General features: G+C 37.4%; 1 protein-coding gene across 3 annotated transcripts; it reads right to left on the bottom strand.

Moving 5' to 3' along the window:
* Window positions 1-13,518: 13,518 nt before the first annotated feature.
* Window positions 13,519-68,206, bottom strand: FAM174A (family with sequence similarity 174 member A). 3 transcript variants are annotated; one of them, XM_037801841.1, is made up of 3 exons: window positions 67,543-68,195; window positions 40,928-41,062; window positions 13,519-14,062 (listed from the first exon to the last, which is right to left on the bottom strand). In XM_037801841.1, exons 1-3 carry the CDS (start codon window positions 67,977-67,979, stop codon window positions 14,059-14,061), a joined length of 576 nt encoding a protein of 191 aa, XP_037657769.1. In that variant the 5' UTR covers window positions 67,980-68,195; the 3' UTR covers window positions 13,519-14,058. The 3 variants fall into 3 exon arrangements, with proteins under 3 accessions (XP_037657769.1, XP_037657770.1, XP_037657768.1); XM_037801842.1 differs by lacking the exon at window positions 13,519-14,062 and having other exon boundaries at window positions 40,924-41,062; window positions 67,543-68,197; XM_037801840.1 differs by lacking the exons at window positions 13,519-14,062; window positions 40,928-41,062 and adding an exon at window positions 65,228-65,457 and having other exon boundaries at window positions 67,543-68,206.
* Between the last annotated feature and the right edge of the window lie 3,883 nt (window positions 68,207-72,089).

The following is a 72,089-nucleotide window of genomic DNA, read 5'->3' as shown; positions in this document are numbered from 1 at the left end:
TATCTATTCAATCTTTTAGGTTGATAATGTACAATTTTTGTCTCCAGCCAGGAATCAAACACCAAAATATTTTGACAATACTCAAATGCACATCTCACCACCCCAGAGCACCTGATCCATATCCAATAGTCTACTTGATTTCCTCACTTGGTCATCTCATCAAAATCTTAAATTTAACATGGGCAAATGAAATGCTTGATATATTGGCTAACCCTAGAAAACACTGACCTCAAACTCAATCTCCTCTAATCTTCTCTAGTTAATAATACTAAGATTGACCCACTACTGAAACAAGAAAACTGGGATTTATTTTGGCTCCTCCCTTTTTTAATCTCTGTGATTAAGTCAGTGTGTCCACTTGGCTAGGTTTTGGTGTCCAGTTGTTTCATCAAACACTGGTCTGATTGTTACTGTGAGGACACTTTGTGGATTGAAATCATTAATCAGTTGATTGCATCTATGGCTGATTATATCTACAATCAACAGAAGGAGGTTCCTTCAGCAATGTAGAAGTCTCATCCAATCACTTGAAGGCCACAGAGAGAACTGATGATTACAGGAGTCAGAAGGAATTTTGATCTCTACTTCATCCAGCCAGCTTCTCCTGGGGAATTCATTAAAACTACATCTGAGTTCTCAATTTGCACCCTGCCTAATGGAATTCAGCCTTGCCAATTCCTATAATAAATCATATACATGTGTGTGTGTGTGTGTGTATTTGTGTGTACATATATATGTGTATATATATATTTTTTTTCTGGAGAATCTTGACTTATACATTCTTCCACATCAAATCCATCATTTGGTCCAGTTGGTGGGTTGAATGTCACAGTTGTATCAGACATCATCCATTTAAATCCATTTCATCTTCCACCACCTTAGTCCCATACACCACATTTTTATGTCAAAATCCCTCTAACTAGTACCTCCAATTTTCATTTAACCTGCTTCAATTTATTCTTTATATAACAGCCAGAGGAATCTTGAAAACACAAATTAGACTAAACAACTCCTCTACTTTAAACCTCTCTATAGCTTCCCAACCACATTTCAGATATAATAAAATCCAAACTTCTTGCCAGGTCATTTAACTGTGCATAATCAGGCCCTTGTTTCCTTTCTAACTTCGCGCCATTCTCTCTCTACCAGCTCACTAAACCCCAGGAACCCTGGTCTTTGTTCCTGTAACAGTTCAAATTCATTTCCATCTAGGGAACTTGGAGATTGCAATTCCCTGGAATGCTTTTCTGCTGATTTTTTTTTTTCTCTCACATATCTGGTTCTTCTCATTCCTACAAGTTTCATTTTAAATGTATCCTCTTTGGAGAAGGATTACTTGGGTTTTACACTAAGTAGCTTACCCCTCTCCCCTCACCAATATTTCCTTCATAGTATATATCAAAATCACTAATTATTTTACCTTTGTTCACACACTACTTTATTGTCTATCTCCCTTACTTGAATGTATGCTCCATGTTGATGAAGATCTTGTCAGTCTTTTCAGTGTTATATCCTCAACCCTAGCAGAGTGAATAGCACATAGAAGATGATTTAGGAGTATTTCTGGAATCAGTGACTAAATGTTAAGAATCAATTACATTATCCATGATTCAGAGAGAAATGTGAGGTTATACTTTTTTACTGAAGGTCTTTACAACTCTCCCTGAAAACCCTTAAATACTGTATTTCTAGGTCTTAAATTTTCACACTCTCTAGTACTCAGATTCATTTACATTTATTTAAATCATGTTTCATTCCAAAGTATTTTCAAGACTCTTGTGCAAGTTTATATATATTTTGTCCCACCAAAAGCCATATTCTTTAATGCCATCTTGTGGGGGCAGACGTATTAGTGTTGATTAGGTTGGAATCCTTTGACTGACAGTTTCCAAGGAGATGTGACTCACCCAACTGTGCATGAACCATTTGATTAAATTATTTCTGTGGAGATACGGACCCTGCTCATTCAGGGTGGGTCTTGATTTAATCATGGGAGTCTTTTAAAAGAGCTCACAAACACAAGGACCTCAGAGCAGCTGAGAGGAACATTTTTGAGACCACCACTGAAAGCAGACTTTTACTGACAATTTGGAGATGCCAGCCCAGAGTTTGCTCTGGAGAAGCTAAGAGAGGACAAAACGCCCCAAGAGCAACATTTTGAAGAATGCACAGGAGCAGAGAGAGGAGCTGGAACACAACAGTATCAGCAGATGCCAGCCACATGCCTTCCCAGCAAACAGATGTTTTCTGAATGCCATTGGCCTTCCTTTGGTGATGGTATACTCATGTTGGTGCCTTAATTTGGACATTTTCATGACCTTCAGACTGTAAATTTGTAACCAAATAAATCCCTTTGTTAAAAGCCAATCCATTTTGAATAATGGCAGCATTAGCAAACTGGAACAATTCTGAAGTACCTTTCCAAAATAAAAATAGTGAAAGTTTCAAATTGAGAAAAATCGAGTTAGATAACTCCAAGGTGGAAATAATAGCAATAACCATCAATTTGAATTTACTACACACAGATACTATGCTAATAACTCCATTTGCACTCTACTAAATAATCTTCACACTGAGCTTATGGCATAGGTAGTCTTAACCCAATTTTTTGAAAGGGGGATACTGAGGTTTATAAAAATTAAATAATACCCAGGGCCAACAGCTAGGGATTTTGGATGTCAGTGAAACCTGAGCGCTGAACCTACTATATTGTATTTGCCACTATGCTTTGCTGCTTATCAACAAGGAGGGAAAAAGAAAATGAAAACAGATGTGGCAGATCCCATATATCCATTTATTCAACACCCATTCGTGTATCCTTTTAGTTTGTCTTTCTTTGCAATAAAGACTGTAAAGCTAAGAACTACAACCCTCAGCCTGCTTTGCAATACCAAGCAGAAGTCTGTGGACAGAATGCAGCCAAATGAGGCAGCTATCTGCAGGGAGATCTGAACTTCTGGCATATATAATCACAGACGTCTGTTTTTCTGGGGCAGCTGTAGCAGTTTCTGTTCAACAATTCCAACTGTTGTGTTAAGAGACAAGTGTGGTAGCAGTGATGTTTCTCTTTTAACAAATCTGGATGCCCTATCTGCGTAGCTTTCAAGTTTTCCTCTGTCCCTTCTGGGGATCTTATGAGGTAGCTGTTACTACTGAAGTCAGCTAAAATGGATTGTTGTTGCACCTAAGTACCTTGATTGATTCAGTAATTGTTACTAGAGACAGGGTGCTTACAAGTAACAGAAACTTAAATGTGGAATTGACTGAATGGAGGAGGTGGGGAGGTAGGAGGTGAAAATTCAGGTTTTAGATACCAGAAACTCCAAAGTTGGCTATAGTTTATATACAATAAAAACATTTGGTAAATTGTCACCTGATATATTTTGTGAAACAAACTATGTGATGACTGAGGCTGTAATATTAGAAAGAATAGATAATGGTCAGATATAGAAGAATCCTACAAGAGCTGGATGAGCCCAGGGGAGAGATAGATCACCTCGCAAGCACAAATGAGGGGGAATGCCACTTTGGTAAGAGAAGCACTCTTGGCCTAGATCTTGAAATCTCTATTGCCAGAGAATCCTATAATTTGGAGCCTTGAAAAATTGAAAGACAAAACCACTTTCAATACCCTAAACTGAAACATTGCAAGGATAGCAAAGGAACAAACATACCAAGAGATAAAACTGACAAATGCAGCTATTTCCCAAACAAAAATGAGATTAAGGGTGTGGCCTTCTCCTGGTTCTTTATTTTAAATACCCCAAGGCAATTGCCATTAAGTTAAGGTGGGTGAGTTGGAAGAGAGTAAAAGCCAGTTAATAAAGAGAATATTCAAGTTGAAAAACTTTGACTAGATAAGAAAGATCTTTAGCTATAGTTATGCCTACTGACTGGACACAAGTAAACTACTAAGGCTTTGATGGAAGTTTATGATGACCAAATAGTCTGGACTGCAAAATTTTGAGACTATCTTTGTTCCACTAAAATAAATTAAAACAATCATTTGCAGTCTCCCATAACACATCTTTGAAAGCTGTACACAAGCCTGAAGTATCAGATCTGTACAGCATTGCAGAGGGCATAGCTAGGGACCATAGAAGCTGACACTAAATATTTTTTCTGTAAAGGGCCAGAGAGTATCTCTTTTACAGACCACAGAGTCTCTGTTGCAATTACTCAGTTCTGCCAGTTTAGTGTGAAAGAAGTCATAAATAATATGTAAGCAAATGAGTATTGCTGTGTCCAATAAAACTTCATTTACCAAAACAGGTAGTGGGCCAGATGTGGCCTGTGGGCCATAGTTTGCTGACCCCGGTCTAGTTGCATCATGCACCCTAGTAATTATATATGGCAGTGAATATATGTCATATACATTTAAGAATGTGTATTTCTACTCTCCACCAGTTTTATCAATGGCGCTGTTATAATTTGAATTCTTCAGTAATTTTCTAGTCAAGATCCTAAACTATTCCTATACAGTCAGGAATCAGCTGCTGATTAAGTGTATAGAAAATAAAGTTCTAGTCTGATAAAGGAAGTCTTGTTCTGATTATTCCTGCATGATCCCTGTACCAGTTTGAATATACTGTGTCCCCCAAACACCGTTATCTTTGATGTAATCTTGTGTAGGCAGATGTTATCAGTGTTGATTAAATTGTAATTCTTTGAGTGTTTCTTTGGAGATGCACCCCACCCAGCTCTGGGTGATGACTCTGATTGGATAATTTCCATGGAGGTATTGCTCCACCCATTCCGGGTGGGTCTAAGTTGAGTCATTGGAGCCATATAAATGAGCTGACAAACAGAAGGAACTCAGTGCAGCTGTGAGTGACATTTTGAAGAGGAGATACAGCCAAGAGGGATACTTTAAAGAAAGCACAGGAGCTGCATATGAGAAACAGTTTGAAGATGGCCGTTGAAAGCAGGCTTTTGCTCTGGAGAAGCTGAGAGAGGACAAATACCCCAAGTGCAACTAAGAGTGACATTTTTGAGGAACTGCAGCCCAGAGAGGAACATGCTGGGAGAAAGCCATTTTGAAACCAGAACTTTGGAGCAGACACCAGCCATGTGCCTTCCCAGCTAACAGAGGTTTCCCAGACACCATTGGCCATCCTCCAATGAAGGTACCTGATTGCCGATGTATTACCTTGGACACTTGATGGCCTTAAGACTATAACTATGTAACCAAATAAACCCCTTTTATAAAAGCCAATCCATCTCTGGTGTTTTGCATTCCGGCAGCATTAGCAAACTAGAACAATCCCTATTTGAAGACTTTCTGACTTAAAACAAGCAATTAATTTTGCTCATGATTGTTTGGGTCACAAACTCAGGAAGAGCTCGGCTGGATGGTTCATTTCTGATCCATTTAGTATCAGTTGGTTCAAGAGGGAATGAAGAGCTAATTCCAAAATGACTGAGTGGTATATTCCTGATCCTCTGATTTCTCCTGTCCCTTCTCTACTTTTAAATGTCTCTCCAGCTTTAATATAGTTCAAAACAAAGTAGATATTTAATAAATGCTTTTCAATTTGTAAGTCAGCAATCTCATCTTTTTCACATAATAAAGTCAGATAATAATTACCTGCCAAGCCAAAAGGCCCAATTATTTCATGCAATCTGAATTTTAGAAAGAGAAGCAAAAAATATTTTGCTCAACAACATTTATAAAACTGATTAGATTTAACTACATGTATATTTAATTTAGTAATTCAACTTCGTACACTTGACACTTAGCTCACCCACAAACAAAGGATATTAATTTGTATCTTTAAGATTAAAAAGGTGAAGTAATATAAGATTTCCCTTTACTATAAACCTTCTTCTCAAAAATCTACCCAATATTTCTAGAGGATTTTGAATATATATAGGATGGAATCCCACTGTACTGAGTTGCATTTCAATGGTGAAGCATGGCAGTGGCAGGGTAGGTGTCATGGCCCAAGAGGGCTTTTGTAGCCAAAGGACTAAAGAAAGCACCGGACATGTTCTGAGACATGAGCTCTTATCATGGGGCTTACCTACAGGGTGGGAAGTTGAATCACATTACCCTGGATTCAGGAGCTTCTGTGAATGGATTCAGGAGCTGCTCTGAATGGTGGCAAGTTCAAAGCTTAATGTGAAGATACTCTGCACTTGGGGAGGAGTGGGAGTGGTGAATAAGTTGTTTATAAGGGCTCGACATTCCAATGGGTTTGAAAGAATAAGGTGAGAGTGGGGGTCTTGCAATGTAGGGAGGGATTGATTGTAATCAACAGGGAGGAGGGGAGGATTATAGATTATCTTGTAGATAACAGTATCAAGGGAGTCTCAGGGAGGAGGTAGTTTCAGGTATAGATTACATTTAGCACCTGATTTTACAAAGGAGAGCAGGTCAAACCTTAATTGACCTAGGTCATGCAAGCTGCTGTGTGCAGTCTTCAAGACCCTTGTGGAATGCCCTGGGTCCAGAGTTCCCACATTTCACCCCCACACAACAATTTGTGTTGACCACAGGATAGACATTGCATCCATAATCCACAACAATGCAGTGCAGTGAACAGCAGTGTACAAGTAAGCCAGTACCTATGGACAGTAATCCTATTAACAAGTGGCACCATGGCCAAGTTAAAGAATTAAATCATTTGGACAAAGGATCATTATGATCTTGCATGTAATTAAGAGCTTGTGTTACATTTTGTGAGTTATCGGGTACATATACACAACATTGAATATTAATTAAAGCACAGGTACACCTGGGGCTAAAATAGCTAAAGGCTAAAACTACCAGGTAGTTTGCTTTATTCTATATCTAGTTTTTACCATTTCCTAACTTTGATCACGGAAATAAATTTCCCTTTCCACAAACTTTCTGTAACTTTTTATATCCATGCTGGTTTTGTCCTACATCTTTTTTTTCTTTTATTCTGAAACAACCAGTCATTTAGGACAAAACTACTTTCCTTTTCCTTTTAATACTAAACATCCTTTATACCTCTTATACTTAAGTTACCAAAATAATTTTGGAAACCATTTTCAAGCAAATGTTCTACAGCATACAATTAACCACTAAAATTAAAACTTGTTAGAATAATGCTAAATACTTAAAACACTTTAGTTAATGCATTATTGAAATAGTAATGTTCTAGTTTGCTAATGCTGCTGGAATGCAAAACACCAGAGATGAATTGGCTTTTATAAAAGGGGCTTATTTGGTTACACAGTTACAGTCTTAAGGCCATAAAGTTAACACATCAGCAATCGAGTACCTTCACTGGAGGATGGCCAATGGTGTCAGGAAAACCTCTGTTAGCTTGGAAGGCACGTGGCAGTGTCTGCTCCAAAGTTCTGGGTTCAAAATGGCTTTCTCCCAGGACATTGCTCTCTAAGCTGCAGTTCCTCAAAATGTCACTCTTAGTTGCACTTGGGGTATTTGTCCTTTCTCAGCTTCTCTGGAGCAAAAGTCTGCTTTCAATGGCCATCTTCAAACTGTCTCTCATCTGCAGCTCCTGTGCTTTCTTCAAAGTGTCCCTCTTGGCTGTAGCTCCTCTTCAAAACATCACTCACAGCTGCACTGAGTTCCCTCTGCCCATCAGCTCATTTATATGGCTCCACTGATCAAGGCCCATCCTGAATGGGTGGGGCCACGCCTCCATGGAAATTATCCAGAGTCATCACCCAGAGCTGGGTGGGGCGCATCTCCACAGAAACACTCAAAGAATCACAATCTAATCAGCATTGATATGTCTGCCCCCACAAGATTAAATCAAAGATAATGGCATTTGGGGGACATAATACATTCAAACTGGCACAAGTAATATACAATTTTTAAACAAGAATTAACAGCACATGTAGGAACCATATATAAGCTGAGTTTTAATTAGTGGATAGAAGAGTTCCAGATAAGGGAGTTTTTAAATGCCATATTTTCTCCCCCTGCAGGCAGCCCTTCAGGGTCAGATCTACAGTTAGTTTGGGGTTGCAAAGTCACATATACAGTTCCTGGGGGATGGGGGTCCCAGATGGAAAATACAAATAACCTTTGGCATAATACTCCATGGGCCTGGGATTCTTAACCAGCACAGCTACATGGGCCAGAACTAGAGCCAATTGATCTTATTTTCCCCCAATTTCTAGTGTTTGTGGCACAGGCAGGAGCAGATGATTATCGCTGCCTCGCTGCAGCTTGAGGGCAGCTGGCCCCCCTTTTTGGAATTCGTAAGGCTTGCGTGGGCCCCATGGTTACCATCTCCACAAGAGCGGGAGCTGCTGATTTGGGTCTGGAGTTAATCCTGATACAGTCATTGAGTCCATTGTTGTAAGGAGTTTCTATCATCCTTTAAGTGTTCCTTTAAAAGGCCATCCATTCTTTCAATTAACCCAGCCCCCGTGGAATTATAGGACAAGTGACATGTCCAAAGGATATTATGTTCTGTAGCCTAGGCCTGGGTTAATCGCCCAGTGAAGGGAAGTCCCCCATTACTGTCCACATGTGGGGACCCCAAAAACAGGCATTTAATTTTTCTAAGCTATGTATGGTAGCTCGTTAGTTGGACTTGCCCACTGGGAAGGCAAGCAGCAGCCCACTGGCTGCTTTGCAAAGTTCCAGTCTCCCACCAGATGGTGTCAGTATTTGGCTGGACAGTCACGGCCATCCAGGTAGCATGATGCCTGAGTGCCAATCCATCAGTATACCATGCAGAGTCAGGTACACTCCCTTGTTTGTCAATGGTGTGCATGGGAGGAGCCACCTCAGGAGGATCAACAAGATGCGGGGCATGCTGCTCTTCCACATGGGAGACTGGTCCTAAAATTTCATGCATCTCTGCACTCAAAGGGCTATTGTTAAAAATGCTGCATCGTAGGACATACGCTGTCCATTTTGTCAGTGTAGTTAGCTGAGCACTCCCCACATAGGGCTTGTTTACAGTGTCCTATATCCACTTCTGTATGGGTATGGTCACGGGCACCTTTGAGTTAAAGACCTTCAATTTAGAACAGAACATTATAAGCCGTGTACGATTGCTTTTCCAAAGGGCTATATCTGATTTTGTGCCCTTCCATAGTTGGGACCAGAATCTAATCGTTACACATTTAGCCTATTGCTTTGCCACAAACCCTACCCAAAGCCAATATTGGCACAGGCCATATCCAATTCACTGTGTGTATCGGGATCCAACCCCCCTTAAAGCCTGTGCTTGTACAACAGTTCGCTTAGCTTTTATAAACACAGCCTGCCGTGAAAAATCCCATTCCCATGCTTTTCCTTTTTTAGTTAGGGTGTACAAAGGTTTTAAAATTTTTAAAGAGTATAAAGTGTCCAATAACCTAAAAAACCAAGAAAAGTTATTGTTTAGGAGTCAGCAGTGTAGGATAACTGTATTTTAACAACAGCACAGGAATACCTTTAGTTTTACCCAATCAGACAATACTCAAGAACTTGATAGGATGTACAGACTCTTGTAATTTGCTTTGATTTATCACCCATCCTTGACTTTCAAGGTGGGTCACCACTGTGCTAGTGGTTATTTCTAGTTCTGGAAAAAAATTACTGTTTAGCATATCATCATTATAGTGAAAAATAGGGGGTGTCCTTTTCTTTAAATCTTGTGCTACCAGTCCATGGCAGATGGTGCAACTGTGGAGATATCCTTGTGGAAGCACAGCAAATGTCCATTTTTGGTTTTCCCATGTGAAGGTGGATGCAGTCTGGCTGGAGGGATCTAAAATAAGCTTTAGCAAGGTTTAATACAACATGAAATTGGCTTAACTGAGTACTCATATCCTGCAACAAGGTAGCCATATTCAACACAGCTGCAAAAAAGGAGTTGCTAAATTAAGCTCAATATAATTAATCGTCATTTGCCAGATACCATTAGTTTTTTTCATTGGCCAGACAGGGCTATTAAATGACCTTGGTAATTTATATTGATACATTGCCACAGTACATCTGGGAGAAGGCACTTTTTGTTGGACCAGAGGATGCACATACTTACTTTCCTTAGTTTTAATTTCCCAGTCAGGCAGGGGCTCATCATCTTTTGATGAGGAATCAACAAGGTTCCACACTTCAGGGTCCCAGTCAGGGGAAGCTAGGATATGCCTAACTTGCCCTTTGGGTGTGTGCTGGTTTGAATGTATTATGCCCCCCCAAATGACATGTTTTTTGATGCAATCTTGTGGGGGCAGATTATTTAGTCTTAATTAGGTTGGAATCCTTTGTTCCATGGAGATGTGACTCAATCAACTGTGGGCCAGAACTTTGGATAATTTCCATGTTATGCCACCCATTCAGAGTGGGTCTGAATTAAATCACTGGAGCCATATAAAATAACTCAGAAACAGAAGGACTGCAGAGCTGCAGCTTAAAGGAACATTTTGAAGACAGCCATTGGAAGCAGATAATGACATTTTGGAGAATGCCGTTTTGAAATGCAACCTGGAAACAAGTAGACAACAGCCATGTGCCTTCCCAGCTAACATAGGTTTTCTGGATGCCAATACTTTTCTTCAGTGAAGGTTCCCTGTTGTTGATGCCTTATCTTGGACACTTTATGGCCTTAAAAGACTGTAACTTTGTAACCAAATCAACTCCTTTTATAGAAGCCAATCCATTTCGGTATTTTGCACAATGGCAGCATTAGCAAACTGGAACTGATTTTGGTACCAGGACTGGGGTGCTAATGCGTTTGCAAATACCAAACATGTTGGAACAGCTTTTTAAATGGATAAGGGGAAGATTCTGGAAGAATTGTGAGGAGCTTGATTGAAAAGGCCTAGATTGCTTTGAAGAGGCTGTAGAAATATGGACTGTAAAGATATTTCTGATGAGGCCTTAACCAGGAATGATGAATGTGTCCTTGCAAACTGGAAGGAAGGTGATCCTTGTTTTAAAGTGGCAGGGAAGTTGGCAAAATTGTGTCCTGGTGTCAGATGGAAGGCAGAATTTCTTCCCTTATGCCTTCACCTCCTGCCTCCTGGGTTCACCAAGTAGAATGGATGGAAAAAATACGGATTTAAAATGTTCAACTTCTGCTGTAGGCACTGAATAGTGTGATATGTGAGGAAACATCAGTATGTATCTCAGTAGATCAAGCATAGCATCTGTACCAAAAATAATTTTTGTTTGATTCTTGAAAGTCCCCAAAAGTAAATCCTTGAAAGCCATCCTTGAAAGTAATGGGATAGCTGGAGGGGTAATCAGAGAAACGACTACATCAATTGCCTGCTTATGGAATGGATCATTTTACTGCATTCACCCTTTCAATAATTTTCCAATAGGCTCTTTTTCCCTCCCAACACGAGAGAAAAACACTATCCTCCTTTTATGGTTTCATTCAATAAAAGTGAAAATTAGAGAATAGGTAAAGTAAAAACATACCAAATAAATGAAAATGAATAAAAATTAAAACTACAGTAAAAAAACAAAACAAAACAAAACAATACAATAAAATAAAGAGAGAGTGGACAGGTGATAAAAAGTAACAGGTTATACCCTTGGTAAAGAACTAAACCCCCAAACCAAAGAAGTTGAAAAGGTGCAGGCTGTGTACTTGGCCTAAAGGTTGATTTTCACAAGAGTGGTTACCAACCTAATAATTTAGAGACATTGGGCAGAAAGAAGCTAATTGAGTTTCTAGCTCCAAGAGGTTGTTGGTCAGAAATATCCAATTCAAGTGTAGAAAGAATATCTGAGAATTACTCTACAACCTACTCTTTCTTACCATTTACTATTCTCTTAAGCTATGAACTCAAAATATTCTTAAACTATGAACTCAATCTACTGGTCTCCACATGAATTCCTAGATTAGGCTCTTGCCAATAAAACAGCCAAAAGGAGAAGATGCAAAATGAGAAAGGAGAATATATGTTGTTATAACAACTAAGATTTCCCTTCATTGGCTATTTCAAAATATACCTTCTTAAATAAAAATCTTAATCAATTTCATCAGCATGTTTATTACACAACAAATTTAGCTAAAATTTCAGCTTACCAGATTTGTAGGTGACTTTATATAGAGAGAGATGTACTTCCTGGCACTTTAATCAGAGTGGCTTTTCATGATTATAATAGTAAAACATTTCAGAAATGACTATATGAAAGAAGTGAATAAGGGCATTTAAAAAAAATGCCAGTATTCCCATATCCAGTCGAAGGCTATTCTTTTAAAATACTCACCTGAAATAATTATATATTTCCAATATTTTGCTCCTTTAAAACCAATTTGGAGGCCATTTATGAAAATTATCATTACTTTAAGGTATCTTAGTTATTAGAATTCTTATTCTCTGGTAATTTCTTACTTCCATTTAGGTTTACTGCAAAATTCAGCTTTTATGTAACAGCAGTTATTAAATGAATTATCATTATTTCCTAGAGCTTATAGGATACAATTTTTCATAACACAAAATGAAGGTAGGTATGGGACTAAATAATCCACAAATGTGTTCTGCTTTAATAACTCTTTAAAATGGTGAAATTTCATGTAAGAGATTTGGATTTTTAGATTCTTTTGGAAATTAAAAAATAAAAGATTTAACAACACTGGGCATTTCCTCATAATAACTATTAGTGGGAACTGAACAGAGGCTCATCCCTTTAGAAGAGGAAATGTATCTAATACTTTAGTCCCTGTTTACACAGCAGAAACATCCACACTCTTAGTAGGATGACTTGACTCATTGTGGTAAGCCATTTAGTATACAGGTAAAACTAAGTTGGGAATTAAAGTGTGCAAATATTCCAATTTACCCCCTTGTTGGAGGATTATCTACCCTTGCCTTGTTGAACACTGGAGTGGCCTTATGGTTTGCTTTGGCCAATAAAATGTGAGAGAGTGAAATGAATCAATTGAAGCAGTAGCTCACAGGCCAGCATATGGTTCGCTACCTTGATGTTAAGCTATGACACAGGCAATATTCCAGCCAGAGGTTTCTCCATCAGCCTTGGTCCCCAAGAAAACACAACAGAGTAGAATCACAGTCCGTAACGAACACACAGCATGAGTGAAAAATAAATCTTCGTTTTCGTAACCCACTGAGATTTGGTGACCATCTGTTACCACATGACCTAGCCTATCCTGATTGACACATACATTTAAATTACTTCCCTGGTATCTGTAAACAACTAAGTCTGTGACTCATGCTTTTTCTATACTTTCTCTTCAAATTTTCAGAATGTGAAAAACTGACAATGAGGTTAAATAAATTGTTCACAGATAATGAAGTTAGTCTCTATATCCAGGTCTGTCTGGCTTCCAAGTCCATGCACTTACTTTAATTCCCCACTCTCCTACCCTGTAACATGATTAGGGCTTTGAACCATACCAGTTTTGCTATTACTTCTATTTCTCATTATTCTGTAAACAATAAAATGGTTTTGAAATCTACTGGTTTCTGAAATATCTAATCAAAGTAGGTATCCTAAGTTAATAATAGAAGTTACTGAACTACAATAACACTTTTTGACAGATTTCTCCACGAACTGTATAAAAACAGTCATTGGGTTAATTTATAAACAAGTTATATCTGTACAACTTTAAAAGGATTTCAAATCATTTATTGTTTTGCATACAGTAACTCAGACATTTACTCCAAATATAAAGTAATAAATTTGGCTTCATTTCCCCTGAAAAATGGGGAAATTCATCCCGGTGAAAGGAAAAGTTAATTCTTTTTATACACCGGTTGGCTGTTTGAATTTATAGCTCTTTAAAATATGACACCAGCAAAAAAATTAAAATTAATTGATTAGCACAAAAAACAGTTTACAATACATATGGTAAGCAAAAACCAAAAACTGATCAGAAAACACTGTTTTAAAGTAATTTCCAAACAGATTTCTATTAAAGTACCCCCAAGGACTCTGAGCCTGTTAATAGAGCAATTCTATACATACAAGATATTACAAACTGATACAGTATTTATTGCAACAACAAATTAAAGTTTCTCATAATATATGTAACTTAAATACCCTCCCTCTCTTCCCCATTGATATAGTGGCTTCTTATTCCTTGACAACAGAAACTCCACCTTTCACTGTAGAAAGATGAAGTCCTCTCATCAAAAGGCACATTCTTATCTGCAAGAAAAAGACAAAGAAAAAAAATACAGTTAAAAAAAAACTATAAACTTCTAGATCAAATTTAAACACATTTTAAATATTCACAAAGATTTGAAGGGACAGGAAGAAGATAATCAAACTATTAATCTATGGGAATTATAATGTATGATACAAATAAAACCTGATTATTTTGTCAATATTCATTATATCAGATAGTATCTTTGAATTTTAATTCTCACTTTTTCCAAGGGATTTTATATACACTAATGTGGATAACTATAGACTGTCATATTCATGCCACAGGTCTATCTACATATAATATTTAAGAAATGACTTTAATTGACTATACAATTATTTGTTTCAACAGTTTCTATAAATACAATTTTTTGATCCTGTTTCTAAACCTTTGGAAATGATCAATTGAAGTTGCATGTCTGGAAGTATATTCTATGAAACAAACAAAAAAAAAATCCTTATAATATTTTAACATGGTAACAAAAATGATTCATAGACAATTTTTTCCAAAAAAACATATACAAAGGGCCCAGTTTGCCCATTTTGTTCTCTTACTGACTTACTGATTATAATATGGGGCTCTATTTTCATCACTCACATTTTTTTACACCTTAATTCTAATTATACACCACACTTTACTATTACCTATCCCAAAACCTCACTTTCAAACTGAATAGCCAAAGATAGGCAGATTTTACTATGTCAATAAATCTGCCTTTATACTCATCCTTAACATTTAAAACTTCATTGCAGATGAGTTTGAGAATGAGTAATATGTATATTCTTCCATTCTAATCTTTAGTCAGCAATCTATAATAGATCTCTAATTGATTAATTTAAGCTAAAAAGGTTCTAATATATTTTTAATTTGAGGGTAAACTTAAGCTCATAAAATGACGAAGTTAAGCTGGAAAAAACTGAGTTAACTGAAATTGGCAAGTTTACACTCTTCATCATTAGAACTGAAGATGCAGAAAAGCTAAGAATGTTACATCTTTGCCTAATCAAGTTCTGCAGCAATGACATGTATAACTAGTAGGCAGATGTATTTCAAATGTTTATAAATGTGCTGTAGCCTCACACCAAAACAAAACAAACATAGGTTAAATTGTAACCACAACATTTAACATCTTGATGGCTTCCAATATCTTTAAAATAGGGTATGCAGCAGATTGGGCTGTGGGTGGTGCTAAGTGTAATAGTAAAAGAGATTTTAAAAAGTGGCATTCATCCATGTAATAACCAAACATATATTGAGCTTTTATTATGTTCTAGGAATTCTGCTCAACGCAGGGGACAATGGTGGTGAACAGAAAACAAAATGGAAAAAAAACACAAACAAACATAATTCCCTGCTTTCTTATTGCAGAACCACAGACAAAACTTGGAAATCACTCCTTGGTCTCCTAGACAGGGAGTGGGAATTTCCCTACCATCTTGAGCCATTATTTGCTGGAAGCTTTAAAGTCTGTTTTCTTTAAAAAGAACATAAAACAAATCATGTTTGAAAGAAGGTTGAGGACTGTCTTTCTATGGAAGTCTTCTACATGAAAACAGATTTAATTATAGAGTTCAAAAGCTGGCAAAGATTTTATAGATGCACATTATTATTTGGCAAGTGACTTTGAAAGGAGGAAGAATTGATTCAAGGGACTGATCAAAGATCATTCAGTTGTCAGTGACAGAAGCTTAAGAAGTACTGGAGTTTAAGTAATCATATTCTGATGCTCCTTAGTGTACCACAGTACTTCTAAGTCATTCAAACAGAAAGATTAGAGCAGCTGCAAATGTTCTATTGTTCTACCACTTACAGAATTCCCACTGTACTAAAAAAAGCTACTCCAGTTATAGTAATGGATTCCTGTGCCCTCTAAAACCAACCAAACAGGACATGTTAACTATTGGTATGTATTCTCACTCCTATTGTCCTGCATACCCCTCACTGTTTTGCAAAATTACTACCCTCCTACAATAATTCCTCACAATTCATGCCTCCATTTAATGACTTCCAAACATTTCCCTCTTACCAGTTGCTAAATCTAGCCTATGGAAAATATTTTGAATTGTCAAAGTGATATATTTTATTTAATATTGTTTCTTTCCTTTTTGTTTGCAAATAAAAACCTTGATTTTTTTTTTTTTTTTTTTGGATGGGTTGGGGTTGGGAATGATAGGAAGGGATCAGTTCTCAGAAATTTCTTTCCTGTAAAAGATGCAGGTTTAGCTGGTGTGTGTTCTTGTCTCCCACCCTTTTGTTGCCTGGACCACAGAAGTGATGGCTGAAACTACAGCAGCCATATAATCAAGAGAAGACAAACATGAGGGAGAGTTTGAGAAAATCACATAAATGTAGACCCTGTCACCAAAGAACTCAATAAGTTGATGCCAGGAGACAAACAGTGCAGACTTCTCATGATGTGAGCAAAATAAACTCTTGAGACTCTGTAATACAGGTTTTCCATTACTTGCAGTAAAAAACCTTTCAAAAAGAAAAGAAAACACAACAAAACAAAACACCATCCTTTTCTGTGAAACAAAGTATATACTATTGATAAATTTAATGGAAACCTCCATTTGAGTATTTTCCAAGCTTTAAGAATACTCTGTGTCTACACATCATACAATGATACAATAATAGCAGGACATTATTTTAATGAGAGCTTAAAAACTTGTTTAGAAAAACTTCAAATATCAAAATGGCTATAAATCCAAATCAAGTATAAACGAAAACACTGTTCTAGTGCTTGTGAGAGCTGGCAGGAGTAGTTACTGTTTTGTTTTGTTTGTTTGTTTTCATTTAAATAAATATGCAAATAGTAAATTCCTTGAGTTTTCTTTTCAGGTCTTTTAAAAGAAGAAACAATTACTTTGGATTTTACAGAATAAACACAATCTGAAAGAGCTCTGGAAAAGGCTAATGCTTAAATAATTATGTTGAAGCCTTTTACTGTTCATAAACTTGAGGTCCTGGTCACTGTGATGCCAGCAACCCCATTCATGTAAACCGCAAATGGCTGGGTACACTCTGCCTCCCATGTACATCCATCCCACTATATAACTCAGAAAGTCTGAAATCTAAATAATCACAAGACAGTGTTTATCTTGAACTAACTGCTATATGAACAGAAATTTGTGATCCATATGTTCTATAAGAGTTAACATTTAATAGAAATAGTTTAAGCCAGATCAATCAAATGCTTTTACTCTAGATCTAGGCTTTATTCATATCTGTCCAACACAATAGCTACATGTGGCAATGTAAATTAAAATTTAAACTAGTTACAATTAAATGACATTAAAAATTCAGTTCCTTAGTTGTAGTAGCCACATTTCAAAAGTTCAAGAGTCACATTTGGTTACTGGCTATCAAATTAGACAGTGTGGCTCTACTGAGCACTGAAATGAGAAATCAGTATTACCAAAGAACATTTGTTAAAATAATATACAAATGATTCATGTTCTTAACCAATTAACACATTGTGATGTCCAGTTATTAACAGAGGAAGGCAAATTTTCTTTAAAGCTCAATGTCCCCAGAAAAGAAACACAAAAAAATCTAGATGAAGTTAGTCTTTTGTTACCTGTTTAAGTAATGACTAACACAACACAGCCTCCTTTAGATGGATAAAAAAAAAAAAAAAAAATACAGACTATTCTATTAATAACGTATCACTGGGCATTGTAAAATACAAATTGATTTCTAACACAAACATTAATACTTTAACACAGTCCTATATTCTGTTTGCTTTGGCTAACTTCAGTGTTTATTCTGATAATGCTAGAACACTGAAAGCAGTGTTTTAGAAATTAGAACTATTTTCAAATACATAACTATTTGAATAAGATCTTTATTATGAGGGTTTCTGGTTGAGCACTTATGTCAAATCTGCTTTCTCATTCTGATATGCTGGCATCAATAACCAGAAAATATCTTGTAGCAAAGAAACACTGATGTGATGAACACATACAACACAACATTAAATTCAATGAAGCAGAACAGAAGTGTTCAAAAAAGCAAACTGAGGGATTTTTAAATTACATACTTGGCAGAAATTACTAGAATAGCCTTGAAATGAAAGGAGTACTTGCTTTTAGAAACTGCTACCAAGACTGTCAAAATGTCCTCTAGTGTATATTAGTACAATGACGATGATGATGATAATTTTACTCTTCAGTAGGTATCAAACAGAATAGGAAGAAAGTACTGTTTCCATTAGTTGTTTTGCTTTATAAAGCATTGTTTTAAACATGCATTTTTTGAGACTGGTTATGAGTTTTTGTTTCCAACATTTTTCTTGTAGACAAATGAAAGTAATTAAGTTTTAGTCAGCATACACTACCTTGGATTGCTCATTAATTTTTCTGTCAGAGAGGGCTGAAACATTCTATGTGACAGTTAAAGGAAGTGAAATTTGTTTTTCAGTTTTATGGTTCCTTTGTAAAAAATGTTTCAGTAACTAAACAACAACAAAATGCCTCTAATAAACAAAATTAGGATATCAATGGCACATTCTGGAAAACTTATATTAACCATGCTGCTCAAGTTACTTTTTCCCATATACCTACAAATTTTCCCATTTGACTGTATTACCTCAATGCATAAAGTATTAGATACAGTGGTAATGGTGATTGACTCCTCAATATTTACTTCACCTCAAATAATAATTCTGAGCTAATCATGGTAGTTCCATTTTCCTTCTCAGGGTTTGGTTTAGGAACGATCTCAAGATTTAATCCTGGCCAATAACATGAAAAGAAAAATCTGTTGGAAAGCTTCTAGGCAAACTTTCCTCATTCCTAAGAAAGAGATACAGGAGAGCTAGTCCCTGAATTCTAATGAAAGTTACCATGCTGGGTGTGCCAGTTTGAATGAATTATGTCCTCCCAAACACTATTATCTTGATGCAATCTTGTGTGGGCAGGTGTATTAGTGTTGACTGGATTGTAATTCTTTGATTGAGTGTTTCCATGGAGATGTGACCCACCCAACTGTAGGTGTTAACTCTGACTGGATAATTTCCATGGAGGCGTGGCCCCGCCCATTCAGCACCAGTCTTGATTAGTTTGCTGAGGCACTATATAAACTCAGACAGAAGGAGTGAGCTTGCTACAGCCAAAAGGGACACTTTGAAGAACACACAAGAGCTAAGAAGAGGAGGTGCAGATGAAAGACAGTTTGAAGACGGCTGTTGAAAGCAGACTCTTGCTCCGGAGAAGCTAATTGAGGAAAAACGCCCCAAGAGCAACTAAGAGTGACATTTTTGAGGAACTGCAGCCTAGAGAGGAATGTCCTGGGAGAAAGCCATTTTGAAACCAGAACTCTGGAGCAGATGCCAACCACGTGCCTTCCCAGCTAACAGAGGTTTTCTGGACACCATTGGCCATCCTCCAGTGATGGTACCCTGTTATTGATGCCTTACCTTGGATACTTTATGGCCTTAAGACTGTAACTTTGTAACCAAATAGACCCTTTATAAAAGCCAATCCATTCCTGGTATTTTGCTGAATGGCAGCGTTAGCAAACTAGAACACTGGGTATGGTTAGAGGAACAGCAGGCACCATCTTATTATGAGCCTAAAAAATGAAGCCAACGCATGTAGATGGACAGAACCAAGGCAATCACAGAGAAGCTAGAGCCTTGATGAAATGAGCCTGGAGTCAGCCCTATCCATGACATCCTGTTATGTGCAATAATATAGTTCCTTTGGGAAATTTAGGTTAAACCATATATTGGCAGTTTCATACGGTTCAATCTAGAAACAGTGAAAATAACCCAAATCACTGTTACTAGTTTGGTTTATCAAAAGTCACATTATTGGTCTCAGAAAGTAACAACTATAAAAAGATGCTTTTGTATTATGATAAAATTGTAAGCAAGGAAATGACTTGCTTCCTGTTATTCTGTGGACAGAATTTGGAAACGGAACAGGAACTTATTTTAGAAAACATTTAAAACAATTAAGGCAACATCAGTAAGAGATAATGCATCAAGAATAATTACTAGTGGTTATAATGTTGACTACTATGTGCATTGTAGTTGACAATGTGGGAAAATTATAATGCTTCTATTTCTCTTTTTTTTTTTTTTTTTTGCTGTTTTCCTCCTTATTTGAAAAACTAAGAGTAATGGCAAGTGGTGGAAAAGAAGACAATGAACAGAATTTAAAATCATTCTCTTTATAGGTATATATCAAATAAATATTAAACAAATGAGATCAGATTACGGCAAGTAGGATGCCTAACTTTCCTGAACTCTCTGAGCCTAGTTTTCCTGTCTTTAGAATGAGAGTAAATATAAACTACCCTGCAAGATTGTCTTGGTGAGTTCCCAGTATATGTAAAGTGTCTGGTACATCCTCCAAAAGTAGGCAATTAGTAACATGCAGCTATAACAATCACTCCTATTGTAGTTCTGTTTCTCCACCCCAACCAGGTCAGACAAAGTTATTCCCTTTTATGAAAATCTGTACCATTTACTTAGATATTCTTTTCTACCCTAGCTTTTAGAAAAGAGTTTTTTAAGTTTTACTTACTGAAAGAGTAAAGTTTGGGTAATGAAATATGAATGAGAAGTAAATAGGAAAAGAAGAAAGCCATGTACATTATTATTTAAAAAAATCAAGATAGCTGGGATGTAATTTAAATAAGTAATTTCAAATAAAATACTTAATTCAAGAGCAAAAGTTGGACCAAATCATTGGTTTAAAAATAGTATTTCAATTTTGGAGATCTACGGAAGTGTAAGTTTCTTTATCATTCAGAATCCAATTCAACAGTAAACTATGGTTACATATATATCTCACTAAACAAGACTAAATAATTATTGGTTTATGGTTGACTCGTAACCTTGGGTTTAGCATATTTTAGTAGAATTTGGGGCTGGCTCAAATGCTGCTTTATTAGTAAAAGCTGCTTTATTAGCAAAGGGCACATTTCCTTAAGAAAAAATATCTTAAATAGACATTAACTACTACCTTTAATTAGACAGGTAGTATACCTTCTTTAAGTAAGATATCACTAAAGTAGTTTATTTATTAAATAATTTGGGGCTTTGAATGGGTTGACAATAATAATTTTAAAGTATTCAATAAATCATTCAATAGTTCTAAGAAAAGATTTATCAGGAATATCAAAGTAATTATCCTGTCATGTCAATGATAAATCCCAATCTGCAATCATTTTACATTTCCCGATATTCTTTAAAAGCAGACTTTAATTTGCTTTGACTGATAAAGCATGTAACTAATATAATCAATATTGCAACATATAACATATGCAACCAAAGTCGCCAGAGGTATTGTTGTAAAATGATTGTAAAACCTACCCCATCCATTGCAGCCTGTTTGTGGTAATACTGGCTACTGAAGGTAAGAGTTATTCAGAACTCAGTAACGACAATAAACAGATTGCTTGCCATATTTCTCAGCCTTTCTACTACTTTATTCTATGGCTTTCAAAAAGATCAATGGAGCTATTAGAGGGCTTAGTTTCAAAATTCCACCAGATATTATTTGTAGAAATTGACAGGCTGATTCTAAAACATATATGGAAATACAAAGTACTTAGTACAGCCAAAAAAAATTGTAAAAACAGAAGAATAATGTTGGAGCGCTTACCCTACCTGATATTAAGACTTACTATAAAGCTACAGCAATCAAAATAAATTGATATAATTTATATGATAAATATATAGATCAACAGAACAAAATAGAAAGTACATAAACAGACCCCTACATATATGGTCAAATGGTTTGACAAAGTGGCCAAAGCAAATTCAAAGAGGAAAGGGCAAAAGACTTTTAACAATAGTGTTGTATCAACCAGATATCATAAAGAAAAAACTGATTCTCCCTCTTACACCAAGCACAAATATTAACTCAAAATGGATTACAGATTAAACATAAAACCTAAAACTATAAAAATCCTGGAAGAAAACAAAGGAGAAAATCTTTGCAACCTTGGGGCTGCATATCTCCACAGAAGCTTCCTAGATGCAGCAAAAAAAGAATAAATCAGAAAAGATAAAAATAAATGAATTGGATGTCATCAAAATTAAAACTTTTGTTCTTTGAAATATACCATTAAGAAAATGAAAAGAGAAGTCCCAGAATAGAGAATACTCACAACACATAAATCAGATGAAGGACTTGTATCCAAAATTTATAAAGAAATCTTAAAACTCCAAAATAAGAGGAAGTAAGAAAATGAACAAAAGATTTGAAGAGACACTTTACAACACAAGATATCTAAATAGCACAAAGTACATAAAAAAGTTGCTCAAAGTCATTAGCTCTTAAGGAAATGTAAGTCTAAACCACAATAGGATACCATGTCTCCACCATTACAATGACAAAGACAAAAACAAAGAAAGGAACAAAGCCCTGAACTAAGTGTTGACAAGAAAGCAGAGTAACTAGAATTCTCCTACACTGCTGTTAGAAATGCAAAATGGTTCAATCACTTTGGAAAACAGTTTGGCAGATTCCTAAAAATGTTAAACATACTGTATACATATGACCCAGCCATTTCCAGTAATACCCATGAGAAAAAAAAAAAAAAAGTGTCTATATACCTTGCACATGAATATTCACAGCAGCTTTATTTATAACAGCTAAACCTGGAAATAAACCAAATGTCCATCAACAGGTGAATGGAGAAATTGTGCTATAGCTATTTAGTGGAATAGCAATGAAATAGCAAACAAAGAAACAAAACTAAAAAACTCAACAATAAAAAGAACTAGCTATTGCTATACTTAAAAATATGGATTGGCCTTTTGCCCTTCCCCACTTTATTTGCAAGAGTGCCCACATGTTCCTCTCACATGCGTTCCAATGAACGTTCTACCTGTTTACTCTATGCTGTGCCATGCACTTGAATTCTTTCTCGTGGCATGGCCACGAACCTAAAACCAACCCAGACTCAACTTAGCAACATATTTTGGCAAGCCAGCCAGGAGACACTTCTCTCCGACTGTCTGGACTGGTAAGTCATGGCTATTGACCACGTGCTTCTGCTTTTTTCTCCTCAAATGGCTCATTATTATTCTCTCCTATGCTCATGCAACTTTGTGTCTCTAGAAATCTAGGGGCTCTGATCTGGCACCCCCAGGACATAAATTCATTCTACTCTGAGTCTCTGGCTCCCTCCTTGGAGGTGGCAGGAGCCTGTGTCCTGCGATGCAGCTCCAAGGAGACTCAATGGTGGCGGGTGATTCTGCACTTGAAACCTGACTGGGGGCTTCTCCCCATGTCAAGGAGTAGTCCAATGGGGGCCAAATCAAGTCCCCCCATTTGCACACCTCCTCTTTTCTTGGTTCTCTGAGATATCCCCACCCTCTCTCCTTTCCTTCCCTCTGGGGACCACCTCTTGATTCTTGCTTACTTAAGAAAATTTCCTTCCCACTCAGAGTCTTCCTCCTGCTGGATCTGTTCTTCTTTCCATCATTTTGACAGAGTTCCTTTCCCCTGCCTCTATGAGAGTCTCTTTCTCTCCTCTGTCTAGTTTTCAATACCTTCTGAGACATTCCATCTTTTATAACATAGCATTCTGCTTCTGTTCATACTTTGTATACTAAAATTTCTCACCCAGTTTGTTTTTTCCAGATGAGAAGGCTTTCACAACAAACTTCTCAACAAAGGCTATGTTCCTGTTCCCCAAGCTCAACCAGCCACGCTCAGTAGCACAGCCAGGTACTTTTATACTTCCACAAGTAGACCCACTGACAGCTTGAAGCAGTTACAGAAGATGGGCCATTGGCCCAAATTTCCTTAAGATTAAGGGAGCTAGAAATCTTTTGGGGGAAATGGAGGTAGGGTTAGAATTAGGGCTGTGACTGGCTGATGAACAAAAGGCAAATTCCCAGTAGCAGCCAGGCCTCAAGAAGAAAGATATCTCTGAGAAGAACAGCAATAAACAGCACCTGGGGGCCAAATGACCCCCACCTGAGTAAGTTATCTATGATCAAGCATACACAGATGAGGGAAAAGCGGAGGGCAGTAAAACAGTTAATAAAAATTACAAAAGGAAAAAAAATCTATAAAAGCAGATTGCCCCACAGTGCCAGGACCTCTTGCCTCTCACCTCTCTATTCTTGTGAGTGCCCACGTGTTCTCTCACATGCGATCTTAAAACATTTTCTGCCTGCTTAAAAAATTATATCTCAAAAGAATTATGATGAATGAAAGAAGAAAAAAGTTCTACTGTATAAATCCATTTCTATGAAATTTAAGAAAATGCAAAGTAATCTACGTGACAGAAAGCAGATTAGTGGTTACCTGGGGAAAGAGCTGGAAGGAGAAATGGATTTCAAAGGGAACCAGAAATTTAGGGATGATATAGATGTTCATTATCTTTATTGTAATGATACTTTCATGTGTACATATAGCTCAAAAAAGATCATTCTGTATATCTTAAATATGTACAGTTTAATTTTACCTCAATAAAATCAACAACAAAAATGCCCCTCTGCTAGAAATTCTTAGTACAACCAGAATATAACTTTTACATTATACTGGATTATATAAAACCCCTAACTAAAATGTATTTAGCAAAATGGACCACATAAGTCACTTTATCTTTTTTTTTTTTTTTTTTTTTTTTTTAAATTCAGTTTTATTGAGATACATTCACGTCATACAATCATCAGTGTTGTACAATGAACTGTTCACAGTACCATCCTATAGTTGTGCATTCATCACCCCAATCTGTTTTTTTTTTTTTTTTTCTTTTTTTTTTTAATCATCATTTTATTGAGATATATTCACATACCACGCAGTCATACAAAACAAATTGTACTTTCGATTGTTTACAGTACCATTACATAGTTGTACATTCATCACCTAAATCAATCCCTGACACCTTCATTAGCACACACACAAAAATAACAAGAATAATAATTAGAGTGAAAAAGAGCAATTGAAGTAAAAAAGAACACTAGGTACCTTTGTCTGTTTGTTTGCTTCCCCTACTTTTCTACACATCGATCCATAAACTAGACAAAGTGAAGTTTGGTCCTTATGGCATTCCCAATCCCACTGTCACCCCTCATAAGCTACATTTTTATACAACTGTCTTCGAGATTCATGGGTTCTGGGTTGTAGTTTAATAGTTTCAGGTATCCACCACCAGCTACCCCCAATTCTTTAGAACCTAAAAAAGGTTGTCTAAAGTGTGCGTAAGAGTGCCCACCAGAGTGATCTCTCGGCTCGCTTTGGAATCTCTCTGCCACTGAAGCTTATTTCATTTCCTTTCACATCCCCCTTTTGGTCAAGAAGATGTTCTCCATCCCACGATGCCGGGTCTACATTCCTCCCCGGGAGTCATATTCCACGTTGCCAGGGAGATTCACTTCCCTGGGTGTCTGATCCCACTTAGGGGGGAGGGCAGTGATTTCACCTTTCAAGTTGGCTTAGCCAGAGAGAGAGGGCCACATCTGAGCAACAAAGAGGCATTCAGGAGGAGACTCTTAGGCACAAATACAGGGAGGCCTAGCCTCTCCTTTGCAGCAACCGTCTTCCCAAGGGTGAAACTTATGGTAGAGGGCTCAACCCATCAAACCACCAGTCCCCTATGTCTGTGGTCATGTTAGCAACCATGGAGGTGGGGTAGGCGAATACCCCTGCATTCTCCACAGGCTCCTCAAGGGGGCACTACATCGTTTTTTTTTTTTTTTTTTTTTTTCCCTTGTTTGTCTTTTTTCTTTTTTTTTTTTTTTAACTTTCCCTTCTTTTTTCAAATCAACTGTATGAAAAAAAAAGTTAAAAAGAAAACAAACATACAATAAAAGAACATTTCAAAGAGACCATAGCAAGGGAGTAAGAAAAAGACAACTAACCTAAGATAACTGCTTAACTTCCAACATGTTCCTACTTTACCCCAAGAAAGTTACATACTATAGCAACATTTCAGTGAACTTGTTCCTACTACATCCATCAGAAATTAACAGACCATAGTCATTTCTGGGCATCCCCAGAACGTTAAATAGCTTATCTGTTCTTCTTGGATTATTCTTCCCCCTTCCTTAATTGCTCTCTACTGCTAGATCCCCTACATTCTACATTATAAACCATTTGTTTTACATTTTTCAAAGTTCACATTAGTGGTAGCATATAATATTTCTCTTTTTGTGCCTGGCTTATTTCGCTCAGCATTATGTCTTCAAGGTTCATCCATGTTGTCATATGTTTCACCAGATCGTTCCTTCTTACTGCCGCGTAGTATTCCATCGTGTGTATATACCACATTTTATTTATCCACTCATCTGTTGATGGACATTTGGGTTGTTTCCATCTCTTGGCAATTGTGAATAATGCTGCTATGAACATTGGCGTGCAGATATCTGTTCGTGTCACTGCTTTCCGATCTTCCGGGTATATCCCGAGGAGTGCAATCGCTGGATCGAATGGTAGCTCTATCTCTAGTTTTCTAAGGAACTGCCAGACTGACTTCCAGAGTGGCTGAACCATTATACAGTCCCACCAACAATGAATAAGAGTTCCAATTTCTCCACATCCCCTCCAGCATTTGTAGTTTCCTGTTTGTTTAATGGCAGCCATTCTAACCGGTGTTAGATGGTATCTCATTGTGGTCTTAATTTGCATCTCTCTATAGCTAGTGAAGCTGAACATTTTTTCATGTGTTTCTTGGCCATTTGTATTTCCTCTTCAGAGAACTGTCTTTTCATATCTTTTGCCCATTTTATAATTGGGCTGTCTGTACTATTGTCATTGAGTTGTAGGATTTCTTTGTATATGCAAGATATCAGTCTTTTGTCAGATACATGGTTTCCAAAAATTTTTTCCCATTGAGTTGGCTGCCTCTTTACCTTTTTGAGAAATTCCTTTGAGGTGCAGAAACTTCTAAGCTTGAGGAGTTCCCATTTATCTATTTTCTCTTTTGTTGCTTGTGCTTTGGGTGTAAAGTCTAGGAAGTGGCCTCCTAATACAAGGTCTTGAAGATGTTTTCCTACATTATCTTCTAGGAGTTTTATGGTACTTTCTTTTATATTGAGATCTTTGGTCCATTTTGAGTTAATTTTTGTGTAGGGGGTGAGGTAGGGGTCCTCTTTCATTCTTTTGGATATGGATATCCAACTCTCCCAGCCCCATTTGTTGAAAAGACCATTATGGCTCAGTTCGGTAACTTGGGGGGCCTTATCAAAGATCAGTCGGCCATAGATCTGAGGGTCTATCTCTGAATTCTCAATTCGATTCCATTGATCTATATGTCTATCTTTGTGCCAGTACCATGCTGTTTTGGCAACTGTGGCTTTATAATAAGCTTCAAAGTCAGGGAGTGTAAGTCCTCCCACTTCGTTTTTCTTTTTTAAAGTGTCTTTAGCAATTCGAGGCATCTTCCCTTTCCAAATAAATTTGATAACTAGCTTTTCCAAGTCTGCAAAGTAGGTTGTTGGAATTTTGATTGGGATTGCATTGAATCTGTAGATGAGTTTGGGTAGAATTGACATCTTAATGACATTTAGCCTTCCTATCCATGAACATGGAATATTTTTCCATCTTTTAAGGTCCCCTTCTATTCTTTTAGTAGAGTTATGTAGTTTTCTTTGTATAGGTCTTTTACATCTTTGGTTAAGTTTATTCCTAGGTACTTGATTTTTTTAGTTGCTATTGAAAATGGTATCTTTTCTTGAGTGTCTCTTCAGTTTGTTCATTTCTAGCATATAGAAACATTACTGACTTATGTGCATTAATCTTGTATCCCGCTACTTTGCTAAATTTGTTTATTAGCTCTAGTAGGTGTATCGTTGATTTCTCAGGGTTTTCTAGATATAAGATCATATCATCTGCAAACAATGACAGTTTTACTTCTTCTTTTCCAATTTGGATGCCTTTTATTTCTTTGTCTTGCCGGATTGCCCTGGCTAGCACTTCCAGCACAATGTTGAATAACAGTGGTGACAGTGGGCATCCTTGTCTTGTTCCTGATCTTAGAGGGAAGGCTTTCAGTCTCTCACCATTGAGTACTATGCTGGCTGTGGGTTTTTCATATATGCTCTTTATCATGTTGAGGAAGTTTCCTTCAATTCCTACCTTTTGAAGTGTTTTTATCAAAAAGGGATGTTGGATTTTGTCAAATGCTTTTTCAGCATCTATTGAGATGATCAATTGATTTTTCCCTTTCGAGTTTTTAATGTGTTGTAATACATTGATTGTTTTTCTTATGTTGAACCATCCTTGCATGCCTGGAATGAACCCCACTTGGTCATGGTGTATGATTTTTTTAATGTGTCTTTGGATTCGATTTGCAAGTATTTTGTTGAGGATTTTTGCATCTATATTCATTAGGGAGATTGGCCGGTAGTTTTCCTTTTTTGTAGCATCTTTGCCTGGTTTTGGTATTAGATTGATGTTAGCTTCATAAAATGAATTAGGTAGTGTTCCATTTTTTCAATGTTTTGAAAGAGTTTGAGTAAGATTGGTGTCAGTTCTTTCTGGAAAGTTTGGTAGAATTCCCCTGTGAAGCCATCTGGCCCTGGGCATTTATTTGTGGGAAGATTTTTGATGACTGATTGGATCTCTTTGCTTGTGATGGGTTGGTTGAGGTCTTCTATTTCTTCTCTGGTCAGTCTAGGTTGTTCATATGTTTCCAGGAAATTGTCCATTTCTTCTACATTATCCAGTTTGTTGCCATACAGTTGTTCATAATATCCTCTTATAATTTTTTTAATTTCTTCAGGATCTGCAGTTATGTCACCTTTTTCATTCATTATTTGTTTATATGGGTCTTCTCTCTTTTTGATTTTGTCAGTCTAGCTAGGGGCTTGTCAATCTTGTTGATCTTCTCAAAGAACCAACTTTTGGTGATATTTATCCTTTCTATTGTTTTTTTGTTCTCTATGTCATTTATTTCTGCTTTATCCTTGTTATTTCTTTTCTTGTACTTGGTTTAGGATTGGTTTGCTGTTCATTTTCTAGCTTCTTCAGTTGATCCATTAGTTCTTTGATTTTGGCTCTTTCTTTCCTTTTTAATATATGCGTTTAGTGCTATAAATTTCCCCCTTAGCACTGCTTTTGCTGCATCCCATAGGTTTTGGTATGTTGTGTTCTCATTTCATTCGTTTCTATATATTTAGCAATTTCTCTTGCTATTTCTTCTTTAACCCACTGATTGTTTAGGAGTGTGTTGTTTAACCTCCAGGTATTTGTGAATTTTCTAAGTCTCTGATGGTTATTGACTTCTAATTGTATTCCATTGTGGTCAGAGAATGTGCTTTGAATAATTTCAATCTTTTTAAATTTATTGAGGCTTGTTTTATGTCCCAGCATATGATCTATTCTGGAGAAAGTTCCGTGAGCACTAGAAAAGTATGTGTATCCTGTTGATTTGGGATGTAATGTCCTGTAGATGTCTGTTAAATCTAATTCATTTATCAGATTGTTTAGGTTTTCAATTTCCTTATTGGTCTTCTGTCTGGTTGATCTATCTATAGGAGAGAGTGATGTGTTGAAGTCTCCCACAATTATTGTGGAAAACATCAATTGCTTCCTTTAGTTTTGCCAAAGTTTCTCTCATGTATTTTGTGGCACCTTGATTGGGTGCATAGACATTTACGATTGTTATTTCTTCTTGCTGAATTGCCCCTTTTATTAGTATGTAGTGGCCTTCTTTGTCTCTCAAAAACATCCCTGCATTTGAAGTCTATTTTATCTGAGATTAATATTGCTACACCTGCTTTCTTTTGGCTGTAGCTTGCATGAAATATTTTTTTCCATCCTTTCACTTTCAGTTTCTTTGTGTCCCTGTGTCTAAGATGAGTCTCTTGTATGCAACATATTGATGGTTCATTTTTTTTGATCCATTCTGCGAATCTATATCTTTTAATTGGGGAGTTTAATCCATTTACATTCAACGTTAAAACCGTGAAGGCATTTCTTGAATCGGCCATCTTATCCTTTGGATTATGTTTGCCATATTTTTCCCTCTCTCTATTAATATCCTTTATGTACCCATACTGAATCTCTTTAGTACTGAACCTTTCTCCAAGTCTCTCTGTCCTGTCTTTGTTTCTCTGTCTGTAGGGCTCCCTTTAGTATCTCCAGTAGGGCAGGTCTCTTGTTAGCAAATTCTCTCAGCATTTCTTTGTCTGTGAAAAATTTAAGCTCTCCCTCAAATTTGAAGGAGAGCTTTGCTGGATAAAGTATTCTTGGCTGGAAATTCCTCTCACTCAGAATTTTAAAATATATCGTGCCACTGCCTTCTCGCCTCCATGGTGGCTGCTGAGTAGTCACTACTTAGTCTTATGCTGTTTCCTTTGTATGTGGTGAATTGCTTTTCTCTTGCTGCTTTCAGAACTTGCTCCTTCTCTTCTATGTTTGACAGTGTGATCAGTATATGTCTCGGAGTGGGTTTTTTTGGATTTATTCTATTTGGAGTTCGCTGAGCATTATGATTTGTGTATTTATGTTGTTTAGAAGATTTGGGAAGTTTTCCCCAACAATTTCTTTGAATACTCTTCCTAGACCTTTACCCTTTTCTTCCCCTTCTGGGACACCAATGAGTCTTATATTCGGACGTTTCATATTATCTATCATATCCCTGAGGTCCATTTCGAGTTTTCAATTTTTTTCCCCATTCTTTCTTTTATGTTTTCATTTTCCATTCTGTCATCTTCCAGGTCACTGATTCGTTGTTCAACTTCCTCTAGTCTTGTACTATGAGTGTCCAGAATCTTTTTAATTTGGTCAACAGTTTCTTTAATTTCCATAAGATCATCCATTTTTTTATTTAGTTTTGCAATGTCTTCTTTATGCTCTTCTAGGGTCTTCTTGATTTCCTTCATATCCCGTACTAGGGTCTCATTGTTCATCTTTAGTTCTTTGAGTAGCTGCTCTAGGTGTGTCTCTTCTGGTCTTTTGATTTGGGTGCTTGGGCTTGGGTTATCCATATCGTCTGGTTTTTTCATATGCTTTATAATTTTCTGTTGTTTTTGGCCTCGTGGCATTTGCTGACCTTGATAGGGTTCTTTTAGGGTTTGTAGACCAGTTGAAGTCCTTATCTCTAATTTATCAGATCTACAGCTTCGTGGAGTACACTTTCTCTAAGTAACCAGCAGGTGGCGTCCACGAGCCACCTGTTCTCCACAAGCCAGATCTCCCCTGCTTAGCCTTTTTGGTGAGTGGGGGAGTGAGTCTTGTGGGGCCCAATTGGTGTCCCAAGCTTGCGTGTGTAGTTGGTGTTGCCTGCCCTGTATGTGGGGCGTGTTTCTGGGCAGTCGGGTAGGGGGGGTGGCCCTAACAATCAAATCTCCCTGATGATCCTAGAGTTTTAAAGCTACTGCAATAGTCTAATCCTTCAGTTCAGTCCTGCCACAGTTTGTCTCTGCCACTGACCCACAAGTCTTTGGTATTGGCGTATGGCTCCTGAGACTTGCAAGTGGGCCCCTCTTCCAGGCTGTGCACCCCGGGGTCCTCTGTTGAGGGATGACTGTGCTATGTCGCAGGTGAGTGCCGTCCCCCCAGGGCAGTTCTGGGCTGCTGGGCTGTGTTGGGAGGCTCCCAGTCTGCTCAAATGATGGCTGAATGGGGCTCTGTTAATTCACACTGCTCCCCCTTCCCAGCTCTGGGACATTCAGCTGAGGTTGCAGGGAAGGCTAATGTCCACGCCCAGTTTTGTGGTGTGTGCCTGTTATTTGAAGCACTTCCGTCACACTGGGTTGTCTGGGGCAGCTCTGGGCTATGGGGCTGGCGATGGGCAGGAATGTTTCCTGTCCACCAGGATGGTGGCTGTGAGCGGACACCCCCCTTTTCTTGGGAAGTTGTGTTGTTTAGTGAATTTTCTCAGCCACTGGATTATTGCCTTTTGTCTCAGAGCTCTCTTAGTTCTGCTCTTGACTTGACGTGCCCAAATTTCAATTCTTTGAAGCTTTCTGTATTGAGCTTCTTAGAGTAATTGTTTTAGAAAAAGCAAAAAGGATTTAAAAAAAAAAAAAAAAAAAAAAAACGGCCCTCCTCAGAGATCTAATGGGTTATTGAAATGCTAATAGACAAAGCAACCAGGGCCATTAAGGAAAAGTGCCCAGGGCAGAGAGATCAGCCTTGCTTCGGGATTTGCATATGCGCCTCAAGGCCTGATCTCCGCCCTTCCCCTTTCTGTGTTCACCAGAACTCCAAAAATCCTCTGCTTTTATTTTGGAGTTTTTCGTGTTGTTTTTTTTCTATGCCTGTCTCCTCTCTGCTGGGCTGGCTGCTCTCAGAGTCTCTGGTGTCTGGCCTCAGTCTATCTATGGTTGGAGTTTGAATCAGTAGAATGAGTTTCCGGTAAGAGCAGCCACTGCAATTCTCCCTTCTCCTTCCTGGAGCTGACAGCCCCTCCTCCCCCGGGACTGAGCCTGGCAGGGAGGGGCGCGGGTCCCCTGGCCGCAAAAACTCACAGATTTCGCTGATCTCAGCAGCTCCACGTTTTCATGAGTGTTGCATGAAGTATGCCCAAAGACAGATTGCTCTGTGGTGTCCAGTCCACGCAGTTCCTGGCCTTCTACCTACTTTCCTGCTGTGCGGGGGCCCCAAGTCCAGGCAGGAGGTCCGCTCCGGTGGCCACGGGAGGCCTGGCCCGGGGGGGCGGCAGGGGGCAGGGGCACACCTCCGACCTCTGGTCCTCCCCGGGCCGCCCGCCGGCTCCCCGGGGCCCCTCGTGTCTCAAGTCACTTTATCTTAATGTTATAGTTTCTCTGAAAAACCTATCATGGCTTCCCTAGAGATAGCTGCCTTGGAAGACGCTGCTGATTCTCCTCAGGACATACCATCACCACCTCTCTTTGCATGTAGAGCTACTACTAGACTCAAGTCCTTGCAGGCCCCAAAGAATGACATACAAAGTGTGAACTGAAAGGAGTTATGCTACACAGTAAGAGTACATGATTTTTCCAATTTACATAGAGGGAAATCGAAGGAATATGTTTGGAATGGATCTTAATGATCATGGTGGAAGGATCAGGCCAAATTTATTGCTATGGGTCCACTAAGCAGAAATTCTGGATTCAATATTTTAGCTTGAGGGGTCAGAAAGGGGCTCTAACAGGTGGTTTGTTTAGACTATTGGCTAAAGCATACATTAAAAGGAGCCTACATTAAATGAAGTTGAAATCCCAGAACTAACTTGGCATACTGTAGAAGGAAATATACAAAGACTTAGAAAGATTGGAATGTTAGACCTGCTCATCCACCCGGAGTATAGCTTTCACCACAACTGTGGGCCATATGCTCCAGCAGATTCGTTGATGGTTGAAGTGTCAGTGGCAGACAGATGCTGTTTGGAGCCTCCGGCAGGCCCCTATAGGTGAATCGCAGCAAATGAAATGAGGCAATAGACTCTTGCTAATGGAATTCACTGGACTTGGCCATATTTTCCAATTATGCAAAAACCGGACAATTTTTATTATGCCTCACAGTGGCAATTCCTTGTAAGGCTGAGGCAATATCCTCCAGTAGGGTATATATGCTTTAAGTAAGTATCCAACACATGGTGCTGTTTCTCCCATAGACAAGATTTACTGGTCCAGGGACTGGGGCAGAGATGGATGGATGAGAGTGGCTCTACTAACTATCCCTAGTGATCCACTAGCAAAATTTTTGCTTCCGATCCCCATCCCCATGGCCTTAAGCTCTGGAGATGTAGCGTTCTTAGTTTTAAAGTGAGGGATGCTTCCACCAGGAGAAATAATGATTTCATTGAATCCTCTCACACTGCGGTATCTCTGGTTCTTTCTTCCAATTCCCTCTTCTACTCTTAAGAACCCTTGTGTTTACACTAGGCCCATAATCCAAGATAATCTCCTTATTTTCACATAAACTGATTAGTAATGTTAATTCCATGTGCAACCTCTATTTCCGTTTGCCATGTAACCTAACAAATGCACAGGCTTGAGGAATAAGTTCTTCTCTTTTGGGGGCCATTTTCCACCTACCACAAATGATATCACTATTCACTATATTTCACAAGCTAAAAATCATGGGGATTACTGCAATGACTGTTCCCTCTCCCTTACCATTGATAATTCATTCAGTTCAACGTACTGGATGTCTATTAAGGGCAAGGGGAGAAAAAAGATGAATGTTTGTTTCATGGTCCCCAAAGAGCTCACATTCCTATAGGAAACAAGTTCACACAAGCAAGAAACTCTATTACAATATAAATTTCACAAAAGATGAAATTATACTATGAGAACAAAGAAGGACTACTACCTTTCTGGAAGAGAAATCAAGCATCAGGAATTACTAGAGAGTAAGGGTATCATTTGAATCAAGCCACTTAAAAAACAAAACAAAACAAAAAACAAGCAAAAAACAACAACAAAAAAAAAAAATAGGAGAAAAGAGGAGCGGATAAGTGGTGGAAAGGTCTTTCCAGGAACAGTAAGCCAAAGATACAGTGGAAGAAGTATCTCTTCTCTTATGTCAGGCTTAATGCCATTCCCTTTTATCATCTACTTATTTTATCCCTAATATATTGGGATCTTCTACATCTGTAAGCACTCTCCAATCTTAAAAAGTCTTACACATAGATGCCATCAATTCCTCTAGATATTGCCCTATCTTTTCTTCCAACCAAAACAAAAAGGTGTATACTCTTTCTGAGCCTCCACTTTCCTCACCTCCAAACCACTGTACTCGGCCTGCTACTCCTCCAGAACTGCTCTCACCCAAAGTCACGAGTGAATAACATTCAACTTTATCCAGGGGACACTTTCAATCCTTTTCTTTTGATCCTTGAGTAGAATTTGGAACTACTGGTTATACTTTCCCTAGGCTTCCAGGACAACATATTCATCTAAATCTTAATCTTCCTTCTCTGGCACTTTCTCAGCTTACTTTGTCCTTAATTGTCCCCACTGGGGTTCAGTGATAGGACCACTGATCTTCTATCTATATAGATATTCTCTCTATTGCTACATCCATTCCCTTGGCTTCTATCATTTATATGGATGTTCTGGGAAATACTTGGTCAAATTCCTCTTTCTGGGCCTAAAAAGACCCCAAAATACACTCTCCATATAAGCATTGATTTTTTTTCCCCAAATTGGGAGAAACAAATGACATTATACCCAATTATCATCTATAACTACAGTGAGTTATGATATGGTGTATGTGCATCGTTCCTGCAACATACATTCCACATGTTAAAAAAAAATAGATGGTATAATGAATGTTTCATCTCTTACCAACTCTGAAGATCAGAGAGCAACCAGCCCATTGAATCAGACTAAATGAAGTAATGGAATTTGGACTGCATATCTTACCCTGGAAAATAATTCCTAAGACAGAGATGGTAATAGGAATAATAAACACATCTCCACCCATACTTCTTTGACCCTGTCGACTACTACTAGAAATGTATCCACCTTCCCCAAAGTGAGGGAAAGAAATAGGGCTCCATATCTGCTTAGAATTTGGAAAAAAAAAAAAAAAAAAAAAAAAAATCACAGCAGAGATCTAGAATCAGTGTGGGTATTGTTTAAATGACATTTAATATTGTTTGGAGAAGAGAATAAAAGGACAATAGAAAAACTGTTTGCTGGTCTTTGCTCCTTGGTGTCCTGAAATAGTCAACCTATTACTCATTTTAAAAGAGGCAAAAGTAGGTCTGGCCTAGAGAAGAGCATCATAACAGATTTTGGAAAAAGCTGAAATATAATAATAGAGAATTCCAAATCTTTATCTCTACCCGAGACCCTTTTGTTCTGAATGGAGGGCCTATGTTAAATACTAGGTTGTTAACTACATGAGGGTAGGCATTTTGCTCATTTTTGCTTTCCACTGTATCCCCAGAGCTCAGTACAGTGTCTAACATTCAGTTAATTATTGCTTTTAATAAAAGAATGAATCCATACAATTTGCTATGTCCATTGGGATACCTCATGGGCACCTCCAATCCTTATGGTTAAAACTAACCTGACACCATATGACCCATAATCCCATTCCTAGGAATTTACTCTGAAAATACACCTCCAACAAAACAAAAATATATATGGCACAAGGTTATTTATTTTGGTACTATTTGTAATCGCAAAATAATTGAAAACTCTTTAAATGTCAAAATGGACATAACTGATTGAATACAGTATGCTACATTCATGCAATGGAGTACTATATTGTTGCTAAAAAAAAAAAAAAAACGAACTGATATGGCATGACATAGGAGATATGAAGTTCAATAAGAAAAGTGTACAAGCAGATATACAGTATAAGAAATAAGGGAAACATAAGAAGCACATGCATCTGCTAATTTTAGCAAAAGGCCCACAGGAATGATGAACCAGAAAACTGAAATTGACTTTCTACAAGGGGTGGGCTGGGGAGAATGGAGTGGAAGATATATAAGTAGGAGTGATACTTCTCTGAGTGTTTTCTATATGTATTGCTCTAATTTTTGGAAGCATGTTGGTGTTTTTCATATTTAAAAAAATTAATAATGGGAAGGGAAGGAGCAACCTAAAACAGAGCAAACTGAACAAATGATCAAATTATATTTCAAATGAATATCAATGCAAACAGGAAAAAAAAAAAGAACTAAGCCAAGTCATTTTTGAACACAATATCTAACTATACACTCTCAGTCTTGAGCTGTACGGAGTTTTTGGGAATAAAAATGCAAAGACTTCTAAACTCTTTAATAGTTTATTATAGTGATATAGGCAAAGCAATTCTGAAACTATTTTAATTTTATTGTAGGATTGAACAAATAAGTAAGAGTGTCGATGCTGTTGGGAACTAAGGTTCTTACCAAAGAAGGCAAATACAAATATGGAAAGGGAGAAAGCAAGAAAGAACCCAGTAGGTATAGACTGGAAATGGAGGCATGAGTAATAATCACCCAAGTATGCATATATACACATGCATATGTCATTTATGGGCATAATATGTTCACATATATATTTCACATACATTTCACAGACCTAAGAGGGACAAGAAGCAAAAACACCCTGGTAGCAAAAGGGGTCACTTAGCAACTTCCAAAAGGAACCAAGATCCTTGGAGAAATGTCTGATTCCATGAATGGGGCAGACTAAGTACAAAATGAGCCTGGAAAATCTTGCTAGGCCAGCAAGTAAGAAGTATCTAAAAGAAAAATGATGGGAACAAGTCACAAGGTTTGAAGGGGCTCCCACTGCCCAAATCTGGGCCATTTGAACACCAAAATAAGCCAATGTTAACAGTGAATCATAAGCCTTTGGAGAAACAGAAAATCATAATTCTACACCAATAATAAATAAATAAAATAAACAGGGAAGAAGAGAGGGCTTTTGTTTACAATAGAATGTCAATGCTGTCTGGTAAACGGGGAAGAAATGTTGAAGTAGGAAAACACAATTTTGCAACCGTAGTGTAGATCAGGTCAGGCAAGAATCATGAATGCTAAATCTAGGGGAAATTTTAATAAGAAGTAGGATATCTGTGTGATCTAAAAATGTCTCTTTATTAGTTGAAAGGGGGAAAAAAAGCAGTAATCACCACTAATGAGGGATAGGCGTGCCAGATATAATACAGTGATAAGGAGACGACATGACTTATGAAGTCTTTCAACTAAGAATGAATAAACTGAATCTAAAACTGAGGAAACATCAGAACATCAGGTAAACATAAAATGAGGAATACTGTTAGAAAAAGAGGAGTGTATCTGTCTGCATATATGCTACGAGAGAAACTGCACTCAAGAGAACAATTTAAGTAAAATGTTAAGACTAGGTGAACCTGAGTAAAAAAAAAAGGGTTTTCCTTGTACTAATTTTATGCTTGTAATGTTTCTGTAGGTTTAAAATAATTCCAAATAAAGTTTTTTTTTTGTTTTTTTTTTTTTTAAATTGTTGCAGGAATATATGCTCTTTGTAGGGTGGGTGGGGTGGGTGTGGGAGGACAACAAGAAAAGCCCCTGACAATATAGAAGAATATAGAAAGGAAAATGAAATAAAAATGAACTTTAAACCTCCCAGTCTCACTTTCTCCTTACTAGAAGGGAAGGTCCACAATGTCAGGACTTATCTTTCTTGTCTGTTTTATAGCACTAATATCTCCCAAGCATCTAGATAGTACTTGACACTTAAATAGCTGCTACACAAACAGTTGGTACTTCATTCTTTATTTACTTATTGAATAAATTAATAAATACGTAGGCATGTTAGAACTACGGTTTTCTCTTTAAGCTATCCAGAGATGTGTGTGTATATATATATATATATATATATATTTTTTTTTTTAAATAAATGGAGTATTATTACAAAAAATTCAAGGTGACTTCATTATCCAACCCTTGAAATTTGCTTCTCCATTATTACCATTTTTCTTTCCTTTGTCCTTCAAACACAATCCCTAAATCCTGCTGATCATACCTTCCACAGCCTCTTGAATAATTCACTCCCTTCTGCCTCCCTTGCTATCTATCACTGCAGTCCATGTACCACCAGTCTTCTTATTGGCTTCCTTCTCAAAATCTTGCTCTCCTCTAATCCATGCAGTCAGAGTAATCTTCAAAATACAAGTTTGATTATGTTTCCACTGTCTTACGTTTTTTCAAGTGGCTATTCATGACCTATAGAGTAATTTCTAACTGATTAACATGGATTACAAGTGTTTCATGATCCAGCTTCTGATTCTCCATTCTGCCTCACCTCACCACTTTTCCTTTTGCATTCAAAGCTCATAATTCATTCATTCCCTCTTTTACTTATTCTTGCAGATACTGATATAGCAACTATTTAATTTCTTTTAGAACCCTGAACACTCTATATGCTCTTTCGCCTCTGGTAGTTTAGGCCTGTTGTTTCCTTTCAAACTCACACTCCAGTCCCCACCTTTCGCTTAGCTAATTTCTACTCACTTTTCAGGTCAGAATTTAAATATCACTTCCCAGAGGCTTTCCCTGATCATCAGTCTTGGATAAGTGTACCATGCTCCTGCTTGATGTTTTCATGCCACTTTACTTATTCTCTCTGTTTAATTACTTTACCTCTTTAAATAATATTTAGCTACCTACTAGAACTCAAGATTCATGAAAATAGGGGAGTAAGAGAAGGGATAAGTAATAGAGAGACGTCTGCAATGAGGCAGGATACAGGATAAAAGACAGTAACTGCTCATGGAATCTGTCCCCTTCTTTTGCCTTCTGTCTGCCCAAGTTCTGGCCCGATTCATCTATCCTAGGTCACTTTCCCCACTACTACCAACTACACAAGTCTGATCACATACACTCCAGCCAAACATTGTCAATGGTTCTCCAGTGGCAACTGGATAATATCAAACTCCTTGGCAGATTACAAAAACATTTAATATTTCCCTCCAAAAAACTTCTACATGTCTATTTCCACATACATGCCCCCTGCACGTACAAATACACATGTAAACGCTACATGCCTGCCATTCTGGACTAGTTGTATTCGCTGAACAAACTACAATCTGTCACAACTACTAAACAGTAGGTACACAGTTGCTTCTATGTACAAAAACTTGTCTTCAGCCAAGCACATTTCAAACAGGTTAAAGGAAGTTCAAATTCAGTTCCTCTTTGGAGACAACCTTGAATTCCACAGACTAAGTTAACAACTTCCTTTTTCTTCTTCCCTTTCTGTGTTTGCAGTAGGAGGTGCCTCATATGCTTTTAGCTTGTTTAAACAGAACATTAGCTTAGGAAAAAATGAAAATAATCATAATTATTCTTACATTTATGATTATATAAAAATTGAGATTCCACCCACCATTCCACTCAGTGAGGACGTTCCTTAGGGCACAACCAAGATGAAAATTATGATTTGCTATTCCCACAGTCAGTCTCAATTTCCAAATGTATTTCACATTATTCTTAATGAGATTCTAATGTATAAAGATAATTATCTTTTGTACACAATGGCTCCTAAACCCAACTCTTAACAATATGTGGTCCACACCTAAAAAAATGACAAGCAACTTGCAATATTAGATTTACCGAGAAATGTACAATACTTTATAGGCAATTTAAGGAGTTTTCAGAAGGTAAATCTGAATTTTTAAAAATTTGTTTTCACTGAGACTGGGGCCCTAATGAACAGATAGAGTTGTTTTGCTAATGTTTGCATATCTAGGCTCTAATACTACCTAGTCTCTAATATTATTCTTACCATACAGTTGGCATTTCATGAATATATTTTTATTAAATCAGTGACTTACCAGAAACTGAAAGCTCCCTTATGTACCAAGGATTTCATAACCCACTTTTCATTGAGTCTTTTTTATTTATTAATCCCACAAATCTTTTACTCTGCATTTATACCTGGGTTCTAGAACCTAGGTTTCCCTCACCCAAGTAACCCTGCTCTATTTCAGCATTTCTTTTACTTTTGAATGGAGTCCTTGTCCCATTTTCATTGAAACTAATTCTATAGCCATTTACTTTCATGTATCCAAGCCTCTCCGGAAAGGTCCTAGAGAATAGGCATTTTAGCTACCTTATCAGATTTTTTACCATTAGTCCTACAATTCTGGCAGGAAGCACTGTTTACAAATAGAAGCCAAAACTAAAAACTAAAATGTCTTCAAAATACAAAAAGAAAATCAAGTTTACCAAATATTTCATACCCCCATACAAACTGTTTCATATATCCATACATAGTTTCTACATATTACTAGTAACCACCACTTAAAGAACAAAACTCTGCAAGGAGATCTAAAAGAAAGATTTCTTTTGGGGATGGTACTCTATTGTTTATGTATATTTTGGCAAAGCAGTGTGAACATGAGCCACAGGCTGGGTAACAGAAAGAATTTCATTAAACAGAACTAAATGTTAGAAAAATCTGTTATATAAAATTCAATTTTATTTCTTCAATTTACTAGTTAAGGATTTGCATCCTAATTCATGGAATTAAACAGCTGAACACTTACCTTCGAGGATGACTGGCATCAAACAATGTGTTATCATCATCCTCATCATCTTGTTCTAAAGGTGTCAATTCCATATTTTCTATGTTAGTGTCTAGAACTCCGTACTTTCTTGTCTTTCGGTTTCTTCTTCTCATCCTATTTAATAGAATAATTTCATACATAAAAATAATTTTAATAAGACATAAATGATCCTTATTTCACATTTATTTGTAAATTAAAAATAAATTACTCAGAATATCTGTCTACCACCACTGACAAAAGAGGTACTCAATATCAGAATGGTTATATTTTAGGAACGTAATGGACAGGCTGCCTAGGATTAATTGAAACAAAACCTATTCTCCTACATATTTGTATGCCACCACTGTTTCTCCTGTCTGATACACTCTCTTCTCCCTTTGTCAACCTGATGGTGTCAAGTCTTAGTTCACACCTTTAACTAAGCCTTCCATCCCATCCCTTTTCCAATTCTCTTCCTCCAATTCCTTCTCACTATAATGTAGGATTAGGTACTCTCAGCCCCACTAAGAAACTGTAGGAATATACATACTCAAATTCTAGACTGGTAGCTCACAAGTCTTCTTACACATCAGAATCACCTGAGGTATTTCAAAAAGTTCCATGCTCAGGCCATAATTGGGACACCAATTAACTCAAACTCTCCAGGGAAAGGAACTAGGCACCAATATTTTGTTAAGCTCTACAAGTGATTCCAATATGCTGAAAACCACTATCCTAGATCAGTCGTTCTCAAAGTATGGTTCCCTGGATCAGCAGAATCAGCAGAATCAGCATCATCTAGGAACTTAGAAATACAAATCCCTGGGCTCCTACCCAGACCTTGTGAACAAGAAACTTTGAAGGTAGGACCCAGCAATCTGTGTTTAAACAAGACCTCGTTGTGATTTTAATGCATGCTTAAATTTAAGAACCACTGCCATAGAGGAATGAAAAGATTTTAAAGTGCTCAACATGACTTGCTTTCAGTATATATGTAAGGGTCTCAGGATTTAGAGCCCTACTATCTGTGTCTCCCTCAAATAACTTGATCTTTTCCTTCAAATTATTTACTCCAATTTGCATTTATATGTATGTATGTGTGTGTATATGTGTGTGTGTGTGTGTGTGTGTGTGTGTGTTTGTGTATTTGGGCATTTACTTGCCTGTCTCCCACTAAGTTCCATGTGGGTAGCATCCCTGCCTGTCTTGCTCACCACTGTATAACCCACATTCTAGCACAGTGCCTGACATTAGAAATAAAATCAGTTCACCTAAATCCTGATTAACATAGTTTGATGGAATAAGTGTAACAGGAAATACTCAGACTACAGCAGCAACTGTAAAGCACAATATGAGCCTCTTCAAAGAAAACAGGGGTGCCCTGGAAGACACATTGTCCTATGCATGCATGCATACATACATTCAACAAATATTTGAATGTTACTACATACCAGGTATCATGCTACCTGCAAACGTACACACACACCATATATATTAGAAACCAGAGTTCTCAACTAATTTTTTCTGTAAAGGATCGGGATGAGAGAGCAAATATTTTAGACTCTGCGAGACATACTGTCTGTCTATAGTCTTCTCAGTATTTCCTTTTTATAAACAACTTTTTTTTTTTAATGTAAAAAACATTCTTAGTTCACAGGCCTTACAAAAGCAGGCCAGTGGACGGGATTGGGCTTGTGGGCCAATTTGCCTATCTCAGATTTAGACTTATAAAAGTAGTCAACAGAAAAACTAAGACCAGAAATGGATAAAAGTATTGTCCCTGAAAACTGGGAATAGAAAAAGGTAAGGGAGTTAGTTAATGCTAAAGGACCTATAGTGAACTAACTCCCTTACCTTTTTCTATTCCCAGTTTAGAACTACATGGATTTAATAATATTTGCATATATTATTTTGATTTAAAAAACTGAACAAACAAGAATGTAGTCACTTGTTAGCATAAATTAAGGATACAGAGTTATAATGTCTCCTTTTTCCAAACATTTTGGCCTTTCCAGTCAATGAAGGAGAAATTAACGCCATGTGGTATTAACTTTGGAAAGAAATCAGATTCTTCCAGGTCACATATTATATACCAGAAACTCAACTTGCGAATGACCTGGCCATTGCCAGTCACAGGATCCTTGGCAAGAGTTAAACAGAGAATGACATGAACATATAACTTAAGGACTTTTAAAATTTATCTCAGCTGATGTTCTTCTCCATTTCCAAGGTCTTCATCATACCTTGAATGAATTTCCAATCTTTCAGTGAGTAGACAAACTAATCGGCCTAAAAGAACTATTTTCTCTGAGTATAGCATAAGACATTCGATTGCTTTGGCATGGGCAGTTTAAGATTTATTCTACCTTATAGGTTGTCTTTTAATTTAATCATGTATGTAAATACTAGCTCTTTATTTCCTATATCAAAACAACACATTGCTAGGCACCAAATGAACTGGGGATGCCATTCAACTAAAACAAATTTACTATTATGTAAATTACTAATTCATAAAAGAATGAGTTAATTTTAAAAACTGTATTATATTAAGGATAACTTAAACTTGAAACATCACTTCTTCAAAACTGTGTCTCCACAGTCCAAACATACAGGCAGTGGTGGGCATAATAGTCATGATAGTTATAGGATAATACAAATATAAAATGTAATACAACACATCTATTACTATATGCAATGATTTCTCTCAGGGAAGGTCAAAAACACATGCAAAGCTTTAAAATTATTGTGTTGCTTCAATGAACTGTCCACTTAGAATACTAACAAATGTTAAGTGGAAAATACAATACAAATAAAAACATACTGAAATTTTAAGTAAAAAGGTTACGTTTTACTTTTATTATGCAGTATAGATTAAACTACTATATTTTAAAAAAAGACTAAAAGAGGCTTTAAAATCCAAGGATTTTAACAGCCATAGTTATTTTCTTACAAATGAATATTTTTGTTAAACTCATGAAAACCCAAACTTGGCTATATGTGTTGAGAATTATATGTAAATAATTATATACATCCACACTTGTCTACTAGACACATATATAGTAAATATATTGCAATCTGAGAAAAAAGAAAAACTTGAGTTGTCTCCTAATGAACATAAAAGTAAGGGCTTTACCTACAAAAGTGTATAGGGGGAAGTATAGGAACCTGAGAGGGCAAAGTTAAAAGTGATATGGTTTATTATATTGCCTTTAATTCATGCATCATAATGCATGAAAAGATAAAGGATTCTGATCAGATCCCTTTTGGATATTCAAGCTTTGATATTATACAAATAGTTGTCTTAATATAGATGCAGTCTCCTCAATGTTCCATTATCGTCAGGTTGGTAAGAACTATTTCTGTTTAGATAACATGTATAAGCTACAGTATAAAAATAAAACTAAACTACTAAAGTAAGCCTGATAAAATTTTATGTAAAAATGTATGACGCCACATAAAATAAACTCAACAGAATAAAAGTCCATTTCATTTTATTACTCTAAGAAAGGAAGAAAACTGTTCAATGTAACTTGCCGTACCCAACTGATTCATATCTTCTCTTCCCTTTGTTTTCTTTTAACTGAACTCCTGTAGGGTATGTAGTAAGTATGGAATAATATAAGTAATATTATTCCTTAATTTCTTCTATTAGACATTCAATATGAGACTGAGGAATATGTTATATATGCACCCCCCTATATGATCGTCAGGGTTTCTGAGAAGTGTTTGCCAGTATGGGACTAGAGGTGCTTGAGATTTATCAGGAGGAAGGCCTGTGAAGGATAAAGAGGGAGGGAGCAGGAGAAGGCAAGGGACTCCTTCAGAAGGTGATACAGGTCTGACACCTGTGAAAGACAGCAGAAAGGAGGTTGGGTAGAGGGGGCAGCAATGCAGTTCTGAGAAAGCCCTGACCAGGCGGGGGAGGGGGGCATCCCCAAAAGCAAAGGCTGCCCATGACAGGAGTACCATGCCAGTCAGGTATGACCCAGCCCTTCTGTGCTCAGTCATTAGCTGGGAACAGGCCTGGGAAGCACGCCCCCCACCCCTCCCATACACAATCTGTGATGGAAAGCTGTGATGGATCCAAAGGTGCAGCCAACAATGCTTCTCACGGAAGTCTCTCTCGGAGAGAGGTCTGATCAGTGAACCTCCACAGCTGCTACAATCACAAAGTCCTATACTGACAGACTTCCTAAGAATCACTGAAATTCATTTATTTTGCTCTAACCTACCACTGCTATTTTTTCTTGCTTGGCTATTAAAATAGCTTCATAATTGTCTACCTCTGGTCACCCACCATTGCATTTTCCATACCATTGCTAAAGAAAATACAAAACTGATTACACATCAATGATCCCCTTCATCCATAACTAACTCCCCTTTCATACTCTAAAATCAATTGCTTCCTACTGCTCTTAGATATTGAGTAATGATTTGTAACATGGCCTACAATGGTTGGCATGGTATGGTTCATACTTATCTCTCTAGTCTCAACTTGCTCTTGACTCTACCTTTCACTTCCCTTTCTGCCCAGCCACACACAGCCTTCTCTCCGTCCCTTTACCATTGACTTTGTAACCTTTTTCCCACCTCCACAAAATTGCTGTGTTAATATCCATTCATCTCTCAGCTCAAGTATCGCTTCCTAGCAAATACAGAAAAAGAACTAAAGGAATCAGGAAAACAGTGAATGAGAAATATGACAGTCTTAGTACGAAAAATTTTAAAAGGAACCAAACAGAACTCCTGTAGTTGAAGACCACAATAACTTAAATGAAACATGCCCAGGATGGTTTCAAGAGCACTTTGGAGCTGGCAGAAGATAAAAATCAGTGAACCTGAAGACAAGACACTTGAAATGAGTCAGGCTGAGGGGAAAAAAGAAAAAAAGCATTATAAAAAGCAAAAATAGCTTAAGATACCTCTGGAAAACCATCAAGCATGTTCCAAAAGAAGAAGAGAGAAAGGAGCAGAAGGAATAGCCAAAGAATAATGACAGAGAACGTCCCAAACTTAGCAAAAGACTAAAATATGCACATCCAAGAAGCCCAGAGAGCAACAAACAGGATAAGGATTAAGCAAAATACACCCTGTCAATATATTGATCACACTATTGAATGCAAAGGACAAGTACAGAGTTCTGAAAGTGTCAAAAGAGAAACAAAGTGTTATATACAAGCAAAGCCCAATTAAATTGAGCACAAATTACTCATCAAAAACCAAGGAGGCAAGAAGGCAGTGGGTAGAAATATTTAAAGTGCTCAAAGAAAACAATTGGCAACCAAAATTTTATATCTGATGAGACTTTCTTTCACAAATGACAGAGAAATTATGACATTCCCAGATAAAATGTGAGAATTCATCACCACTAGAACAGCCATACAAGCAAAGCTAAAGAAAATTCTTCAACCTGAAAGGACACTAGACAATGGTTCAAAGCTGCATAAAGAAATAAAGACCTGTGGTAAAGATAACCATTTGGTTAATTATAGGATGCCTGTATTATGTAGTGTATTGTTTGGTATGGAACTCACATCTTACTTTCTAAAAGTATAAAAATGTAAATGTATAAAAAGTAATGCTAAATCAATGATTTTGGACATACAACGTACAAAGACGTAACTGGTAACAAGTACAAAAGAGGTGAGGGGGACAAGGGATATGGGAAAAGTATATGTTATTCCTTTTTTTTTTAATTCAATTTTATTGAGGTTATTCACATACCATACAATCATCCAAAGTGTACAATCAATTGTTCATGGTACCATTATACAGCTGTCAATTGATTTTTGAAAGGCTGCCAAGTCCACTCAACTGGACAGAATAGTCTCTTCAACAAATGGTGCTGGGAGAACTGAATATCCATATCCAAAAGAATGAAAGAGGACCCCTATCTCATACCTTATACAAAAATAAACTCAAAATGGATCATAAGGCAAGACTATAAAACTCCTAGAAGAAAATTTAGGGAATTATTTCAAGATCTTGTGTTAGGCAATAGTTTCTAAGACTTTACATCCAAAGCACAAGCAATGAAAGAAAAAAAAAAAAAGATAAAATGGGAACTCCTCAAAATTGAAAACGTTTGTACTTCAAAGGACTTTGTCAAGAAAGAGAAAAGTCAGCCTACTGAATGGGAGAAATTGGAAACCACATATCCAATAAGGGTTTAATATCTAGAATATATTAAAAAATCCTACAACTCAATAAAAAGACAAACAACCCAATTAACAAATGGGCAAAAGACTTGAATACACATTTCTCCAAAGAGGACATACAAACAGTTACAAAGCACATGGAAAGATGCTCAACATGGCTATCTATTAGGGAGATGTAGGTCAAAACCACAATGAGATGTCATTTCACACCCTCTAGAATGGCCACTATTAAGAAAACAGAAAACTACAAGTGTTGGAGATGATATGGAGAAATAGGAACACTCATTCACCTCTGGTGGGAATGTAAAAATGTGCAGCTGCTGTGGAAGACAACTGGGCCGTACTTCAGGGAGTTAAGTATAGAACTGCCATATGGTCTGGCAATTCTGCTAATAGGTATATACCTGAAGATCTGAAAGCAAGGACACAAACAGAGATTTGCACACCAATGTTCATAGTGACATTATACACAATTGCCAAAAGATGGAAGGAACCCAAGTGCCCATCAATTCATAAATGGATAAGCAAAATGTGGCATACATATATGATGGAATATTATTCAGCAGTAAGAAGGAATGAAGTCCTGAAGCACACGTCAACACGGATTGAGGACATTATGTTGAGTGAAATAAGCTAGACACAAAAGGACAAATATTTATGATATCACTAATATGAACTAATTATAATAAGAAAACTCAAAGGGTAAGTTTAGGGTTGTGTATGTTACTAAAAGGAAAGCTAGAGGATAAAACATGGGACTGTATAACACTGTGGACCCTGTTGAGAACAATGACTGTGATTAATAGTACAAATATAAGAATGTTCTGTCATGAACTAGAACAAATACACATCACTATTACAAGGTGTTAATAAAAGGGTGGTATATGGTAAAAAAATACACCTACTGTAAATTATGGATTACACTGAACAGTAATGTTTTAATATTCTTCATCAATTGTAACGGGATACCACACCAATGCTAAGAGTCAACAACAGGGGAGTATAAGGGATGGGGGATTTTTTCTTCTAGAGTAATGAAAATGTTCTAAAATTGATTGTGGTGATGAATGCATAACTCTGTGCCTATACTGATAGCCACTGACTGTATATTTCAGATGGATTGAATGGAGTGTGAATATATCTCAATAAAATTCCTTTAAAAAAAGAGCATGGGAAGTGGCAAGAAATGCCTTCTACTTACAATATACATGTACTTCTGAATTGTTGGTAATTTTTTTGAAAGAACATCCATTATTCATTCAATAAATATTTCAGTATGTATTCTGGCCCAGGCACTGTTATAGGTGCTGGGGATTCAGTATGAACTATTCTTATAATCAAAAATAACAATGAAATATAAACACTGAAAAAAGAAAACAGACGACTAGGCTTTCAAACAGATTGTCACTGATACCGTTTTTTTTTTTTCCCTTCAAATTGTTTAAAGTCTGCTTTGAAAGTCAAAAGTAAAAACATGTAAGGTACTACAAAAAATTCTGGGATGGGGGATCAGGAAGGATTTTTATATTATCTGTATTTTTAAAAATCTTCTATAGTAAGATTTTCTTAATGACTACTTGTGGAACAAAATTAAAATGTAGGAAAATGCATTTGTAAGTGAAGATTTTAGGAGAGCTGTGTCTTTTTTAAATTATGAAATATATCATGCATGCAAAAGTTAATATATAACAAAGAATAGAATAATACTGCCAAACCCACCACCCAGTTAATAAAATAGTAACGTACCTGAAGTGCCCTGTGTGCCTCTCTTGCTTGCATCTCTCTCCTCCAAGAGGTAACCACTATTCTTACTTCTCTACCAATAATTCTTTAGATTTCTAAAACCACTTTACCACCTGTGTCCATTTGGATGTATTACATCCCCCCAAACGCTATGTTCTTTGATGCAATCTTGTGGGGACTGTTGTAGGAGTGTTGAGTCGGTTGGAATCTTTGGATTAGGTTGTTTCCATGGAGATGTGACCCACCTAATAATATCTTTGATTAGATTATTTACATGGAGGTGTGGCCCTGCCCATTCAGTGTGAGTCTTGATTAATTTATCGGAGCCCTATAAAAGCTCAGACAGAAGAAGCTCGCTGCTGCAGCTTACAGAGACATTTTGGAGAACGCCATTTTGAAACACAACCTAGGAGCAAGCAGACACTAGCCACGTGCCTTCCCAGCTAACGTAGGTTTTCCAGACACCATCGGTGTTCTTCAGTGAAGGTACCCTACTACTGATGCCTTTGTTTGGACATTTGAATGGCCATAAGAGTGTAACTTTGTAACCAAATAACCCTTCTTTATAAAAGCCAATCCATTTCTGGTATTTTGCGTAAGGGCAGAATTAGCAAACCAGAACACCACCTCTGTATGTATCTCTTAATAACAAATCTTTTTTTAGTTCTGCCTATTTTTCGAACTATATGCTGTAATCATTCAGAATTTATAATTCTGTTATTTGCTTTTCTCTCTCTCAATTCTTTCGGAAATTCACCCACATGGATGTATGCATCTAGAATTCACTTTTTAAATTACTTTTTTTTTTAATTCAAGCTATACAAATGTTAAGGATATTTCTAATTTTTACAGATGTGTAATCCATGTAAACACCACCCAAGATAAAGAACATTTTTAGCACCCTAGAAAATTCACTCTCTTTCTCTTCCAGTCAATATCCCCCAGAACTAGACTCTATTCACCCCACAAGTAACACAGATTAGAGAGCATTCATTTTTCACTGCTACATAGTATTTCAGTATATGCAGATTTGTGATTTAGACATAAAGTGAATGATGGCTAGCTCTTGGATCCCGGTCAGCTGAGATTGGCAAGTGTGTTTTATCATTTCATTAACTCAAAATGATATAATCCCACAGTTTACAGAATGGAATATTTTGAAACCCACTTAAAGCACAAAACAGGACTTTATTACAGCAATTTATCCTTCTACTCTAGATGGACTTCTGTGGAGTTTTGTTTTGCTTTTGCTATTACATAAACAATACTTCTAAGAACATTCTTGTACATGTCTCTTGTTAACCAATACATGATTTTCTCTAGGATCTAGACTCTAGGAATGGAATGGCTAGTTCAAAGGGTACATGGATGTTCAACTCTTCCAGACAGTGCCAAGCTGCTTTCCAAGGTAGTCGTATCAATTGACATTCCCACCAGCAGTATGTAAGAAACCGCTCTGCTCTTCATCCTCACGACACTTTATCGTTACTTTAAGCTATTCTGATGGTTTCTCATTGTTTTTTTTTAAATTCAATTTTACTGAGAATGTTCACATACTATACAATCATCCAAAGTGTATAATCAATTGTTCACGGTACCGTATATAGTTGTGCATTCATCACAATTATTTTTTTTTTCAATTTTTAGAACCCTTTCATTACTCCAGAAAAGAAATAAAAATAAAAAAGAAAACTCAACTCCTCCCATACCCCTACCCATGACCCTCCATTATTGACTCATGGTATTGGTATAGTACATTTGTTACTGTTGATGAAAGAATGTTAAACACTACTAACTGTAGTACAGAGTATGCAACAGGCATATTTTTTTCCCTATATACCCCTCTATTACTAACTTCTAGTTATAGTGTCATAGATTTGTTTTGGTACATGAAAGAGATTTCTAATATTTGTACAGTTAATCATGGACATTGTCCACCACAAGATTCACTGTTTTATACATTCCCATCTTTTAACCTCCAGCTTTCCTTCTGGTGATATACATGACTCTAAGCTTCCCCTTTCTACCAATTCACACACCATTCAGCACTGTTAGTTATTTTCACAATAACATGCTACCATCACCTCTGTCTATTTCCAAACACTTAAGTTCAACCTAGTTAAACATTCTGCTCATAATAAGCAACTGCTCCCCATTCTTTAGCCTCATTCTATATCCTGGTAACCTCTATTTCATGTCTATGAGCTTACATATTATAATTAGTTCACATCAGTGAGACCATACAATATTTGTCCTTTTTTGTATGACTTACTTCACTCAATATAATGCCCTCAAGGTTTCTTCATCAACCCATTTTTTTTAGATGGTTTTGTTCACACACCGTACATTTCATTCTAAAAAAACAATCAACGATTCCCTGCATAATCATGTATTTATGCATTCACCACCATCACCACTATCTATAGAAGGACATTTCCATTTTTTCCACAAAGAGGAAGAGTCAAGGAAGGTAGAGAGACAAAAGAAAAAGAAAAAGAAAGAAAAAAAAAAAGATGACAGCTAAAAAGCAACAACAGGAAAGACAGAATTAAAATAAAGTCTAATAAAAGAGTCAGACAACATCACCAAAGCCAAGAATCCTACAAACCTCTCTTATATCCCCCTCTCACAAGCATCTAGCTTTGGCCCATTGCCCCTGCCACATAAAAGGAAGCATAACACAATGTTTCCACCAACTATTGACTCTAGTTTGCATTGATTGTATGTTTTTCCCCAATACCACCCCATTTTTAACACCTTGCAAGGCTGACATTCATTTGTTGTCCCTAATGTAAAAACATATTTGTACATTTTATCACAATTGTTGAGCACTCTAGGTTTCACTGAGTTATATAGTCCCAGTTTTTATTTTCCCTATTTCCTTCTGGTGTCCCACATGCCCCTAACCTTCCTCTTTCAACCATACCCACCATCATCTTTGTTCTGTGTATTTACATTGCTGTGCTACCATCAACCAAAACTGCATTCCAAACCTCTCACTCCTGTCTTTTCTCATCTGTCTGTACTGCTCCCTTTAGCATTCTCTGTACAGCAGGTATCTTGTTCACAAACTCTCTCATTGTTTGTCAAAGAATATTTTAAACTCTCCCTCATATTTGAAGGACAGTTCTGCCAGATGTAGGATTCTTGGTTGGCGTTTTTTCTCTTTCAGTATCTTAAATGTCACACCCACTTCCTTCTTTCCTCCATGGTTTCTACTGAGAATTATAGTCTTACCAAGCTTCCTTTATATGTGATGGATCGCTTTTCTCTTGATGCTTTCAGGATTCTCTTTTTGTCTTTGACATTTGTTAATCTGATTATTAAGTGTCTTGGCATAGGTCTATTCAGATCCATTCTGTTGGGAGTACACTGCACTTCTTGGATCTGTAATTTCATGTCTTTCATAAGAAATCGGAAATTTTCAGTGATTATTTCCTCTCTTACGGCTTCTGCCCCTTTTCCCTTCTCTTCTCCTTGTGGGACACCCATGACACATACATTCATGTGCTTCAAGTTGTCATTCAATTCCCTGAGATGTTGCTCGTATTTTTCCATTCTTTTCCCTACCTGTTCTTCGGTGTGTTGGATTTCAGGTGCCTTGTTCTCCAGTTCCTGAATGTTTTCTTCTGCCTCTTGAAATCTGCTGTTTTATGTCTTCGTTGTGTTTTTCAACTCTTGTGTTGTGCCTTTCATTTCCATAGATTCTGCCAGTTATTTTCTCACACTGTCAATTTCTACCATTGTTCACCCAGTGTTTTCTTTATTTTCTTCATCTCTTTTGCCATATCTTCCCTGAACTTCTTGACTTGCTTTTTGAATTGATTTAGCATATTTATTTGAAAATCTTTAATTGATTATTTCATTAAAGTGAAACCATATCTTAACTGTATCTCAGGTGAGGTCTAAGTTTGTTCCTTTGACTGGGCCATGTCTTCACTTTTCCTAGTGTGATTTGCTTTCTGTTGTAAAGGCACCTGATTTCCTTGGTTACCCCAATCAGATTTTCCCAGACCAGAATGGATTCACGTCTCAGAGTGGGGCTATATTCAGTGTCAGGTTTCCCCGAGGGTGTGTCTTAGAAGATTGACAGACTTTCCTGTGAGGCCTCTAACTGCTGTTCTTTTCCTCACCTGCCCAGCAGGTGGTGCCTGTTGGCATGTTGCTCTGCACTGGTGTAAAGAGGTGTGGTCCCTTTAATTCTCAGCTTAAGTTGTTTCTGTTTTGAGTGTTTTTCCCCAGGCCCTGGGGTCTGAGTTCTGAAGGGAGGGTAGGTACTAGATCTGGGCCCCACCTCCTTCCTCTTACAGAAGATACACCCCCTAGGGAGTTATCTTCTGCACTTGAATTACTCCTTTGTCTCTCTGACTCTGTTAACTCCACCCCTGTCTGGGTCAGAGCACTGCAAACTGAAAATGGCTGAGGCTCTCTCCACTGAGCCACTCAGGTTGAGACAGAGAAAAAGGGAAAGAAAGCCCCTTTTCCAAAAGCTTCTGTATTTTATTTTACTTTTTTTTTTTTTTCCCATCAGCCCCACCTCCTCTCCCACTGCTGCTTGTTAGGGATTTGTCTATGTCTGTAGCTTGTATTCAGCAGTCCATATTTGTTAATTAAAACCCCAGTTGGAGCTAGGTCGATCTATATTCGCTTGCTCTGGGAATGCTGTTTTCTCCCACAGTGAGGTCTTGCAGCTCATTCTGCCATGGGGGGAGGAGGATCCCGGCATGGTTCTGCAGTTTTTACTTACAGCTTTTATGCTGTGATCTCAGCCATTCCACCTATTCCAGGTTGGTGTACGATGTGTGGACAGTCATGGTTGTTCCCCAGCAGTTGTTTCAGATTATTTACTAGTTGTTCCTGGTTGTTTATTAGCTGCTCCAGGGGACTAACTAAATTCCACACCTCTCTATGCTGCCATCTTGCCCCTCCCTGTCATTGTAGTTTTAATTACATTTCCCTGATGAAATATAAGTGTTCATATGTTTAAGGGACTTTCCTTTTTCTTCTTCTGTGAAATATAGTATTTCTTTAACTGCATTCCTCACTTCCATCTGAAAAGATTTCTAGTCAACCAATATGGGGTCAGAAAAGATTATGCTAAGTAGTTCTTCAACTGAATTTCAAAACATTAAGCTCTTTAGAGTTTAAAATCAGTGAATCCTGGGGGCACTGATGGGTGAGGACCAAAGCATTACATCCAGTGGTGGGTTCCCAAGTAACTGAAAGACTAGTATCATTAGTAAAAGGGCTAAGTGTGGAGGGCAGAATTCTAAGATCGTGCCTCTAGATTCATGGCCCCTGATATACACACACCTTTTCTCAGCTAAGCATTTAAATATTAATCTAAGTATTTCAGTGGAGGGATTATGCAGATATGAGTAAACTCCCAATTGACTTTAACATAGGGAAATTATCTGGATGACTGTGACTTAACCACATGAGCTTCGTAACAGCAGAGAGTTTTCTCTGGCTGCTCCTATAAGATTAGAATTCAGACAGATGTGTTCTTTCTGGCCTTCAAGAAAGTTAAGATCCATGATGTAAGCTCCCTAGGAGACCACATGCCAAGGAACTGTGACCTGTCTCTAGGAACTGAGTGTGGTCCCTTGCTGACTAGAAGGAAAATAGGGACCTCAATTCTACAACCGCAAGCAGCTGAATTCTGTTGACAACCAGCAAAGAGGAAGAAGACTCTGAGCCCAGATGAGAACTGCAGACCCAACCAGCCCCTTAGTGAAACCTCAAGCAGGGAATCCAGCTGCACTGTACCAGAACATATGACCTAAAGAAAATGTGAGATAATACATTTGTGTTGTTTTAGTCATAACACACCAAAAAAAACCCACACATACCAGTATTAATGAAAATGATGTTATATAATGAGGGAATTTTATAAAATGTGTTATAATGAAATCCCCCTCAAATATACTACAATTGCAATTCTAGATACAAAAACAGTAAAAATAGCTAATATTTGAGCATGTACATTTGACAGGCACTGAGCTAAGCAACTTAAAAGCATTACCTGCAAATATCCTCACAACAATCCTAGAATTACATACCCTCATTTTATATGTAGCAATGTAGGGCCTAGAGAAAATTAAAATTGGGAAAAGTCAGACAGTAAATGGTAGAGCCAGGATTCAAGCACAGGTAATTTAACTCCACAGAGTTAGTTCTTAAATATTAAACTACACTGCCTTCTAATGAATCAAAATAATTTTACCCGAGGTCACAAAATTAGTTGCCAACATAGTCTCTTGGTCCCCAATACAATGTTTCCTTATTATACCAGACTGAATTATAGTTTCTGGTTTATTCCTTTGTGGTGAAAAGTAATAACATGGCAGCTGCTTGCATTAACAATTATATTTATGTTCTCATTAGACCACCTCTTAGTTTTAATCACTGTAATGGAATCTGTTTTTTTGTCTACCCATAATACCGTCTCCTTTTTTCTGGCTTAACAGAACCATGATTTTGTTTATACCAATAAAGCCCAGCCCTAAGTGACACATAATGATCACAATAATTGTTGTAAACCAATCATGAAAATATAATTCTTCTTTTGCCAGCCATTGTCTAGAGATGAGCAGATGAAGCAGTTCAAACAAATGAGATAAAAAGGGAATGTCTCTGGTGATAGGGTTTCAAGGAAGGATTTTTCTCCCTGATAAAAAAAGAACCCAGGAAGAGAAGGCCCCTCTTCATGCCTCCTTCCCTCTTTCCTGTTTGAGGTACTATTGCATGAGAAGATGTTTAAAGCTGAGGTAGTAATTGCATTGGGAGACACCAAAACTGTCTCTTTCCTTCTGACCTACTTCTTTTTAAGGCTGTTTCAACAAGGTATTATTAGCAATCCCTCTACTCTGCATAAATTCATCCCATGTTTTCTTAGCAGTTTCCAATCTTAACTCAGAAAAAGCCCGCTAGTTTTTCACAACTTCATTCCACCTTTGTTTTTTCAGCTAAGTTCAGGGATCCCATCACCACTTAGGTCATGATACCCTTTTCATCATATTCTTTCCTCAGAGATTCAGCAGCCAAAGTTCAAGAACACAACTATTTTCAAACTGGGCTCACCAGAGCCTTAGGATTCCATGGAGGTGAGGTCAATCAGTGGAGTGTTGCTTTTACCTAGTTAAATGTTGGAATCCTACCACTTAAAAGGTGGAAATCTTTAACATTAGAATAATGGACAAGATGTGCTCTTCATGGGACCTGTCATGTCCACTGCCCCTAGTCCTCCCCTAAGAAAAACTGTTTCACCCACAACCTCTTCTTAATGGGCAGCAATGGTTAACCATGTTTTCTACAATGTAAAGTTCCCTTCTCTCAACCATGGCTGGGTAGGATATGGGGATGGGCACCTTTTCTAAAACAAGGCTGCCAACTACTAGGCTGGACTGTGACCTATGTTGTGGCCCAGTCTACAGAGATTTGATAAACCCAACAGATTATCTGCCTTGGGAAGTCGAAATGGGAGAAAACACACACACACACACACACACACTCTCACACACACACCAATGCATACATAAACATAAGTCAGTTTCAATGGGTAATGAAGACTCAAGAATTCATGGAGATACCACAAAGTATATACTATAGGGAACGATGGGTCCTAGTAGACCTGAGTTATAGGAAAGCAGAGAAACGGAAAAGCCAGAAGCTATGAAATAGAAAAAGATATATATAGTGAGTGAGTAAGTCAGTCAAAAGGAAGAAGGAAAAAAAGCAGGCAACTAAAAAGTAGATAAATTTTGTTAATATGAAGAATAAAGTATGGAGCTGCGAATGCCTGCTAAAGTCTCTAAAGTTCCCCAACATTATAAATGGTCTCTGAGGTCTCACTTGCTCCTACAATTCCTACACTCCCTGAGGCTTTGTTGCTCAGCTTGGCCTGGGGCCTGATGCACATGTATCCTTAAAATAAATGACTCTTCTTGGCTCTACACCACTTTAGAGGTGATATAAGTAAGTCTCTGTTCCTTGGCCAAATTAAAACAAACGTTAAACAGTCTACATTTTGCTCCTGCAAGTCTCTTCTTTTTTCCTTTTAAACAACCTGTAAAACTATACTCCTCACTCAGCTTTTACATTATTTAAATCTCTATGACAGCATCACTTTTTTTGAGTAAGGATAGTTCTGCAACTGGTATCAATGTGTATTCATGAACATGTTTATAATTCATTAGAAAGCATGAGGAAATAGTGCAGATCAAGTAATTGCAAAAACATTTTTAAATTGCTTATAATTTCCAATCTCAATAAGAATTTGTTTTACTATTCTGTAAGATGCAAATTCATCCCAATGAAACAATAAGAATATAATGAATTAATCACTTCAAAAACTCACTATGCAATACACAAGGAATGCCAAAAGTAAAAGTCAAACTCTGGGTTCTGCAGAACTTAGACATTTTCCTGCTATATGACTTCTGGTGTATCACCTTATATGGTATATATTACTACTGCTCATTAAATCTGGACTCCTCCCTTCCTTGCCCTATTTCCCCCCACTCCCACCCCACACACACACACTTCCCAGCCTTCAGGCAGCTAGGCTCATGACTAGTTTTGTTAAATAAAACATGAATGGTAGTGACGTGGCATTTCTAGATTGAGGCTGTCAAAAGCATTCTTCAGTCTCTCTCTCTCACTAAGCTCTGACAATTGTGACAACTTAGGCTGCAATGGCAAAACCGTAAGATTAAAGCAGGCTAAATCACTGTTACCATATGGAGGACAACTGTCTGAGAGAACAGTCCAGGCCTGCAGTTGAATTTTTATAAGGGAGAAATAAATTTCGGTTCTATTACCTCATTGAGATTGAGAGAGACTCAGCAAGCCTCTTGCATCAGTTCCCATATCTGTAAAATCACTTACATACCTCAGAGATGAGGATAAAATAATGTTTTTCACAGAACTTTACAAAAGCTCTATATAAACTGATATAATTTCATAGTGTTTCTAATATGCCTAATGAAAGGAAAGGAAATGGCTCCTTTAAACAGGAACTATAACATTAGCTTATAATTATTCAAAATATAACACGCTGTTAACATGAATTAATGTTCTACAGACAAGTAATAAAAAAGTAAAACTAAAACTATTATCTTAATTGGGAGAGTGGAATTGGAAATTACACAAAGACGTGCAAACTAACTAGAACAGAAAGAAAGAGTTTTACCTTTTGAACCTTTATTTAGCATGTTATTAAGATGACTGGTGAAAAAATAAAATTACCATGTAAACTAAGGTAAAGCAAAGTGTATTTTGACACTTTTACTTTAAAAAAACACAACACAGTTTGGTTATACAGAAAGAGTAACACTATATGTCAACCAAAATCTCAAAAGAACATTCAATATCTTCATGTTACTGTAAGAATTGTCAAGTGTATACCTATTTCTTGTTCTAGGAAAAATAAGCACTAAAGAAAATAGGAATAAAACTCTCTAAAAAGAAATAAGGGAAACCTAAATAATTTAAGAAAATCATTTTAATTACTGTAAGATCTCAATTTATTGCTGAAGCATTTTTCACACTGTTTTATATTACTCTGAACAATGCACCATACCTATATATCTTTCATCCCAATTTCAACAATTTATCTTATTTTTCATATTTGAGCAAAGACAGAGAATTTTAGAAGTATAGATTTGACAGTTTCTTCACCAAGAATAAAGGCACATGTAATAATATAAGAGAGCAATTCTAAAATGGGCATTGAAAATGATACAAGAACTCAAGAACTTTGAAGAATAGAAGCAGAATTTAAGATATTTAGCTGTTTAATAACTGCAAGGCATTGAACAGATATCGGTTGCAACAACTAGTCTGGATATACTGGTAGAATCTACTAGCACATACAATCTGAACATTAGTACCAAACTTTCATAATTCACATTTTTGACTGTTTTGTTTTCAGAAAAGTTTAGCATAACCAACCAGAAGCATATCAATTCATTTCCCCCCTTTTGTCCCAAACCCAATCTGTATCAAGTATAGGGGAATGTATAACCTGCTTGCTTACTAGTACAACTTATTCTGAAGACTGCAGTTATCTTAGACATACACTAATGACTAATTTGCATATTACTTGGGTAAATACTTGGAAATGATTTATGAATTTCAAATCACCCCAAATGACTTTTCTGTATAGTCACAAATCACAATCACCACAGCACCTTCAGTATGGAAAAAATTTTATGAGTTAATTCAATTATTATAGAGTTGATGTGAACAACTTTATCTCAAAGCTACCTCCTATTACAAATCTTCATTTCCATGTTTTGTTTTTATATTTACATATGCTATTCCTTATTTTCTTCTGTTATTTATTCTGGACGCATTTGAGCATATACACTTTTCCACCTAAGGCCTATGGCAAATAGTGTAGAAAGATGACATACGAGTGAACCAACTATTTTACAAGTTCACTGGGAACTATGTCATAATACAGGTATTCACAAGGTGGTCTGTGTATAACAGAGGTTTTCCAGATGAGCTGATGTTTCATTTTCACCCAAGAAGAAGAAAAGCATGCATACAATCCCTCTGATTGAAAAGGTACTTTCTTAAGAACATGGCACATTGAGGCTGGAGACCCAGGTAAACAAGGAATATGCTGAAAAAAAATGTGAGTAACACAGAAGAGGTCTGATAGAGGACTTTAAAAGCTAAGCTGAGGAGTATGAACTTTATCCCATGTCTGTGTAGTAAAGAATTTTGCCTTGCCCAAAGAGAAGGTCTGGCTTTTGCTCTCAGCTTCTGGGAGGTATCTCTTGGGATGTTATAACTGAGAGGTATTCGTTTGGGGACCTTGGGTTATACTGGATAGCTTAACAATATGATTTTATGGTGGGGACTGGCCACACTGGAAAGATCAATAATGTGACTTAGGGTGGGAGCTTTGGGTCATGTGGTATCAGCTGACCCAGAGACTAAGATCAACAATGTGGGCAATCAGTCAGTCATGCCTACAACGTGGAGCCCCAATAAAATCTCTGGACACTGAGCCTTGGGCAAGCTATCTTGGTTGGCGGTACTCTCTGTGTATTGTCACATTGATGAAAGGAGCGTAATGTGTCCTGCCTCAAAGGGGAGAGGACGCAACAGTAATTGATATAAGCAGTGATATAATCTTCCTTCAATATTAGAAGGAAGCCTGAAAGGAAGAAAGATGAGGGAGGTCATTTCTGTTGATAAACCTAATAAAAGAATAACTACTATTTTTCTATCTGAAATGTATTTTCCCAGATTAGTCAACCCTACTGCACCTATCTGTTCATTTTTTAATTGTCTGGGTACAGGCACTGTGCTCTGTCATGGATAAAAAACTTATAAGTAAAATAACCTCTGTGCTCAGAGAGTTTTTCAGAGTTGTCTCCAGTAGCTTCACTTCACGCTGATCCCTGACATATCTGCCTGCCATACTACTTATACATCATCACAACATGCTGGCAATTGACCATATAGCCAACTTAACACTGCACAATACTTTAAGTTCATGACTAAACATTTGTGGGAGCTAAGTTTTATCTCTGCAAAGATATCAACTGCTTGAGCACAGGTATTGTTAAATACATTTTCAGGCTTCTGGGTCTCTATTTACATAAAGCATACAATATATAATAGCTAGCTTAATAAACTATGGCAATCAAGGACAATTTACATTTACTAGAGAAACCCCACTTTCCAAGGATATAGAAACAATTACAGAATGGAAGCTCTACAAAGGCACAGACTTTTTCCAATCTTAAACACTGCTAATTCTTACCATATGGCCTAGTACTGGCACACAGGAAGTGCTCAATATTATTGGCTGAATAAATGTAATGAATAAATAAACAAATGGTTAAATAGTAAAAGCATTGCCTGTCTTTGGGCTAAACTGAGAGATTTCTATTGAGGTCTTACAATTTTACAAGTACTGCTAAAACCACATCTTCTGGCAAAAAAAGAAAATAAAATTCTTCTTAAGTAACCAGACAGGAGGGAGAGCATTTCCAATGGGGATTGCTTCCGGAGGTGATGTAGAATTACGTATGATCACATTAAGAGAAGTTGCTTTGAAATATGCACCACCCCGACTATGTCTAGCATATCAATACACTCTTTAGATGAAGGGAGGGGAGTAGGGGGTTGAGGTAAGGTTCTCAATTATTTCAGCCTGGTCCAGACGTGACAACCAATAAATGATAAGATTGATTCACATTTTAATTTTTATATAGGTCTACTGAAAATCATCCATAAAATACATAGTGACTCAATTTTTAAAATAGTGAAATTTGGGGGTTTTAACCTTCAACAAAAATCATGTTTTAAACAGAAAGGCCCTGTGGACAATATCCATTTCAATCCTTTCCCATAAATAAGCTAGTCATGTGTATGTGCAATATCACCTTAAATCTATTACTCTAAGTAATCGCAGGAGGCAGCATGGTGGTTAAGTATGTTCAGACAGAACCGGGTCAGAATGCAGTTCTGCCAGATCTTATATGTGGGGCCCTTGGAAAAATTATTTAACCTTGCTCAGTCTCAATTTCTTCATCTGTACAAGAATTATAGTACTTATTTTAAAACTTATTGCAAGAATTAAATGGGAAAGTGCATATAAAGTACCTGACACTGTAGCTGACACATAAGTAAGCAATTAATAAATATTAGTTATTGTGATGGTGAGTAAAATCTCAAAAATAATGTTTCAGTTACAAAGAAAGGTTTCTTTTAAAGAAACTTCATTTTGCATCTTAGCATAGAGGTTTGATAATCATTCAAAGTAAATTAATATTTACTGTGTACTTACTATATTCTAAGCATTAATAAGACCCACATTTTAATACCTATTCATAGCACCCTGTAATCCTTTATTATATATGTAATTGTTCAATTACTGTCTCTCTACTCTCCCAATCTTAAAGGACCATGAAGGCAAAAATGTCTGTTTTGCTCACTGTATCCCCAGTTTTGCTCAACTGTATCCTTAGTGCCCAGCTCTGGGCAGCTCAATAAATACTGAGCACCCAAATGAAGGCTAACTTTCATGCTCATCCCCATCATACGAAATAGCTTTCTATTCCCATTTCACAGAAAGGATGTGACACCAAAGAGATTAAGAGACTGGCTAAAGATATCAGAAAGGAAAAATGGCAGAGCTGCAATCTAAGCCTTAGTCTCCTTTCAAACCACCAGTGAACATAAATGAAAAAATAGTTGTGCCATGGGCAACAAAAAAGAAATAATTTCCTGCTTTTAAGTCAAGACCATTATTCATGAAGTTATGTCAGAAATTGTTTTTATATAATGAACATGCATGGTAAAAATAATTACAACCCTGTAGAGTAATTATTTTTTCTGGCCTTAAAAGATTTTACTGTGGGAAGAAAATCTAGGTATTATTTAAGATCTACACACTTCTTTGTTCTGTCAAGAAATAGCAAGTACCCTTAAGTTTCCAAATCCTTATCACCTACTTATGAAGCAATATAAAGAATGAACTAACAATGTTCATTAATGAAGCAACTACTTATCGGTGTCTACAACATGTACTTAATGCTCTGCACTGGAGATGCAGTAGAGAATAGGACAGTCAAGCAGCCTCGTCTCAAAGAGATGTGTTTATCTCAGAAAGTCTATTATGTTCCTACTATGTTCTCTGCACAAATTTTTCAATTTCTACATCAAATTGGATTGATCTTTGGAATATTTCCAGACTCTGAAGTCAAAGTTATTTCTAGCCACATATTCATTATTACTGAAGTAGATTAAAACAAAACAATTTGAAAGTCTCATGGAGTTCAATGTAATAAAATTTTATAAGTAAAATATTCTCAGTGTCCTCATTTCTTCCTTAAGAAATCAAGAGTTTGGCCCATTTTTCCCCCTTGGCACAATAACTAATGCTGGTGTGCTGTCATACACAGTTGGGAAGTTGGAGTTAACATGGGCATTAACCAAAATGAGGATGGAAATCATAATCTGGAAGCAAAAAGTACCAGTTTTGAACATTGCCCAGATATTGTTGGCATCAATCAAGCTTTTGATGTTAGGTAGCCAACTAAATTTAGGACTTTCACTGCATGAATGTGTTAGATGCTGGTGAAGAATGCAGATTATATGAGCCTTAGTTCAGAATTTGCAACTTAATCATCCAATAGACTGAAAGACTGTTACCTTTCCAAACTTTCCAGGAATGAAAACAAAAAATCAGTGGCAATAAACATTTGTACTCAAGATTATAAATAAGGTAGAAGCAAAAGAAAAAAAGAGTGAGGGATACCCCACAAAACTTATCTTTAGATTCGTGATTCCTGAAGTATAAGAAACATAATACCTCAGGGATCTCTGGATGTTTTTATAAACTATACAGACAGCATTAAATAACATTCAATCACAAAATAAGAAAAATAGTTTGTTTCAATGTTCTTTTAATCTTTCTTTGTAGCAAGGAAAAAGTCTCAGATTAGTATTAATGTTTTTAACACCTCATGAAAATTTTCTAACTTTCCCTTACCAGAGTGTGGGCCTGGACTTGCTGGCCTCTGTGAACCAATAATAACTGGGTCAATTCACATGGTTTATACCAGGGGTTTGCAAACTTTTTGGTCTCAGGATTCCTTTGCATTATTAAAAACTACTGAGGACTCCAAAGAGCTTTTATTTATGTGGATTATGGATATCAACATTAAACATATTTATTAAACCTGAGAAAAATTTTAAAATGTTTATCAACTGATATAAAATAATAAATAAATGTGAACATATTTTTTTTTCAAAAAATTATTAAAAGCTTTTACAATCGGAATCATTCAACAAAAAAAGCAAAAGTCAATGAGCCTGTAAGCCCACTTATAACTATGTCTAGGAGTCCCCCCCCAGAGAGCCTCTTTGTTGCTCAGATGTAGCCCCCTCTCTCTCTAAGCCCACTCAGCAAGTGAATTCACTACCCACCCCCCACCCCACCCCCATGTGAGACATGACTCCCAGGGTTGTGAATCCCCATGGCAACGTGAGAAATGACTCCTGGAGATGAACCTGGACCCAGCACTGTGGGATTGAGAGGACATTCTTGACGAAAAGGTGGAAGAGAGATGAAGCAAAGTACGGTTTTGGTGGCTGAGAGATTTCAAACGGAGTTGACAGGTCACTCTGGAGGGTATTCCTATGTGCTATACAGATATCACCTTTTAGTCTTTACTTGTTGGAATGGCTAGAGGGAAATACCTAAAGCTGTCAAACTGCAACCCACTGACTGTGATTCTTGAAGATGACTGTATAGCCATGCAGATTGCATAGTGTGTCTATGTGACTGAAAACTTGTAGCTCACACTCTCTTTATCCAGTATATGGACAGATGAGTGGAAAAATGGGGACAAAAATTAGATGAAGAATAGAGTTGGATGGAGGGGATAGAAAGATTCAATTGTTCTTTTTTGCTTTTATTTTTATTTTGGAGTAAGGAAAACATTCAAAAATTGATTCTGGTGACGAACACACAACTGTATGATGGTGCTGTGAATAACCGATTGTACACTGTGAATGACTATAGAGTGTGTGAATATATCTCAAACAGTACTAAAAAATGTAAATGAACAATGGAAGGAGGAGGGGAATGGGATGTTTTGGATATTCTTTTTTATTTTAATTTTCATTTTATTGTTTGGAATAATGAAAATGATCAAAGTTTGACTGTGGTGCTGAAAGTACAACTATATGACGATACTGTGAATATCTGATTGCATACTTTGAATGACTGTATGCTAAGTGTTACATCTCAATAAAAGTGGCATTGCTTTGGTTTTTCAAATCCCTTTAATGTTGGCTGTTCTAGTTTGCTAATGCTGCAGGAATGCAAAATACCAGAGATGGATTGGCTTTTATAAAAGGGGGTTTATTTGGTTACACAGTTACAGTCTTAAGGCCATAAAGTGTCCAAGGTAATGCATTAACAATTGGGTACCTTCACTGGAGGATGGCCAATGGTGTCCGGAAAACCTCTGTTAGCTGGGAAGGCACACGGCTGGCATCTGCTCCAAAGTTCTGGTTTCAAAATGGCTTTCTCCCAGGACATTCCGCTCTAGGCTGCAGTTCCTCAAAAATGTCACTCTTAGTTGCACTAGGGATATTTGTCCTCTCTCAGCTTCTCCAGAGCAAGAGTCTGCTTTCAATAGCCATCTTCAAACTATCTCTCATCTGCAGCTCCTGTGCTTTCTTCAAAGTGCCCCTCTTGGCTGTAGCTCCTCTTCAAAACATCACTCACAGCTGCACTGAGTTCCTTCTGTTTGTCAGCCCATTTACATGGCTCCACTGATCAAGGCCTACCTTGAATGCGTGGGGCCACACCTCCATGGAAATTATCTCATCAGAGTTATCACCCACAGTTGGGTGGGGCACAGTCCATGGAAGCACTCAGAGAATTACAATCTAATTAACACTGATCGGTCTGCCCACACAAGATTACATTAAAGATAATGGTGTTTGGGGGACATAAAACATTCAAACCAGCACACTGGCCTAACAGAAAACAGCCAGATTCTCATACTTGCTTCCACATTCAAACTTTGCAATGTGTCATTTGTTTGAAGGATATGAAGAAAATCCAGCGTCACACAGATTATGAACCTGGAAAAGGGAGGAGCATTTTAACAGCCTTTTCAGGTAACAGTGGTTATTCTTTTTTGATACTACACCAAAACTTGACAATAGGTTGTTTCTTAAAGGTTAACTGCAATGTGATATCTAAAATGCTATCAAATGAACTTTGCGCACTCTACAAATTTGGAAGACAATATATTATTATGAAAATAATCTTCATCTTGCAGAGCCCCTGACATGTCTCCCATTTTCACTGGGCCACACATGAAGAACCACTGACCACTAGCTTACACTATACTTTTTCAATCAGCTATTTAAGCCAAGAAATGTTGGTTCTCCATTCATGGTAATAATAGACTAGCCAAAATAAAACTTTTAAGTAAAATAAATTCATTTAAAATAATATTAAATAACAGCATAGAGAGTAGGCATTTGTGAAAAAAAAAATGTGAAGGGATAGTTCAGAAAACAATGAAAGAGTCCAATCTTGTAAATTTATCCTCTAATCTATTTTATAGAAAAGGAAATTGCCTAGACAGTTTATTCTCAGCTCATTTCTTCACTAGCTCACTATAATACTTGGCTCTCTATGTGAACTCCTCAGAGCTGTGGTCCCCAATTAACACACTTAGAGAAGCTTTATTTTCTATCTTTGAAAACCAATCTTATTATCTTTTTGGAATATTTCAATACCATGACTGATACCATAAAACCATAATAGTTACTTTAGTAACAAGATGTGCCAGTTTGAATGTATTATGTCCCCCTAAACACCACTATCTTCGATGTAATCTTGTGTGAGCAGACCTATCAGTGTTAATTAGATTCTAATTCTTGGAGTGTTTCCATAGAGATGTGCCCCACCCAACTGTGGGGTGATGACTCTGACTGGATAATTTCCATGGAGGTGTTGGCCCGCCCATTCAGGGTGGGTCTGAATTAAATTACTGGAGCACTATATAAGATCAGACAGAAGGAGCAAGCTGCTACAGCCAAGAGGGACACTTTGAAGCACTCACTGGAACTGAGAGAGGAGCTTCAGCTTACAGAGACATTTTGGAGACGGCCTTTGAAAGCCGACTTTTGCTCTGGAGAAGCTAAGAGAGGACAAACGCCCCAAGAGCATCTGAGAGTGACATTTTGGAGAGAAACTGAAGCCTAGAGAGGAACATCCTGGGAGAAAGCCATTTTGAAACCAGAACTCTGGAGTAGATCCCAGCCATGTGCCTTCCCAGCTAACAGAGGTTTTCTGGACGCCACTGGCCATCCTCCAGTGAAGGTACCCAATTGTTGATGCATTACCTTGAACACATCATGGCCTTAAGACTGTAACTGTGTAACCAAATAAACCCCCTTTTATAAAAGCCAATCCATTTCTGGTGTTTTGCATTCTGGCAGCATTAGCAAACTAGAACACAAGGTGATGTATCAAATGAGGGTTATTGATAACAATTGCAGATATCACTAATGGATTACACAATCCCTTTTCTACTTCCTAAGGCATTGAGAATGGAGGAAAAATAAGTGACAATCATCAATTTTTATTCATTACCTAGTACTAATTCCAAATTTTATAAACCTAATAGCCACAACAAGGCTTTTCTGCACTATTATTAATCCACTTAAATGAATACTGATTTCCTATTTAGTGGCAGTATTGCGCAAAGAACTACGGGACTTAAAACCACTATTAAATAGGAATCCTGCTCTTAGAGTTTGCATTCTGATAGGCAAAATGACAAGTTAGATGTACAACAATACAGAGAGTAAAAAGAGAGAGAAGTGTTACAAGTTAGTGTGGTGGAAACTCAAGGGAATATAAAATTACTCCCAGTTCAGGAAAGGATGCCTTTTGAGGCGAGCCTCGCACACGTAGAGATTTGGAAATGGTGGGGTACTAATTTATAAACTAAATGGAACAAATACTTGTATGTTTCGGCGGAACTTTTCACCAGAGGTTTAAATTCTCCCAAAAGTAACACAAGCCATTTAGACAGTCATCCACACTCTGACTCCGGCAGCCTGCCCTGTAGCGGTGGGCGCCCCGGAGTCAGCAGAATCTGCATCAATCTAAGGGAAGGTCACAAGGCGGCCCCTCTCAGGCCAGCTCACCTGACTGTCCTGACGACGAAGTACACCAACACAGCGCCGCTGACCACCATCAACACCGTCAAGGCCCGCTGGGTCATGGGTTTATCACCAGGGTTTGGACTCACAGCGAGGCCGCCGCCCACTGAGCTTTCCCCGGTCTTCCCTCCATGATCGTCAGCCGCAAGCTCCGCCCTGGAGCTGCTGCCATTACTGCTTTCTGCACTCCGCGGCCCCGCGACCGCAGCCGGAGTGCGGCCTGGTAGACGGGCTGCGGTGGGACCCGGCGGCAGCGGCGGCGGCGGCAGGGTCCGTAGGCCGGGGCCCGGTGGCCCAGGGCCCGGCGCGGCCTCAGCCGCTTGCAGCAACACTGCCAGGGGCCCACTCAGCGCTGGCAGCAGCAGCAGGAGGGCGGGGGCCAGGAGGCGGCTGAGGCAGCAGCAGGAATGAGCAGTCTTCATCGTCCCCCGTCCGCCCTCTCACCACGTGGGAGCCGCCGGGCCCACCGTCCTGGGTCCAGGAGGGACCTTGGGCATAATGGTGGACGAGGAAGAAGTAGCCAAATCCCGGGCTAAGGCCAGGCAGCCGTAGATGGCAGAGGCGGCAGCAGAAGCAGCTGGCGGGAGAACCGGAAGTTCGTACATCTCCTTAGCCACTGCTACTACGGACGCTTTCAGTAGCTAACATGTAGGGGCGGGGCGCGTTCACTGACGTCACACGCACAGGGCTGTCGACTCTGGGGCGGTGCGGGAAGAAATGGAAACAAATTTGAGGAGGCTTGTGTCCCATCCCTGCTAAGTAGGGTAAGGAATGGTAGCTGGGATGGGTCACAAGTAAGAAAGTTTACAAAAAAGGATTACATGAAAAGTATAACTCTGCATTCGGGAACCATGAGAAATTAAAAGCTAATATTTTGAGTTCCTTGGTGCAAAACTCTAAAAACACATCTAATCAGTAACGTGGAACTTCCATTGAGCAGATAATAACAACAACAACAAATTCATGGAACAGAAGCAGAAGTTAATATTTGTAATTTATTTGACTTATTTATTCAAATCATTTAGAATTCCTACTCTTTCACTATGCTAAATTCCAGGTATTGGAAAGTGGACAAATAAGTGATTCCTGCCCTTGTAGCACTTAACGCTCAACTGGGGATAACAATAATCACACTCAATCTAAGTTACTTCGAGTGTTATGAGTCAAGGGTGCAGGATCTAAAGTATAGACTTTGTAAAGGGCTATTTTAGGAAGGGTGGGAAAGATGTTTTTTAGCTGTGAGTAGCAAGCAAGGTGATGCAGTTGCTCCTGCCTGTAAAATTTCAGAGACTAATCATCTTCATACTAATTTCCTTGTAAGGAAGCCCATTTGTGATATATACTAGCTTCAGATTCTAACTTGGTGTTTTTCAGTGTGATGGTTAGATTCATGTGTCAACTTGGCAAGGTTATGGTGCCCAGGTGTCTGGTCAAGCAAGCACTGGCCTATTACTGCAAGAGCATCTGTGGCTGGTTAATAAACCAGAATGCTGGTTTATTAAATCATCAGTCTATTGATTGCATCTGTGGCTGATTACATCAACAAAGGGACTGTCTTCCGCAATGAGAGAATTCAATCAGTTGTATTTAATCCAATCATTTGAAGACTTTTGGGAGAAGAGAGAGAACTTTCATTTCTTCATCAGCCAGTCTCTCCTGAGGAATTTATAGAAGACCTTCATCGGAGTGCCAGCTCGCAGTCTGCCCTACAGTATTTCTCTTCAGCCAGCCAGCCTCTCCTGGGTAGTTCATCAAAGACCTTCATCAGAGTTGCAACCTGCCCTACGGAATTTCTACCATGCATCCCCATAGTTGTGTGAGATGCTTTTATCAAATCTCATATTTACAGATATCTCCTATTGATTCTGTTTCCCTAGAGAACCCTGACTAATACAATCAGTAATATGTGGCTCTTTGGATTTCCCATCTTCCTTACTCTTGATTGTTTCTAAATTTATTCAGAATCATACATTGGAAGGGGGTTGCTGTTTAATGCCACCTCCCTCCCTCACAACATTCAACATGTCAAAAGAAAAGAATCGGTGCATCATCTTTGCTTCCTGCCAAAATCTAATGTTACTATTTTGTTCCTCTTCCTGATTAATGGCATTGCTCTTTTCCCAGGTGCCCAGGCTTCAACCCTTGTAAGTAACTGGGGCTTGTAAAACGTGAGATGATTTTGAAATCTCAGAGTCAAAGTAATGATTCCCAACAGAGCAAGCCATGTTCTAATGTTTCTCAAAAGGTGATTCTGAACCAACTGATTCATACTCAGAGACAGAAGAGAATTTTTTAGAAATGCAGAGTCTAGGTCACTATTGTAGAAATTCTGAAACAGAATTTTTAGTAGTGAGAATATGGACTACATATGTATTTTTAACAACCTCTCAGGGTAATTTTCATTATGAATTAAATTAAATTTAAATTTAATTTATTAAATTGCCCACCCCTCCTAACATAGCCCTTTACAAAATCTGTACTTTAGATCCTGCACTCTCAACTCATAACACGCAAAGTAACTCAGAATGAGTGTGATTATTGTTATCCCCACTTGACTGTTAAGTGCTCTAAGGGCAGGAATCATGTCTTATTTGTCCACTTTCCAATACCTGCAATTTAGCATAGTGAAAGAAAGAGTAGGAATTCTAAATGATTTGAAAATTAAGAATCTCCTTTTGGGATTCAAATTTCAAATCCTATTCACTTCCCTAACATCTTTGCCTTAATCCCATCCTTTCTGCTACCTTCCTGCTTCTCACAACTAATGTTTATATTGCTAGGGCTGTGTACTACCCTGCTTACCTCCCCACCACCTCTGACAGTCAAAAGAAACAAAGCCACCAACATAATCAAAGCTGCAGGTTTATTGAAAGAAACTGCTAGAGCAGGGAGATCTCATACTGGGGAGGTCACACTGAGAGTCTTAAGATGGTGAGTGTGTTATAGTTACTTATAAAGGCAATTAGGGGATGTCCAAGTGGGAAGTTAAAGTGAGTTGTTGACATTTAGGTTCTTCATTGCATAGGAAGGTCTTGCAAAGTGGGGAACAGGAGTACATTGGTTTGTATTAATATAGTTGTCCTATACTAGGCCATCCCTACCAGACTGAGACCAGCTAATCACTAAATGTTGTATAAATTGCCACTTTGTTGGGACTGCTCTGTTTTCCTAGAAAGCCCTATCATTAGTCAGTTTTATCTTTAGAAAATTCCTGGCCATGTCTTGAATAGGAGGCTATTTTATTTAACACTACTCAGTTAAGCTCTATATATTACTGTCAGAACAAATTTTTCAGGCTCAAATCTCTCCTAAAATAAAAATGACAAATAACTAGAAATTTCAGATGTTCTCAACAGTTCTCAACAACAATGATCTTAAGCATCATCTTTTCAGAATAATATATTGTTTGTAAAGCATCATGAAATAATGACATATTCAAATCCTTCATAAGAACTGGAAACAATTTTCCTAGGAGAAATATTGTATTATGCAATGCAATATAAAATGATAATTTTTAGCACATATCTATTTAAAAGACAAGATGTCAAACTAAGTATAATTGGTTGTTTCTGAGATTTGTATTAATATTAATCTTCTACTTGTTTATTTACATGCTATCTATTGGTTTCAAAAAAAGTTGTACCAAGCACTAGAGATTTAAAAACATATAGGGGAGAAAAATTCTTAAAACAAGAGTTTTATATCAATTCATTTAAATTCATCTGCATACTGGGAAAAGACCACCATTATTTTAATTAATTAAGGAACACCTCAGCTTCATAACAATAGCCTTCCATGGGTATATAGTTAGGAATCACTGGCCTGTTGAATAAAATTTAAACTCCTCACTGTGGTATTGAATAAGAATTGTGAATATTAACTAAGCACCTACTATGTACCACAGACCATGCTATCAAACGTTAAATGATTAGCTTGTCTAACCCTTCACAAAAAATTCCATTATTGTTCCTATTTCACAATTGAGGAAACTGAGACAGAAGACTATTAATTAGGCCAAAACCCACATGACTGAAAAACAATGGACCACAGAATAACTCATACATGATTTTTTAAAGCAGCATTGTCCATAATAGACATAAGGTGAAACAACCCAAAAGTCCAAAAGTGGATAAATGGATAAACAAAATATGGCATATCCATAGAATGGAATATTATTTGGCAATAAAAAGAAATGAAGTACAAACACATGCTATAACTTGGATGAACCTTGTAAACATGTTAAGTGAAAGAAACCAGTCACAGAAGTCCAAATATTATATGATTCCATTCACGTGAAATATTCGGAATAGGAAAATCTATTGAGATAGTACATAATTAGTGTTTGCTTATGACTAGGGAGAGGAGAATAAAATGGGGATGATAGATAAAGAGTACTAGGTTTCTTTTTGAGGTGATGAAAATGTCCTAAAATAGATTGTGGCAATGGTTGAATATATCTGGAAATGTACTGAAAGCCACTGATTGTACACTTTAAATGGGTGAATTGTATGGTATATCAATTATAGCTCAAT

This window comes from Choloepus didactylus, chromosome 13 (genome assembly GCF_015220235.1).
Source record: "Choloepus didactylus isolate mChoDid1 chromosome 13, mChoDid1.pri, whole genome shotgun sequence".
NCBI lineage: Eukaryota > Metazoa > Chordata > Mammalia > Pilosa > Megalonychidae > Choloepus > Choloepus didactylus.
The sequence above is the reverse complement of the archived record's forward strand: the minus strand, read 5'-3'. Positions and strand labels throughout refer to the sequence as shown.

Bases quoted from the DNA above. Each gene is read 5' to 3' on its own strand.
- FAM174A (XM_037801840.1), bottom strand. From the start codon at position 67,979: ATGAAGACTGCTCATTCCTGCTGCTGCCTCAGCCGCCTCCTGGCCCCC. The intron at 65,458-67,542 runs GTGAGCTGGCCT...TCCCTTTTCCAG, and splicing joins TTCGTCGTCAGGACAGTCAG to GTTCATAATCTGTGTGACGC.